Source organism: Cinclus cinclus, chromosome 16 (assembly GCF_963662255.1).
Source record: "Cinclus cinclus chromosome 16, bCinCin1.1, whole genome shotgun sequence".
In the NCBI taxonomy this organism is placed as follows: domain Eukaryota; kingdom Metazoa; phylum Chordata; class Aves; order Passeriformes; family Cinclidae; genus Cinclus; species Cinclus cinclus.
Genome location: NC_085061.1, coordinates 7450484 through 7505403, shown reverse-complemented (window position 1 = coordinate 7505403; position 54920 = coordinate 7450484). Strand labels below are relative to the sequence as shown.

The 54920-nt window shown below is 37.4% G+C and overlaps 1 protein-coding gene across 1 annotated transcript; it reads right to left on the bottom strand.

Moving 5' to 3' along the window:
• Nucleotides 1-1232: 1232 nt before the first annotated feature.
• Nucleotides 1233-53012, bottom strand: DNAH3 (dynein axonemal heavy chain 3). Its single transcript, XM_062503994.1, has 60 exons — nucleotides 52923-53012; nucleotides 51949-52153; nucleotides 51539-51572; nucleotides 50852-51041; nucleotides 50157-50346; nucleotides 49689-49884; nucleotides 48642-48767; nucleotides 47719-47914; nucleotides 46645-46824; nucleotides 46123-46259; nucleotides 45860-45965; nucleotides 45129-45307; nucleotides 44655-44839; nucleotides 43220-43343; nucleotides 42493-42649; nucleotides 40602-40746; nucleotides 40110-40321; nucleotides 39774-39865; nucleotides 39264-39378; nucleotides 37570-37686; nucleotides 37195-37374; nucleotides 35959-36095; nucleotides 35107-35308; nucleotides 34450-34542; nucleotides 34034-34144; nucleotides 32299-32413; nucleotides 31705-31903; nucleotides 30686-30794; nucleotides 30250-30363; nucleotides 28953-29129; nucleotides 27833-27924; nucleotides 27181-27400; nucleotides 26237-26371; nucleotides 24918-25029; nucleotides 24151-24392; nucleotides 23438-23538; nucleotides 23254-23359; nucleotides 22068-22197; nucleotides 21341-21577; nucleotides 20847-20950; nucleotides 19557-19851; nucleotides 18942-19121; nucleotides 17792-17915; nucleotides 17544-17700; nucleotides 16959-17102; nucleotides 15750-16416; nucleotides 15474-15639; nucleotides 14926-15142; nucleotides 13809-13991; nucleotides 12719-12917; nucleotides 9692-11833; nucleotides 8505-8730; nucleotides 7883-8127; nucleotides 7207-7323; nucleotides 6243-6397; nucleotides 5301-5468; nucleotides 4335-4477; nucleotides 3578-3782; nucleotides 2187-2324; nucleotides 1233-2005 (listed from the first exon to the last, which is right to left on the bottom strand). The coding sequence occupies exons 1-60, from the start codon at nucleotides 53010-53012 to the stop codon at nucleotides 1652-1654; spliced, it is 12117 nt and encodes a 4038-aa protein (XP_062359978.1). The 3' UTR covers nucleotides 1233-1651.
• Nucleotides 53013-54920: the final 1908 nt, after the last annotated feature.

Here is a 54920-nt window from a genome sequence, read left to right as displayed (position 1 = left end):
CAGAGCAGCACTGCACAACACCCCCAACACTTCTGCCTGACCTTGCAGTACCATTCTTAGAAGCTGCTATTTTATGAATATCTGCATAAAACAAACCAGTGGTTAATAAAACAATAATGAACTGCTTTGACCTAAGCACAGCAAAACAGACAAATTCCTATGCCAAGAACTGTGTCTTTTAAGGAGTTGCAGCAGCATCCCTTAATGCTTGGAGCAGGATACTGGGAATTGCCAAATGATGGCTGAATCTCTGACTTCATGAGGCCTCCAGCAAGTCATTAAAATGCTGCAATTTGGGCAATGAAAAAAAATACAAGACCCCAAATTAGTGGATGTCTGTGTAGTGCATGTTTTTTTAAATGTTTGCCTTGATCTTTGTGCTTCTCTTGCACTTTGTACACAAGTCTAATGATGCATCTTTAGTACTTTCTTGGCATGCTGTGGGGATTAGTTAATGACTGCACAGTTCTTTGAAGATGTTCGGGCTATTTTATTTTTAATTAATGTTTGCAAGCTACTTTGAGCTTCTCTGATGAAAGGGCTAAAATAAGTGCAAAATTTCAGGCAGTTATTAGTCCAACATGCCAGAGAGCAAGATGAGGAAGTGTGCTAGGTTTAGTCAATTAACTGGTGTAGAGTCAATTTTCCTCACACTGGCTGGTATGGGGTTGTGTTTTGGGTTGTGCTGAACACAGGGTTGATAATCCAGAGATGTTTTTTTGTTATTGTTAAGCAGGAATTGCAGAGCCAAGGCCTTTTCTGCTTTTCATACTGCCAGGCTGAGGAGGAAATTTGAGGTGCTTGGGAGGGTGGGAGGAGACTCAGCCACTACAGTTGACCCCAAATGAGCAAAGGGACATTGCAGACCATGTGACATCATGATCAGTGTGTACAGTGGGGGAGAACAGGGGGACATTTGGAGTGAAGGCGTTTGTCTTCCCAAGTCACCATTACATGTGATGGGCCCCTGGTCTCCAGGGAATGGCTGAACACCTGCCTACCTGTGGAAAGTACAAAACAAACAAAAAAAATGCTTTGCCTTGTTTGTGCGCATGGCTTTTGCTTTCCCTATTAAACTGTCTTTATCTCACCCCATGGGATAGTGGGGGAGGTAGGGGGGTAGGAGTGAGTGGCTGTGTGGGGCTGGGCTGCTGGCAGGAAGTAAAGTGAGACTATGGGAGAAAGAAAACCACTCCATGTACCAGGTACCTGGAATATGTAGGTAGATAATATTAAAAAAAAAGAGTTATATGGTACAAGCATACTGTTCTGAGAAATGGCAGCTCCAATAACGTAGTGTCGTGAAGTTTTCCATGGAAATTCTGAGACACATCATCAGGGAATGACTACTGTTTTATAATACAGTTTTGGTAGTTCATTCTATCTGAGGATTGGAGGACTGGTTTCCTATGTTGACAACAGAATATTCTCATCTCCTCCCTCCTTGTTCTACATACTCCTGGGACACAGAAGTGGTAGGCAAATCCACAATCTAATTGCAAGAGTTGTGAAGGGGAACTCACATTAAAATCAACATCAAAACTCCTTAGGCCCGATTTCATAAAAAAAATCCAAAACAAAACAAAACAAAAACAACCACACAGCCATTGAGGATTAAAGCAGATCTTTACAATCTCAATATTGCACCCTCTCAGTCATCCAGCTGGCACAGGGCTGCCACACCTCGATTTATCCAGTGTTTCTGGGGCTTGTCTGAAGGGAGTTCAATCGACAGAACATAGTTGGTTGAGTGCCCAGTGGTGGATAAGACACCTCTTCTTTCACTTGTCTTGTATACAGGGCATGAATAGACATTCAGATGAAGAAAGTTGGAACTTTCTCCAGGCTTCAGCCATATTATGGGCAAAGGATCGTAAAGAATTTTTGGTAGTGATTCTCCAATTACCAAGGATTCTCTATCCCATCGTGCACCTTCCAAAAATAGGCCTCTCACATAAGCCCCATCTTCTGGCATTTTCTCCACTGTGTACTCCTGTTTCATCACCTAGAATGATTAAACCATTGCTTGATTTTGTTTTTATCTGGAGTATACTAAATCCTACAAGTGACAGTCTGAAATTTCTCCTTTAAATAAAATACCTTTTCATCTGAAAACTCTATTTTTTGCTGCCCCAGAACGTTTCAAGCTGATCAAGAAAAGCAAAATTCTTCTGCATTGTTCTTACCTCAAACTCAAATCCAATGTGGTCAATTGGGATGGTGTATTTTCTGGCAAAGTTTTGTAGAACACCGGTCAAAAAAGACTGAGTGAAGAAGAATCCTGAAAGCCAAAAGACTGTGGGTGGCCCCTTGTCAACCCAATCCTGAATAAGGAGAGAGAAAACAAATGTAAATAAAATTCCAATCTATATTTGGCTTCACTGTACCAATTCACCAGAAAAGGGATATCTTTTCAGATACACTCAAACAGCACAATGAGATCTAAGCCGTAATGGGACCCTCTGCTTCCTTCCATCAATTTTTTGCTTTTCAGAGACAACAAATCAGAGAAGTAAGTTCTTTAGGATGACAACAAAAATAATCACTCATTCTGAAAAAAAACAGAACTCAGTGCTACTGAGTAAAATTTCAGAAAGTAGCATAAGCATGTTTTGTTATGTGTAGACAGTGGCCTCCAAAAAGAAGAGAAGTGATTGAATTCGGAAACTTTTATCAAAATACTTTCTTTTACAGTTTTATTAACACCAATCTCCTAACATGAAAAAGGCCAAATTCTTTTACATTCTTCGCTGATCACTGTGAGGACACTCACTACAGCCTACACATCAGATCCTAGTAAAGGAAATCATTCCTGTACAAAGAGGCCAGACAAGGAAAACTTGGGCCTTGTCCACACAATTCAGTAGGATAAAGCAAAACAAGGGCAGAATGTCCTCACACTACTGTAAGTTCTTTGGAGTCAAAAGAAGCCCATACAATGCTGTGCTCTAGCAAACAGAAAACTCTGCCATTTACATAAATCTCAGACACTTATTCCTAGCTTTCTCCTCTCCTGACTTCTATGGGGTTTCACTACATCTCAGTACCTCACTATTTAAGGTACACCCAAAATTTTAAGTAGTTTTGAGAGTGCTAAGAGTGCAAGGGAAATAATGCATTGGCAAGTTAAAAATAAAATAACCTGCTCAAAAAGTGTGCGAAAGTGGTGTCACATTGTATGAAACCTGAAAGATATTTACAGACATGTATATAAAATTTCATAGTGCCTGTTATGCATTGACTCTAAAGCATTCTCACACCCAGTTCAATGTCCTTTCAGCAAGGAAGTCATTCAGACACCAATTCCAACTAAAAGGAGTCTTCTAGAAATAGAAAGATGGAAACTATCAAAAGCAGCACTGGATTAGCACCAATGCCTCATGTTCTCAGCTCACCCTGAGCAATTGCCCAGCTAACTGCAGGGCTGGTAATGCAGAGTGTATGGCCATGAGTGTGTGTGAGCAGCTCACAGTCTGGAGCTACCCAGGGACTGCTGAGCAAGGACAGCACTGACACACTCTCCCCATCCAGCTTTCAACTACGACTCCCTAGACTCCTCAGTGTCAGTTTAGCAGACCTGGAAGAACTCCAAACGACAGAGGAGATCAGACACGTAACTTCCCAGAGGCTTCAGTGATGGATAGGATTTGGCAGCCCACATTGATGGCACTTTTCCCATCAGCATGCTGTTGAAAACATCTTCAAGCTCAGCAGACATCAACACTTGGCCTTTAATGGCTTTGCCTATATTAATGAGGCTGCTCCGAACAACTGCAGTAAGCCTTCAGAGAAAATAAAGGAATTGTCATTATTTACTTCTTATTACCTGGCTAAATACCCCTCAGTCCAGCTTGAATGAAGGGCTGATAGAGGTGGTAAATGTCCTGTCAGAAATTCCTTATCTCACCTGTAGTTATCAAAACTCAACTTAGAAAAGCAAACAAATTAGAAACAAACACACCCAGAATAAAAGACAGTGAAAACTTTCCCTCTAGACAAAGGAAATCAAGTGACAAGAGGTTTAAAGCTTGTAGCACTCATTGTGTGCTGTGAATACTGGGACCTGGGTATCACAAAGACTAAAGCAGGCTGCTCTACCTCAACACAACAAACTCAAATCTGATTTAAATTCATAATCCAAGAATACAAGTACTATTGCTGTATTCACGTACTCAGCTGCAGCTTTCAAATCTTTTGAAAAGATTCATCCAAAGCAGAATCTAATGTGTCAGGAAAAACGTATTATATATGTATAACACCAATGTAATGTATAGCACCAATGGACACAAGCATATTTCAGTTTAAGAGGCACTACACAAAACACTGAGCCATACCTGTTAAATCGAATTAGTTCTTGTCTAAGAACTGTATTCATGGACTCTTCATAAAGCACTGGATATGCCTTCATCACTTCTTCCATATCAAAGCTACTTGGTAGTTTGGACAGGATGTCCTGTGCCAAGTCTTCAACAACTTCCTGAAGTCACAAGTTTGCAGTGAATAATAAATATTCCTTTTTTTCCCCTCCTATTTTTATTTAATAAGCTCCAAAAAACACTATAGATTTTATATTTTTTTTTTCTGTATAACCACATAGGTATTTTAGTCCATTTTCTTAAAGATACAGTGCTTTTATGCTCTTATTTGCTTTGGGCATTATCCTGTCTGTCTCTGCATGTGCCTGCTTCCTCCTTCCTCCTCAGTAATTTCAAATTTGTTAGTAATTTTTAGTTTGTAACAAGGTTTTAGGCGATTTCTAAGGAAACAGGCACAAGAGCAGACAAGCATAATCCTATTACTGCCACAATGAAGGAAAAGACGAAGCATGCAGTATGAGCAAAATAAGGGAAAGACCCCATGAATACCCCAGCCACCAGAGCTTTACTTACAGAATATTAGACATCAGATAATAAGATCACTAGACAGCCCTGAAGGAAATGAGGCTCCATCAAAATTCCACTTTTCAGGAATCCACTTGTGTATAATATATAGATGTCAAATCTGAGAGGCTTGAAAGGTTATTTATTGATATCTCAAAGGGGCATGGATTTGGCCTGTGTAACCTGAGCTGCCAGGACATGTGGTATTGATCTGTTTGGACTGAATGCAAAGTCATGAAGGTATCTTCCATCTTTAAAGGTCCACCTATGCCAAATCCATCTGCTTCTCTTCACAGACATTCACATCTACTCCCAGTGCTACAGTCATGAGATGAGAGATGTTGGATTACTGTGAGACATAGGATATGTCAGGAAAGGGCACCTTTCCAGTGTGCAAACTGATCTTTCTTCCCCAGTTACCTGAGGGGACTTGCCAGCTCCCCCTGCTTCTCTAGGCAAAGTCAGGAGCACTGCATCAAAAAGCTGGTTGGTCTCCTGGTTATCTTTGCTGATGTCTGCATTTTCATGAAGTCCAAACACTTCAGGGTGTGTTGTAATTGGTAAACTTCGTATGTATTCAACATAAGACTGTAAAACAAGCATTCAGATGCCAGACATCATGCAATGTGATATTCATAAATGATCAGTAAACCAAACTGGGACAAAACCTTCCCATTTACAATTCAAGATGGTAGTTCCCTGTTAAACACATCCAGGAATTGACTGACTTTCCACAGAGATAAATGTAAAAGTTCTGAGTGATCCAAAAACTCACGGAGGAGTTGTTAATAGCACCCTCATGTAAGTGGCAAGAGAAAGGAAAGTACATTAGAAATATCCAAGGAGTGCTGGTAGGAGTCACAGAAGGGGTAGGATGCTGGATGTGTCATCCCTGCAGCTGTGGGCTACACAAATAGGTGGAATTTGAGCACATTCATTATCTCTATGAAGCTGTTAGAAGGGGAAAAGAGGATGGAAATTGAGTATACACCTGCCATTCTACCTCTTCCTCCTGATTGCTGCTTTCAAGGTCAGACTGGTTGCAAGAAAGTGCAGAAGTACCACTTAAATTCCTGAAGCCTGACTCCTGCTGGCCTTCTAGAACTGCATTGGAAGTTCCTGCACAGGGGTGGCTCTCTGCATCAACAAATGCCAGAGTATTGGATAATCTCTACATCCCCACTGGGGTATGGCAGATATTAACTACCAGATTCATATTTCAAATACAAGACCCATTCTGGCATGGCTTTATGATCTTACGGGGTTTATTTTCTATTTGTTGCATTCAGCATTATCCAAGCACAGTGGAGTTAAGTTCTTCCCCAACAATTCAGAGAGAATTTACACTTCTTGTCTTCTCACCTCATATGGGCCATGTGGTGGTATGTAGTAGTCACCTCCAGCTGAAAGCATGTACTTCTCCTGCTCTATATCCTTGTTGTAGACTATGGAAAGAAGGGACAGGAGAAGACGCCTGTCTTTATCATCTGTCACTCTACCTCCATAGTTACACTCCCCTGGAAAAAGACAAAGAAAACCAGGACAAAAAAACACTGAAAGATAATGAACAAATAAAAGTTGCTTTGCAATAATGCAAAACTCTAGTAAGCTGAAGCTCTAAAGCTCCAGATCTTCCAAAGTTTTTAAGTTTTATATTTCAATTGATTCAATGAAAATTAGAAACTTGAATGTCTATGTGCCAAACTTATGTGTCTTAATGATGGAAGGTTTAAGTACCTCTATGAGTTGGTCTGAGTAACTGCTACTCATGTCCCAAAATTCTTTTTCATAAAGCTAGTCATAATATTAACAAAAATCAAGAATGACAAGGCTGACAAAGGAGGTGTCAAAAAGCAGCTTATCTCCCTGGTGAAAGAGAACAGAATAGCCACAGTAGCTGAGTTATTTACACACATCAGCATCTCCTGCTTTAAACCCCAGAGTATTATCACATCCTCTGGTGAAGTGCCAAAGCTTCCTGTGTGTCAGGCTTACACTGATCAGCAAAGGTGAACCAGAGGCCATCGATGGTTTTATCTGATGTGTGATGTATGAAGCAAAGACCAGGAGGTTTGCTGGACCATCAGTAATTGCAGCCATATACGAGTCAAAACAACAATGACATCTGAGGGTTTGGGATCCAACTCCAATTACAGTCCAGCTCCATCATCCATCCAGTGACAACCACACTGGATGTGGAAGGCCAGTAAAACAAACTGGTGTGGAATCCACTCAATTTGTCTAGAACTCACCAGTTTATCAGTTTATCAGCTGAAAGTGCCCAGCAAAGTCAACAAATCCATGTGAGAGGATGTAATGTCTGTACCTGTTAGATAGGTCAGAGCTTCAAATGGGATTTCTTCATATTCATTCAGAAACATCTGAATCTGTTGCATACTTATTCTGAGGTCAGACTCATTGAATTCATATGGAATATTCCAACCTGTTCAATTCAGAAAAGATACACAGGGCAGTGCAATGTGAAGATTACAGAAAAAGCTGAAGCACAAATCTTGTGAATGCATATATTTTCACTGCTATGTTATAAGCAACACACTACAGCTACATAGATTGGTTTCACACTAAGTAAATACATGCACTAGGTTAGATAAAACGAAGTATGCACATAAGTAAGAAAAGCAGAATAGAAGACATATTTTTAATTACAAAAATTTAAAAATTTAATTTAAAGCACCTGAATTTCATTGTTAGCAAGAACTGCAGTAATAAGTTAATAATTTAGTAAGCTATAATTTCATGTAAGTACTGTATAATATATTTATTTGGAAATAAAGTATTTTCTAGTCTTCCCCAAGGTAATACTATTAGTAGCTTCAAAAGTAGCTGAATAAGAATCCCTGCAAATAACAGCTTTTAGACTTTATAATGTTCTGTGCAATGCAGATTGCACTCCTGTAATACTGTTAAGAGACTCCAGCAATGCATTTTAAAAGCACAAAACTTTTTTTTTTAAATTAAGTGAAAAATAATCTAAAACTTACCCAGTGGGCCGAAGTTTCTCCTTTCCTGCACAACAGCATGAAAAAAGCAAAGGCCAAAAAGCAGTTTTTGCCACATTTTTGGCTTTTGGCAGCTTTTAAAAAACACAGGGTCAGAGATGGGATCATTCAGGTATGAGCGAAGGAGGTTCACTCTAACACCTTTTGGAGGCTCATTTGTCATTTTGATGCCATTCTGGAGGATACTAACAGGAAACTTTTCTGATGGATAACTAGTTAACCACAATCTAAAAAGAAGTTTGAAAAGCACATTATTAAAAAATCCTATAATAGTAAGAGTAGTAGTAGTGGTGGTAGTAGTAGTAATAATAATTATTATTATTCAAAAATATAATCCTGCATCTTGATCTCTAGAAGACTAAGTTTTACTACTTGCTTAACTATAAAGATAACATCTGAATCTGGTCTAAAGACAAGCATAAAGTAGATTATATTGGACAGGTAGAAAATATGACCTCTTAATTATGGATCTTGGTTTCATCACTGCACATAAATTATATGAATGTCATACATAGGCATTCTTACAGAATTATTTTGATTTCTTTTTAGCAGTCTTCAGCAAACAGGAAATACATTAGAAAGTGAAAAATACTAAAATTCCTACCTGAACTTATCATTGGTATTCTCAGGCACTATAACTTCCTCACAGATTTTTTCCAAGGCAGGCATCCAGCTGGTTGCAAGGTGGCAGTTTTGTAACACTACCCAGGTTCCATCAGTAATAGCCTGGTAAATAATTTTTTCTGCTATTGGGCCCTGGCCCTGGCCAAGTGAAACCGTTTGAACGCTTGAGTTTCCCATGCTAACATCATCAGCAAATTTTAGCAAACCTATGATGGCAAGTTTTATACATGCAAACAAAGACAGTCTATTAGAAAGCAGAATATGTTATATTCATCACTTTTATAATGTAATGAAAGGGAGAAAAATCAACAAGTATTTCATTCACTTTGAAAAAAACCCCAAACAATACCATCTCAACAACCCAGAAGTAGTATCATATGCTGTATCAGTCACTGTGTCTCTGAGGCATACACTAAAATTCAGGGGTATGAGGTAAAAAAAAAAACAAAACAAAACAAACAAACAAAAAAAAACTAGCCAGATTAAATGGCTGACCTCTTCTTTGGCCCCAAGTGTTCAGTTCCAGGCTGCACTACAGCCCTTGACTCTCTCCATTGGATGGGTACAATTGTTTATGGGGGCTGAGCTGCAAATTGGATCTTTAGATCTGGCTAAAAATAGACCTCGAGCTTTGCTATCAAAATCAGTACTTTCTGGAAATACATCCTTATGGTATGGCTCCATATCACAATTCTTTTGGCAGAAAATCAGTTTTAAAAATAATCTGGGTGGTTATACTTCAAAGGACATTTAACAAATATGTTTTTAAGTGTGGCCTATACACCATTTAATCAGCATCTGAGAGGGATGAAACTTACTGGAGGAGGAGTTGCGAAAAAGACTGGGGCAAACCTCCAACACCCACTGAAAGAATTGTAATGCAAGTACAAATTATAAACTGGTCTGGATGCTACAATCTGTTAGATCCCCAAATTGCTGCTCAGAGACAGAGACATTTGAACGCCACTACTTTCATCCCACCCTCTAAAAATTTTACTATCATTGTTTATATATTGGCAGATGCCAATGTTTGATATTTCATCATTGCTGTATTGTACTTTAAAGGCACTTTAAAGATCAAATGAGGGGGCCTGCACTATTAATGGGTTAGTCAGACTCATTGACATTCAAACAGACAAAAAAAGATATTTTTAATACCAATCTCACCTGCCATAGGATCAGCACCAGGTGATAATATAAAAATCAAAGGGGCACAACAATTTGAATCACTGTAACTTCTTCCAAGATCAAATGTAGGTGGTTCAATAAATGTTCTTCCCATGTTTTCCACAATGAAGATCTGCACTGCCGGGATAATTTTGTCAGGTCGCAAACACCTAAGAATAACCATGCGATCTAACCCCGTCAGTGAGCTCCAGGTGTCTGGGAAAGCTTCTTCATGGGGCCTGACAGAGTCATAGACTGGCTTCCACTTGGAAGAATTTTCTCTTACGTGTTCCATTAGTCCCTGGAGGTTTGTCAGGCAAGATGCGCGTACGAGCTCAGCCCATGATTTGTTAGACAGCCACTCTGGAGCTGGATTGGGGTGAGGATTATCAAGAGCAACACCTCCTGTCAGTAGGAAACGCCAAACTGCATCATCTATCTTGCCTTTTCCCTTCATAATGCCTACTGTTAGAAGGAAGGAGAATAACAGCTTGTCCTTTTCAAACAGCGAACGACAGACATTATTATAGATGCTTACTGTGAAATGGTCAGTTATATTTTTAATTCTCTCCTGTAGACGTCCACTCTTTCTGCTTTTAGCTATAGATTGAACATATAAGTTAATAAACCAAATCAATGAATACTGGTACATAGGTTCAATGTTTGCCAGATCAGAGATGCAGAAGAAGACAACAGCTGAATGAACAGCAACTGTCTTATACCCCATTCGAGTAGAATCTATTTCCTGCTCAGTTACAGAGGCAATTTTTTGCTTTTCAGAAATTTCTGCAGATAACTCTTTGGATGAAGACAAAATATTAATTGCTGTTTCGTCCTCTAAGATGTTTCCTTCTGAATAGGAAAGGACCTCCAGAATTTTATCTTCTATTTCCTTTAGTTGTTTCTTATTGGCTGCACTTTCTATAATGAGCTGATTTTTCTTTTCTTCTAGCTCAGGCTTCTCCTTTGCAGCTACAATTCCAAGAAGCTGGTCCTGAAGACCCAAAGGTGTAATCATGAAATTGAGGAGACAAACTTTCACAGCCACTTCAGGATAATAATGAGGGTTTCTTAAGTGGGTTGTCATGTAAAACCTGAAGTCTCTTGAATATTCAATTATATTTTCCCCTAATTTCATGTATTCTACTCCTTGTTGTTTGAATGTTTGCTTTAATAAAATAGGTTCTAAGAAAGCATCTAATTCTTCACCAATATTTTCTAGCAAGACTGGTGTTCCAAGCTGAAGAGCAGTTTCTAATGTCCTCACATAATGTGTGTCAGATAATTTGATAACTGACAGCTTGTTGCTTTTCTCCATATTTTTTATCCACTTGTTAGCTTGCCTTTGAGGATCTATCATTAGAGCCCATCTTCTTGAGTTAGAAACAATTACACCATTGTCAATGGAAAAAGAATCAACTGGCAATCCAGCAATCTGCCATGCACGGATTTTGACTGGATCCCCTAATGTATTACTTAAGCTAAAATCACTGGAGCACGGAATGTTCTTTTCAATGCACAGATCCTGCCACTGCCTTTGACATTTTAGGCGATAATCGACTGTAAAGGCTCCCAGATAAGCCACAGTTCCTGATGACAACAACACATCACCTACTAGGTCTATGTACTGAAATCCTAATAACCGTGCAGCTTCTGTCCACCTCTCCTTCTCTCCCCCCAGACCACTGATCAGCTGTTCAGCTCTCACAAGCTTTTGTGAACAACGTTCAATATTATTTTCCAAGTCTCTCTTCCGGTTATTCATTTCATCAAACTCATCTTGCAAAGCTTGAAGGCGATCTACAACCTCTTTAAGTTCTGCTTGTTTCACTTGCAGCTTCTGCATTTGAACATCCAGTATTCCTTCAGCCTCCCGCAAACGCTCGCGCTTTGGGGCAACCACTTTCTGAACACGGTCGTAGACCTCCATGGCTCGCACCCACTTGCAAAGGCCTTCACAGGCAGATGAGACATTTTTTACAACCTCTGGCTGAAAATCTGGATGATTCATAAACTTCTCTCTGATTTTCTTCATTACAGGAGGAGGAATGTTATCCTTGTCAAATGACTTTAATCTGTCAAGGAATTTAATATCTGAAAGAAGTTTTTTAGCTGGCCCCCAGAAGTCTTCAATCATTTTACCTATATTGCAAATAAGACTAAAATCAGGCTCAATGTATGCATGTTCATACTGAAAAAAATACTTTGAAACATAGTATGAAGAACTAACAGCAGTTATATTGCAGTGGAATTTTACTATGCAAAAACTATCAAATAGTTTGGGAAAATCACTACCTAAAGAAATTCAGTCAGGACCTTCAGCATCACTAACCAATGTCATATTTATCAATTGCATATTAATTCTAAATCAGCCAAGCACATTAAGGGAAACAAATTACTATACAGTCTTTCTTATTATTGTGTATGAGATAAATCAGTAACTGTGGAAGTATTCCTTCCTAATCTAGACAAGACCATTTTGGACGAAAGGTACTTATATAATTCTTACTTTTAATTATGAAGGGTTGAACTGTGTAGGTATAAGGTAGAAAAAAAGTGAAAGAAAAAGGTCTCTTTCCTACCTTGCAAACCCTGTGCAATCCCACAATAACAACATTAAACCACACAGAAAAATCTTGTTAGAACAATCACCTATGGCAGAGATATAACTAGAATTCCCTCTCCCAACATAACTGAGAGTTTGGAAGCAGGGATTACAAGGGGAACCACAGGCAGATGGTGCATAGCACATCTCCAGCAGCCAGAGTTCCTCAAAGCAATGCAAATCTCAAAGTTGGCTCAAAGCAAGTTGAAGAGATGATTTTGTGCTGGTGACTGGGATTATATTTACAAAGCTTGTACAACAGTGTCAGGCAAGGGCAGTATGTTAGCATGGCAAAAGCAGCTCTTTAGTACTCGGTGTACTTGTCACTGCCAGCAAAATGCACCTCCAGTGCACACAGCTGCATTCATGACAGAAGTACCCATGCATTCCTGGGGCAGGGATAACAAAAGCTGTGTCATTACCACTGCCACTGGGGTCAGGTTTCCTCTCTGGTTTAATTGACCTCATGATACAGATACTCTCCATGACGAGCTTGACAGGACCAGGTGGATTCTGCATGGATTTCACCAGAGTGATGTCGGAAGGATTCAGGGTGTTAAGAGCTGCCTCTGCTGCAGCCAGAGCTGGAAGAGCCTCTGCAAGGTCAGCTTCACATTCGTCCTGTTAAGACATTGGGCAGAAAGCTGGAAACCCTCACATAATGCCAGGACTGCAGCCTGATCACCCCACTACAGCACAGCCTCGCAGAACCTTTTCTCCTGGTCACCCATTAAATAGACTCTTCACAACATTATGTTTCTAGGAGAGAAAACTACTTTCACAGTTTGACTGCACAGTTGAGAGGGAAGGTTTGCAGGTAAATTAGTAAATTCCATAAACTGAACTGATAGTTGAAAAAGTTAGACAAGCTTTCAAGATGAAAGTCTCTGGTTTAGCAATGAGAATTAAAATAAAGATTAGATACAGTTATTTTTAGTTACATCTTACAGTGCTGATCAGGTGAAAAATGGATATTGTCCATCTTAAATTCTTTATCGTATACTCTGATCTCAGCAGTTATCTATATTAAATATCATTATGACATTTTCAGTTAGTTACAGAAAAAAATTACTGAGGAATCTTGAGGCTTCCCACAAGAAAATCTGTGTTACAGACGTCTGGCTATGGCATTACCTCTAAAGTTATGCCTAATGGGACTACATGAAGCATATGCCAAATTACCTCAGCTAACTCTAAGTTAAGTGTCTTTGGGCCTGGAAACAGTATAAACTCATTATTCAATCTGTTGAAAATGAGAATATATTAGTAGAGAAATAAAAGCTATACAGCTTTTGGAACGTGAACTAGAAAGGGAAGTTATACAGGACTGTGAGATGCAGTCAGACTCCAAACAGGCCAAATTTACTGTGTTTATATTAGCAGTGTGTCATTCATCATCTGCAATTTCATTACTTTAAGAGCTTGGCACACCCCATTAACACATCATCACATCATCACAGCTCCCATTTACTCGGAATCTTTGTGCTCCAGGCTCAAACCCTTGTGCTCTACCTTAATACCCTGGGCAACAGCAGCTGCATCATTGGCCTCTTTTTCGTCTGCCGACACTATTGCCTTTTTTGCATCTACTTCAACTGTTTCCTTTTCAATCTTGACCATCATTTTATCTGTTTCTGCAGACGTTTTAATCAGTTCAGGCTGAAGGTCAGTCAGTTCTTTCTGCATGTCTGCAACCTGATGAATACAACAGGAAATCAAGAAAAAAAATCTGTGCATTTGTCTGCATTTCATAGCTTGATGTCTTAGGAATAAAGACTGGAAGACCCTATAGTAATACAATCTAAAAAAGGACTTTTGATCTAAAGAATTAATAGTTCTCTAGTTTATTTTTATTAAGATCTATTTCATTTAGCTGATTAGATTTTTAAAGGTGTATTTATCATAATCTATGCAATACATTTGCTTTTTTGAGATTCATTAATGTCAATAGTGAGAAATATGTTGATTAATTCTATTTTTTCCTCACAGTCACTTTCAGATAATGAAAGTCTAAATAATCCTTTAGTGCACAGGTGGAAAACAAAATCCAAAAGAAATCTGGAATGGAACAGAATTAGTGACAGCAAAAGCTGCAAACTGGTTCTTCATCATCCTGCAAGTATCTAGAAGGCCCTTTGGTTTGAATCTTGGAAAGATCAATCCCTAGATCACATGGGTTGAAAAAATAATTATTTATCTAGAATCTGATAAATTTCCTACTTGGAATTTACTCAGGAATTAATTTTTAATATTGTCTTACAATGTTTTTCAATTTTCCCCTATTTTGAAAAGGATACTAGATACTAGGATGCTGAGGTGGATTCTTCATATAAGGTTTTGAGAAAATAATGAAATTTATAATGTTTATTCCTTCAACATTTTAGGAGCACCTTCATTTTAATTGTGTTTGCTATTACGAGCTATAATCCAAACGTAGAACCACAGTTTCTTCAACTTACTAAGCAGAAATCTAAATTTTCCTACTGGCTTTCTATAGAAAACTATCAATAGCATCATTAATATAGGGAAGAACAAAACAATAAGTTTTATTTTTGTAAGTTTCAACCATACAGACCCCACACTGAAGTATACATATGGCACATATTCAGCAATTTCACCTGAAACTTACTTGTGAAGATGCAAATTCAAGCTTTTCAAGTCCCACAAGGTAACGAGTCCTCATCATGTCAACTTCTTCCCTTTTTCTATTCAGCAGGGTCTTAAAGGTGAGAATCAGTTCCACGTAGGAAGTTGGTGTCACGTAGTTGTGTCTGCGCAGCGTGGCGTAGTAGCCAACAGAGAGCTCTCTCACACTTTCTTGGAAATATTTGCACACTGACACAACTCTAGGGAAAAAAAAAATCCACATTACTTTGAAAATACAGTCTGTCTTTATGTTAACTTTATGTCAACTCTCAAAAAATTACTCTAGGTTTAAGAAGTGATATTATTGTTAGGGAAGGCAGAAATGTATTTTCCCCATTAGAAATATGTTGGGCTCCTCTCAAAGAGTGGCCTGATTTTCAGAAACATATGTCCCAGTATCTTTGACTTTCTCTGAAATCCCAGAGTTGGCTTAGCTTTGTCCACTTACAAGGACAGATCAAATACACTGGGGGCACAAGGGGCAGGGGAGCAAACTTTTGCTTCAATGTTTCTTGAGAGATAAACTCATACTCTTTTCTAATGTCATCTTTGAGCTCAATATCCTCTAAAAACTTGTTAGCAACCATTTCCAAAGCATCTTGAGGCCAGGTTTGGAACCAATCAATGGTGCAGCAGTTTATCAGTGAAGGGAACATCCGCAATCGATTCCGAAATGCATCTCCAATAGGACTCATGGCTACAAAAATAAAAACATGATTGTTACCTAAGTTTCTTTGCAGTTAGGAAGCAGAAAAACAAATAAACCTAAATAAAAACATTCTAAGAAACAATGCATTGTATACAGACCTAAGCAAATATGCAAATTTTTCTTCACCCTTTCAATAAAGAAACTGTACATAGCAAGGGGCGTGGCTTCAATTTTCCTGTTCTCCATCCTTGCTGCACTTTGCATTTTCTCAACAATTTCAGCTTTCTCATCTGCTGCAAAGATATTAGGCACATCCCCAGTATTTAAAAGCATGTTGATATCTTCTACAAATGATTCATCCTTTATTTGATTATCACAGAACAAAAAGGACATATTGTTGTTACCAACACCTGTTTTCAGCATGACTTGTTTAATATCATCTTTCCATTCACTGATGCCATAGGATTTGGTAATTTCAATCTGGAAGAGCTCAAAGGAATTCATGAAGGTGGCGAGCTTGGTGGCGCTTTGCCGGCCGCTCCCTCCAACGCCCACCAACAACAGGTGTCCATTATCCTGTTTCAGCACCCTGCATATCCTTGAGATGTGCTCAATAGCAAACTGGAACATCACCAGGGACATCGGGGCCTTGCTGATATTGTTGTATTCCTCAAGGTAGAATTCCATCACACTTGTCAGCTGCTTTAAGTCTGTGATCTCATCATAAATTTTGACAGAACTGCTCGGCTTTATATAGTCTCCAAAGAACAGGCCGCGAATATTATCATCAGTGACTTTTCCAGTAGGCGAGAGATGACTCAATACCTTGGAAAAAGGCAAGAATCAACAGATAATTCTAGATATTAGAGACTTATTTTCCTTAAAGTCATAACAATCCTTCTCTACATAGCATTAATATTGCAGAAAACACTGTTTTCCACTGTTCTAGTTATAACCGTGGTGTGCAAAATAATACTGTAGGTTGACATGCAGGTTTCTGCATATGCATACCTCACAGAAAGATAATGCTGTCAAGTATAGGCCTAGTTCTAAAAAGGCTTCTCAGAAAGGTACCCACTACACCCATCAGATCATCCAAATAATTATCTTGGGTAAAAGCACAGATAAATGCTGTGCAAGACATTTATTCCATTGCAGTTGGTCCTCTGTACCAACACAGAATCCTTCAGAAGTTATGAATCATTCTGATATGAATACTCGATGCTGAACAGAAGACTGTCCATACTTTTTAAATTCACTGATCGAAATACTGCAAAATGTCTCCAACACTGATTTAATCTCAGTGTTTAAGTATTTCTGAAAATGCATCAGTATCATCTTGGTCCCAGCATACTACCCAAAAATACCTTATTAAAGTTCTGCTTGAAGCTATTTAATGTTGTCTCCTGTACCATCTGAAAGAAAACATTCTTGTCATCCTCATCAACCAAGCGATCATAGAAAACTCTGTAAACCTCATGAACCCAAAGTCTGATCAGTTTGTCTCCATCCTGAAAATGTAAATACAAAAGAATGGGTAAATATAGCTCGGGCAGGATTTGTTCAAAAAAAAAGGTTAGAAATGTCCATCTGGACCCTGCTACACCTTGTACTAAACTCAGTGGGAATCTTTCAATCCCAAGCCATTCAGCACATGGCCCAGCATCTGCTAACTTTACTGGATTCCTCACCTAGTTACCATCTTGTCCTTCCTGCCAACACAAACTGGGACTCTCATGTCAAAGCATTTTTCTCTACTGTATCAAATCAAATTGTATTAACAAAACGACAGCTCTCTCCCTCAGAGACAGACAATACATAATAAGGAATTCAGGGACTATTCTGATCTTAAACCCTGTAAATCTATTGAAATCATAGTTCATGTATTATAAAACTTAATTTCCTTTTTCCACTGCTCTCTCCTACATCAACATAATTAAACTACAACTTACTTGCAAATGAGTGTGTGGACAGAGCAGAACTCCTTTAATAACCCTGGAAAAATCCCGTAGATTAAAGACATAGTGGGATTTTGAAGGAGTTGGGAGAAAATTATCAACTGTCAATTTATAAATCACTGATGTCGCTTGGACCATCATCTTACCCAACCTTAAGAAGGAAAAGAAATACAATTTTAACTTCTGCAGATAAATCACAGGGAAAAGACAACAAAGGTGCTACGGGAAATAGATCCCATTACCTCACAAATGAAGCATCAAAGCCTTTGCTGAAGTGCCAGTCAGTAACTGCAGTAAAAATCTTGGTTAAAATGTCATCATTGAAAGCACAGATAGATACAATATTCAAGTGCCGTGTGAAGCGTCCTGTAACACACACAGAAGGATGCAGAGAGATTTAAATGTTCAAATATTTTTCCACCTTTCAGCTAGCATCTTCTAGGTTGGACTGTCATTAAAAAAACCATTTGAATCTGGCACCAGCTTCATGATTTTGTTTCTGGCAAATTTTTGCACTAGCAGCGAAGCAAAAGAAATATAAACCAGTTTATATTTTCTATCAGTATTTAACTTAAAACAACAGTTTTGAATATGTAGAACATCAATCTCCATTACAAGGCTGCTTGTAATTTAAAATTTCAGCTCACCTCAGCCTTCTTGATTTTACATGACACGGAAAAACTTTAAAAAGTCAAGTATCTTGTTATTGGCTTTTACCTAAAAAGAATCAATCTATACATGAGTAAATTTTAGAAATTTAGCTATATCAAAAGAATTATTTTCATAAAGCCTCCTAGGAACACAAACGGTTATATCTGTATCACAGTGTTTATAAGAAGCAAAAAATCATGAAGTGCCTTATAGCAATGCAGCTGTATATAGCCTATAATAATGTAGCTGCAGCTACATTGGGGCTTTTATTTACATAAGTTCTTCATTAGAAAATATAATATCCCTTATAGTGCTGTAACAAGAATCATGGACTGGCAGGTAACATTCTTGTAAATAAATACAGACAGCCTGCCTTAGCAGCAGGAGATAGAACTTCAGAAGAGACTTGCAAGAGACAGGGGCAAGCAGATGTATTCCATCCCTTTTCCAAAGAATAGAAAACAGAAATAATCTCTGTCGTTAATTTTAGAATAACTTTTGTCATTCACAGTTTAATCAACACTAAAAACATTGTTTCTAATGTTGATTAAATTCCCTCTGGTAAAGGTACAGATTTGAACTTGAACATAACAGACCTGTACTTGGAATGACCCACTCAGTGAATGCACCTGTAGATTCAGCAGTCACAGATAAATGTTGAATTTGCTATTAGCAAACCTGAACCCACCCTTTAACTTCAGTCAGCTAGATAACCCCTTGCCATAGTAATGTACTTCCTACCTGTAATGTCATTCCTGCCACCCCCAGGGGGACCCATAGCTGTGACCAGCAGGACATCTATGATGCTGATGTGGGATGCATCTTTCCTGTCATACCAGTGCCCATGATCAATCCATTGCCTGAGAAGCTCAATAGCTGGCTGGGCTCCATACACTTCCTTTTCAGGCATGTTCAGGTCATCTATGGAGAACACAGACAGTAAAATACCCCAGTTTTCTTCTAAGAAGGAAAAAAAACCAAACGTAGAAAAAGGCTGTGTTGTTACTCCTACTTCCCACTGAACTAACCAAAATCAAATACCATTACACCTCACAGCCATAACTAGGGGTGATAGCTTAACTTAGTGTGCCTGGTGATTTTGTTTTGTTTCATGTCATGTCCCACTGAAACTCTAAGAACTATTCTGAAAACAACCACCACTTAAAACTCTCAGCAAGGGCAGTGCTAATCCTTCAATGATCCCTGTGGGTCCCTTCCAACTCAGGAGATTCTAGGATTCTCTGGATGCCTGGAAAAAGCACTGAGGCAATCCAAATTTACTAGTTTTGGTAAACCACTTCCTTTGCCTGAAGCCAGAATGAAAATGATTTTTAAGAAATGAAAAATATGTCTTACCCACAAAAATTATAGCTTCTTTCCCTGCTGGAGGTCCAAATAATCCTCTTCTTCTTCTGTCCAGCTTGGACATAATAATATCCTGGGTCTGGTTAGCAGAGGTTCGTGCAGAGAAGTTGATGAAACTTGGGATGTATTTTTCCTTTGGAAGTTTTAGTAGAAAATTGTTTGTTATAGCTGTTTTTCCAGTGCCAGTGGGACCCACAAAAAGCAAAGGGACACTATGCTCCACATATGTTTTAAGAAAAAACATTTGTCTGGCAGTTTCCATTGTTGGAATGATCAGCTCAGATACCTGTTATGCAGGAAAGTAAAATAAGACATGAAATCAAACATTAATACCTTAATCAGCATGAATATTTGCAAGCAACTACAGGAGCCCTGTAGCACAAATGCATTTTTTAAAAGTTTTTTTGTCTGAAAACCTAAGCTATAACAAGGTTCTAGTAGATACTGTGGCCCCACTTCTTGATCAGAGCTTATACAGTCAATAGCACAACCAGTATTACCTATCTGATGTTCACTCGCATTATATGAAGTCTGGAGAGCTACAGAGTTAAGTATGGACTAGTTCTGTTCCCCTACTGTGCAAAGGGAAAGGAATGCTGGTATGGAAATATTGTTTTCTTCCTCATTTTTTACTTATAATTAGCAGCTATGGATTTGATATAAAGATTTTTGGCAGCAGAATGAAACTAAATCTTACATCTCTCGTGTACTTAATAAACAAGACAGTTGCAACTAGAGTGGAATGAAAAGTTAAACGAGTTAAACATCTTGAAATTTCATCTGCAGATCTCTGCTGTGCTTCCCTTCCATTCAGTTCACACCTGCCATCAAAATCTGAGTTCCCCATCTGGAAATGGAGGGCACCCAGGACTCTCAGTACTGTTCCCTACATCCCAAAGCAGTAGTAAGTCTCTCTGCTTGCTTTCTCTAAGTAACTCGTACTACAATATCATGAAATCAACCACTGAAAATAGAAATGAAGGAATGGAAATTCAGGCTTTGGCTTTTCCACACCATGGTTTCCCCAGTATCAAATGCTGTTAGAGAACAGAGCAGAACCCAAATTTTAACCACCAGGCAACCTCAGGGCTCCATGTGCACCCACAGTGCTGAACTTCCAGTGTTAGTGGTACCAGAACTGAGACAAAAGCATGAAAGGGAAGCTCACAGAGACTAATGAAATGTTGCAAATCAATCATCAAACAGCCTAATATAGTTATTTATACCTCTAAATCATTTAGTCAAATAATTATTTTCCATAATAAAGATACCAGTATGCACCTTAGCCCCTGGGGCGATAACTTGCTCTTCCTTTGTGATGTAGTCTGTCCACATGTTCCACTGTCCGTGGCCATTCTTGTTAAAATAGAAGTCATAAACACTCCCTGTCAATTGAAAAACACAGCATAGGAAAACCCACTGATTAAATTGTAAAAATAAACTTCAGTAGTTTTAGTGTGAGATTTCCAAAACTGTGAGATAATGGAAGCTTTCTAGTACACCAGATACACACCCCCACGCCCCCAGTCCCACCCCCCTCACTGCCATTATCATCACCAAATAATTTTAGGTCAGATTCAGCCACAGTGTTTGAGTACAACAGGAGGCATATGCTACTCCTGGTTAAAAGAGCCAGGAAAGGGTACCCAACTGTGCTGCCCAAGGCTTGGCAGATGGTGGCTTTGCTGCAGTCTTAACATCTGCCAGGCACACTAAGTGCCAAGCTTTCTTACTGCTTTCTAAAAGGCCAAACAAGCACAGTTATGAAGAAGCACCTTTTTCTGGGAAGATATTGTTTTTGTTAAGCTTCACGTTTTTAGGGCGTGGATTTTCCTCATTCATTCCATTGAGCAAGTTGCGGTAAAACGAATCAAATTTTCTTCTGCTGTTGGCATCAATGATCCCTCCAATTGTCCACACCACAGCAAAAAGGAAAAGGGCCTGCAGCCACAAGGTGATTTGCTGAGCAGACATGCTTTTACTGTCCTCTTCATTAGATTCCTTTATTTCATCTAAAATACATATTTTGAATTTTAGTTAAATGTCAGTAATAACCATAAATCCCAATTCAAAATGCATTTTTGCAAAAGCATCCTGAGACAAAAGTAGAGCACTGTCTTCAGTGGAAAGAAGCCAATCTACAAAAGGAAGATCTCGTCTATGTAAAACACTGTTAACAAATAAAAATGGAATTAGGAGAAAAATATTTAGAAAGAGTCCTAACTCTTTTGTTCAGATGGTAGCAAACAGCAAGCAAAACACAGAACATACTTGTGAGATCGTGTTCAGTTTTGTAATGACACCAGTTTCCAAATGTGAAAGCCCTGTATGCAAAGAACTATTAATACTGATCAGCGAGATCACTGACTGGGTTGTATGAACTCAACAGTAAGGAATTCCTTTTGCATTTCCTTACATCTTATAACCTGAATTTTGTCCTAGGACATGGCAGGGGAAAAAAAGAAAACTTGAAATAAAAACCAGGCAGCTTAGGGTACTTACCAAGGAGAGAAGAATAGAGTTTCATCAAGCTGTAACTCAGGTGAATAGAGGACGTTTTTACAACAACTTTGCAATGATGGTCAATAAAATCTAAACAGGGCTCGACTAGCCACATAAACAAGCTATTGACCTACCAGGAGAAAAGGAAAAGCTGTGTGACAAGGCAGGACTTGCCACACTCCCCACTGTCCCCTCAGATAATTCACCATCAGTCAAACATAAGGCATGAGAAGTTGTCCAGGTTGACAGAGGGATCAGAAAAGGGCCCTTGTGAGGCAGTACTGAAATGTTCACAAAGTCACACCATCACTGTCTGATGGTGAAGATAAGTTGCTTTTACCACAGAGGTGTCATTGGGAATTGTGTTACCCAGTTACTAAACCAAATAGCAGAGCAGAAGCCCAGCTTAGAGAGACTCCTGTCTTGCTTAGGCAACAACAAAATTATTCCCACAGAAACAAAGGTAAGGGTTTCATCCTCCCTTAAAAAGAGGCCCCATACAGAGGACCCAGCAGAGATACTGTGCCACAGCAAAAATTCCAGCATGCTGGGGCTGACTGGTGCCTGCAGGAGTGCCACAGAATGTGTGTAAATACTGACCATGGCTGGTGGTATCTGCTCCATGAACTCAAACTGGAAAACAGGACAGAAATCATGACCTACCCTTTTCCCAGGGACTAGTACTCAAGGAGATGCACTAAAGGATCAGGCTATCTGTTAGTTAAGGAATAATTATTTTACTCTGATGAACTAAGAAAACTATAAAGAAAGAGCTCTTCTAGTCTTGGTACTTATTTGGAATTTGATTCTAATTTCCTGCAGAAACTCAAAGGGATTCCTCTCAAATCAAATAAAGAAGTTTCCTACAGGTCCAATCTTAATATCATGCCAATTATTTTACTAGATTTTAATGCACAATAGTAGGGATTTTAAATTTTCATTAAAAGCTGATTCTCACCAACACCTATTTTTATTTGCATCTACAGAAAACACAGTACAATATGTAGCACAAAGAGCTCTCCTTCACACAAGCAATGAGGTGAAAAAGGCTTTGAAGACTAAACTGTTAAAAGCAATAATACAAAAATTTAGATTCTGCATGCCTGCCTTCAAGTGGGCAAACGCTGAATGTTGCCTTATAGTTAATCTTCTACATTAGACCTGTGCAAAAAATTAAGTCTCGCACCAGCTCTCGGTGTTCTTCCTGCAGGTTTGGAGGCAGAGTTTTCATGTAGGAATCCTTCAGTGGCATCCAACCTAACTGTTGTGGGTCCATATAGATCATACCACACCTGGGAAGAACAAACACCTGTGGTAGAGGAATACATGTGCAAGGTGGGACAGCTCAAGCTCAAATGCTCTCACATTACCTGCTGACAGTTGCTGGAGATGCCTGCTCTAAGTCCGCCGGCTCAAAGATTAAACTCATTTTCGAGCTCATCTGAATTATTTCACCACTCATTAGGCATAACTGGAAGAAGAGCATCACATAAACATGGTCTTGTCATGTCAGTGCTCATCATACAGTCAAAGCAATGTCTGTCATAAAATCACTGAACATTCCACTTAGTGTCACTCCTCATTCATTCATTTGTATCTTTACAATGCATGATGTTTTATGACCTTGTCTCAACTTTTCCATGTCTTACTGTAAGGCTTGCAGAGACATAGAGAAGAATGTTCTAACTTTAAGTAACTCTGCAAGAAAAAACAGTTATGACCTGCTGCTTTTTAAAAACTCATTTATTCTCGAGGTAATTTAAGCAACTTCAGTTTTCATTCACAGAACTGAGTCCATGCATTTCAGTTTCCTAGAAGGGTCAATAAAAAAGCCTCAATGATCAACATAATTTCAATAAAGAAGGAGCAAGACAAGGCTTCTAGGGAGAAGTAATGGGTTAATATTATCTAATACCATCCATCTAAACCCACTCATACAACTAGGGAAATAAAGCAGTGCTATTAGGCACATCAGCCTTTCCTGAATTTCACACCTCCCTTGACTAATGTAGTAACAATATTGCTGCTACTAAAATTAAGTACATTTATTCAAGGACGAGATTATGGGCAAAAATTAGGCTACCTTTTTATTGTCATCCAGCACAGTGTTCATGTTCTCTATCCAAACTGCATCCACGGGGCCATCAAAAATAATCCACTTGCGATCGTCTGTGGTAGAAGATGCTTGTTCCCTGAAGGCCTTTGCAAGAATTCCATCTGACCACTCATGACTTACAGGATCAAAACTGCCATACAGCTGCCCCATAGTAATGGTTTTGGGATTAATAACTTTGTATTCAACAGCAAATTCATCCATGGTGTTCGCTGCGTAAAATGGCAAATACATGAGCCTGAGAATTTGATAGGTTAGTTTAATTCAACAGCTGAAGATGATTCCTGAGGATCCTACTCTAGCTGCTCAAAGCAAAAATTCCCAGATAACTGGCATCTAAGTAGAAGTAAACAATAAATTCCCTTACTTGTACAAGGCAAACAAGAAGTCTGCTGAAAAATATCACATGGAAAAAAGAAAAAGCAGAGCAGCATAGATTTCATATATTTATGGGAGCTACTTACACTATCAGCGCTAATTTTTTCAAGAAAACTATGCACAAGTAAAATGCCTAACAAAATTCAGAAAAGCATAAACACATTAGTATGGCTTACTGTTCCAGTAGATGTAGACAAAAATATTATCAGACAAATATACCAGACAAAAATAGTTCAATTAACAGAAATTCTGCAGTCAAGAAAGAAGAATATACAACCTGGGCATATCTCAGCAAAGCAAAAATAACAATCATAGAATTGACTTCATTTAATGAGAAGCTTGTGGCTGGACAATGTTACCTGCACACAAATCAGCCAGGGCTCCAGCCAGCACTTTGTATGAACTGGTCTTCCCACTCATAGGATCTCCAACAATCATGAAACCATGGCGCACCAGCATCATCTCATACACCTGCCAGTGACAGGAGAGCCACTCCTTAACATGGCACAAAACTAAGTGTTACATGCTATGTGAATGAAAATAGACATCTCTCTCCTGCATTCAGATGTGACAAACAAATCTCTGCACTCTGCTGGCTGACCAAAGCCTTAATCCAAATCAGAGGGCAATTCTCACTGAAAAAATTTAAGAATTTGGTTTCCCCAGGCATCCTTCCTTTGTCATTGTTAAATGTCAACCCTCAACTGCAACAGCAGCACTGTACAGAATGTGAGGGCACTAACCAGCCACTGCAGATCACAGCCCTGAACTGAAAGGGCCCGAGCTGAAATCAGGCTGACAAAATGAAATGAGGCTGACAAAAGGGGCTGAAACTACAGCTCTGAGGATCTGGCACATGGTCAGTCTGACTAAGGCTGACTTTAGACTGCAAGAGTGGTAGAAGAGTGGTAGCTTCACCAGTCACCCCACAAGATCTTGTCAAAGCTCAAGTCAAAGTAAGATCACCATCAAACAGACCTGTAATAAGCCCTAAGAAGATATTTTAAAATCATGTTAAGGCTGATAGTTCCTATTTTAGCTTCCTAACCAGTTTACACTACCCCTACTTAAATGAAAAATAGAGTGAGGTTTAGAAAGCAGCATAAGGCAAGTTTGAACACAAGCCATGAAGTCTGAACTGCTGCTGGAGAGCCCACTGATGACCCTGGCCTACACCACACATTTTTATCCTTGCCATTACCCTGTCACTAGGCTGCACAAGAAAAAAGGTTAAGTATTGTTTAACAGGTTCCCAGTACTATTAAATGGGAGGCAGTGGGAACATAGGGCTGTTAGTGAAGCATAAGCAAGGTTACCTCTTTCAAGACTTCTCAAGACTCTACAGAATTGGGAACAGAGCCTGACTCCCAGTCCAGCATTCTGTTCACTAGGCTACACTGCCTCAGTTAGTAACAGATTCAGTTTAATTCTCTATCCAGAAGCACAAGCCTTGCAATGTGGCTGCACACATCAGCTCCTTCACAGACTGTCCGAATTACAAAATCACTATGACCAAAGCAGGCTTTTATTCCATGATTTTTACTCAGTAAAAATACCCCATTTATAATAGTCCATTAATGGTAAGGAAAACACTAGCTATTCATCATGACACAGACACTGAATGAAGAGTGTTGTTGCTCTTGTGCTTTTCTTCCCCAGAAGTATGTGAAAATAAAACCTGAATAATTTTTCCAATGAACCATGGCACTGGTTGAAGATTCAATTTTTCAATATTTTCAGTTAGTGCTTTGATAAATAGGTCATAGTCTGGTGTAGGGAGAACCACTCCAGGAAACAGGTCAGATATGATACCCTGTTAAGGACAGACAGAATAGAACACTATTTAAACACAGGTTACAAAAAAGAGAAAATTTCCAAGTAAAACAATATTCACACAGATAACAAATGTCCTCAGTTGGACAAAACTAACTTACAGGCAAACTTCAGCCATGGAAGTAATCTGTATGCTTGAAACAGAAACCTGTGCCTGCAGTTTTCATGAAAACATTGCTATTGTAAAAAAAAGCTTAAGCTTTGCAAATTTGCCCCCATCAGGATTACCCAAAATGATGTGAAAGTAGTTGAAAGAATCCCAGTGATTAAATAGAAGGGTATGTGTTCCAAAATTTCAGAACAGTGACTCTGGCTGTGCTACTACCCTAGCTTTTAGTCCTCAATATTGATTGCTTTGTATCTCAATTTATTTTCTATTAAAGCAGCATGCAAACAGAAACATCATCATTTTTATTCTGAACTCAAATTTCTAATTGACCTTAACTTAATTACCCACATCTCTTTTGGAGCACAAAGCTGGAAAACAAACTTCAAAGAATGATTTCCACAAAAGAAACAGCACAAGATGGTTTTTAACAAGATATAGTCTAAAACATTTTATAGAATAACTTTAATGGCATCACTGAAAGTTTGCTTTTCAAAATAATCCAAACAGGAAAAAAAAAAAAAAAAGAGTTCCTCCAGATCAGTGGACTGAAATAACTGTACACTAATATGGCATCATCTAGATCAAACTGTTCTAAATTAAGATAATGACCTGTTTCTGTAAGTTCTTACAATGGATCTCATCATCATAAAACCTAAAACACCCTGGCCTTGATATCTTACCTGAAACAATGGCACATCCTGGGATAAAAACTTGGCCAAATTAACATCCATTAAAGCCCGAAGCAACAAAACACTTTCGTTTTCAGTTGGGTACTTGAGTTTTAGGTTCCCTGCTGCTGTCAGGACAGATTTCACTGCACACATTCCATAATCATAGTGGTGCTGAGATGACAGCTGCTCTGAGCACAAACGGTAAGTGGCAACAATTTTCTGGGCAAGACTGTGGATAATAAAATATAACATGTAGAGTGAAAATATCTCACCATGCAAGGAAAATAATTTACCTACCTATATAGACAAAACATCTGCAGTGATTCTAATTCACAGAGCTGACAAGATGGCCCAAGACACCTGGGAAGAAAGACTGTAGATTGTGCCATACTAGAGAATTACTAGACATGCTAGACATGCACCATTTAGGAATTCTCTCTGATATTTTGATACATTTTACAAATGATTCTGTGTAGAAGTGCACATCTGGAAACATGAGGTGAAAAATGAGAATTGACAAGAAAGCAAGAGATTAAAAAGTACTTCCTAGAGAAACAAAATATGGACAGCATTCCATATATGCCTCAGACACACATGTATGCCTTATAGAGGAATGAGGTATACCAGACTCACTGAAGGTAGAAAATTCAGCATGTCTTACCTCTTAGAGTCCAGAAATCCCATTGAATAAAGTGAAATTTCTCCAATCAAGGCATAATCTGGGACCATCATGGCAACTGTTCGGAACAACGCCTGTGAGGAAAAAAAGTAAGACACCAACTTTTGACTATGGAATATTGCAATAAATTGTGCCTGTTTTATAAAACCATCTCTCCATAAATTCACGAATGCAAAGAATTAATGAATCATCTAAAATCTATGAGACTTCTTTAGAATTCTATTCTATTCTGATCTTATCAAGAGGTTCAAGAGGTCTGTGCTGAGCACTGCAATAACAAATGCGTAGAAAGAGTCAATTCTAAAGAACTATGAATAGAGGAAAAGGGAAGCGACATTCATCTCACTTTCATAACAGACAAACTAGCACATGGTGTGGTTAATGCTTTGTAAAAGATCATGCAAAGAATTGTGGCAATAGAAAAAGAGCCAGGGCCATCTCAGTATCTCCATAGTGTCTCAGCAACTCACAAATTTATAATAAATTTAAACTGGGATTTTGATCACCACCCACTGTAAACCCAGAGAATTTCCAATTAGGGAGAACACAGTTAAAGCTGTAAACTGGTACCAATATTATTAGATTGAGACCTTTCTTCTGTGCATTTTGTACAACCCTAACTGTTTACTAAAGCTTAGTGAAGAGCACAGCAGGATACACTTGAACATGTTTTCTGTTGTGCTGGTGTTGGCTGCGGTAGAGTTAAATTGTTTCACAGTAGCTGGCCTGAGGCTGTGTTTTGGATTTGTGCTGGAAAGAGTGTTGATAATTCAGGGATGTTTTAGTTATTGCTGACCAGAGCTCACACAAAGTCAAGGCCTTTTCTGCTCCTCACTGCACACACCAGCCAGGAGGATGGGTGCACAAGGACTTGGGAAGGGACACAGCCAGGACAGCTGACCCAAGGGATATTCCAGAGCATATGGGGTCATGCTCAGCAGAAGTAGCAAGGGAGGGGATGGTTCAGAGTGATGGAGTTTTTCTTCCTAAAACAACCATTACACATCAGTTTATTATTCAATTGATAACTTTTTTTATTACTATAGACTAGAAGTCGCAAATTCAGTTTAATTTTTACAAGAAAGCAGGAGTTCAGACTCACCTTCAGATTATCAGGCAGCTCTGCCCGTCCAGCATAACCAGGATTCATCGTAATAAACACAGCACATGTGGGATTAAGAGAGATCTCTGTCCCTTCAAAGATGAATGTTTTGAGTTTGCGAATTATAGCTTGCTGGATGCTAAGTATTTGCTGGGCAACTACAGATAATACTTCAACCTAATACAGACAGAACAGATAGAAAAACATAAGACACTTGGAGAACTAATATAAAATGGTATTGTTTACTCATTTAGATGGCTGTATTTGCATTCTTCCAGGGAAAAATCACCCTGAGTCTATGTATTAGCTGCCTATTGAAGGGAACCTCTGAAAGTTCGTGTCACTATTCTCTACTCAACTGAGACTGATCAACAGAGGCTTCTAAAAGCCTCCTCAAGGAAATACTGTGTGCCTGAATGTAGATATCTAAGTTAGTTGGACAGAAACTCCCTCTGGAGGCCTCTAAAAGCACTTTCCCTTCAACTCAAGACACATAGTTTAGGCTCTCCAGAAAATCTGATTCACTCAACGCCCGAAATTGAGGGTAAATAACAGGTAAGTCTTGCTGATTGTTTTAAAGTATCAAGGTAACAGAGTATTGGAAAAGAAATGCTAATGCATGAATTCACTAGAAAACAAGCTACAGCAGAAAAAAAACAGAAAAATTAAGGAGTTTAAGATACTAATACATACAAAATAGAATTTCATTAAATTTCCATATTTACTAGTATGTACTTAAATCGAATTTCATCAAAGTAATGATAAAAATTTTCCAAAGTTATTAGTAACCAAATTAAACAAAACCAAAAAAGACCAGAGTAAGATCAAGTGGAGAATTAGATGTGTCTGTTAACACAGCTTAATAATCAGGTCACTCAGTTAGCAACACTCAGCTCTAGTCATTACAGGAATCCCTCCACTGGGATTTGTCTGCCCTGTGCTGAACATGGACAAATGCAATTTCACACCTGTAGCTTGATTTTTCAAGGAGAAGACAAGAGCATTTCTTTTCCAACAGATGAGTGGGACATACAAAAGAAAAAACTGTAAAATAACTTTTTTTTTTGCAGCTAAATTGATCCATAACACAACACTACTGCAACACAGCACAGACAGGTATGTGCTTCTAGAGCAGAAAGTTGAGTGCCTATTTCTGTGTCACTGACTATCAAAAGAGAACAGCCTCACCACAAGTAAAAGCAGAAAATTTGCAATAATGTTGTCATGTCTAAACCCAAAACTTCTTGTGTCTTAAATTAAAGCTTTCTCATTTTATTTGTCTGAGATAAAACATTACCTCAATTCTGTTGAACTCGTCGAAGCAGGCCCATGCCCCAGCTTGTGCCAGCCCCTTGAAGAACTTGCCCATTGCCTTGTAATCGAGGCCATCAGAACAATTGAAGACAACACACTACAGCAAAAACACAGAGAACATTTCTTAGTATTACCACAAAGTCCACTATGAAATTCTTAGCATCTTAAATGGGAATGGATCACTGTTGCTAATTTTGGATTAGAAAACCAGGATGCCATGTAGACACAGTCCTAAATGTGAGCCTGTTACCAACTATTTCCGTGAATAAAGAACAGAATCACAGACTCATTAGGCTGGGAAAAACCTTTAAGATGTTTGAGTCCAACTGTAAATGGATAGCTACAAAATAAGCAGCACTTGCTTATCAATATATCCAATCATAAACCGTGGTAAGTTAAAAAAAAAGGAGTTTTGGTACCTGCTTAGCTATTGCTTTTGCTAGATCTTTTGTTGTTTCTGTTTTGCCAGTTCCAGCAGGCCCTTCTGGAGCACCACCAAGATTTAATTTCAAGGCACCCATTAATGTCCTGCATTATCAAGAACACAGGCATTAGAAATAGCAATCTTTAATGTCAGATTATTTCTGAATGGATTGATAAGTATTTTCCTATACAGGCTATCCTGAAAACAATTTACTTATTTCTCCACTGACTTCACAGCTTGCCCTAAAAACCCAGTATTGTCTCATAAGTGACTCCTAATTGTGGAAGGTCACATTGAGCCACTTGGCCTAAAAAGCATGTCAAGGCTTTTATTACATGCATCCACTGTGTATACCCTCAATTACACAAGCAAAAAAACAGTGCCATGGAGCAAAATGGTAGAGTCTGCAAAAGCACACATTTCCCTCAAGTGGCACTTGAACTGGCAAGAGCTTGAAGCTGGCTTTAAAAATTCAGCCCATCCTTAGAAATTGATGAGAAAGCATAAAGGCTGTTACAAAAACCTGGGAATCACATTGCTTTTCAAGTGAACATCTTACTAAAATGAGATTCCTGTTAACACTAGAGTGATCTGATTATTTTACAAAACCCTCAAAGGCTTTGATTCATGTCTTGACAGCTCACCAGAAGTGAAATACCAAATGCCTATGAATATTTCAACACTGAGGACTCAAGTATTTTCATTACAGCCTCTTGCAAGCCAGTGGAGGAACAGGAAGCTAAGTGCAGTCAAATAAATGTGAAGGGCTCTGTAATTACTTCAGTTATCTTACAGACAGGCATACCCAAACCGTGTGTCTTCAGAAGCACCTTCTTGGATACAGTAGAATCTATTACTCTACTGGTGTAGAAGTCTATATATTGTAAATATTTTTACCCTATTTGGGCAAAATCAACAGGAAAACGTTCCTCCTATTATTAACTGGAACAAATGAAAGTAAACACAGATCAATCCAAAAAAGGAAAACATTATTCACAGACAGTATATCTTTACCTATAACATCGATCTGTCAGTGGGGTTATGACCAGACGTTGTGAATTGCCCAGATACTCATAACCATATTTCATTTCTGTTGTGATCATTCGCACCGTCACATCATTCTCTTCCCAGTAGTATCTCAGCTGAGAAATCCACTGGAAGTCATTCAGATCTGTGACTTTGTCTTCAGCCAATTTTGAGACCACATCACGAGCTATAGAGTAAGATACAGACTGTTTAAAAAATCTAGACACTTCTACTGAAGTAGTTTACTTAGAACAACTTGTAAGTAAAGTAACATTTACTTAGAGCTACGTAAGAGTAATTCAATATTTAGAGGGTGGTTTTCATGTTGGAGAGGAATGTGCAATTGTTTTGCATAGGAAAACAGTTTAATTGTAACTAGATTCCAGTGTCTGTTCAAAGTAGATGGGTGACCCTTGTGCAGTACTGAGCAATCCTCGTTTGCCCGAAGAACTGAGCAATAACTCTGTAAAGGCTGATTCAAGTTAGAGAAAGCATTTTAGGTGCCTCTCTCCAATAGTCCAGCCAGCTAATGTCAGCAGCACTGCCCCAGATGTCCCAGGGGGAGCAGCAGTTGCACATTACCGTGCACATCGATGACAATGAGAGCTCCAAGGGTCAGCCGGGCTCCACTGGACAGCTTTCCTCTCACTAACTCAACTATGTCCCTGATCTGTAGATTGCTCTTCTCCAGGAAATCCTATCACAGAAACAAACACAAGCATTAATGTGATGCTGTAGCCAGCAGTTCTTATGCTCCTGTGGGTACAATCATTGGAGACAGCCCCTCCAACAAAACATATTAACAGTCATCTGGGCACTACGCAAACATTTTAAATTCTCTTTTGCATACTGGCATTTTATTTTAATATGAACACTTCAAAAATATTTATGGCCTGAAAGTAGTATAAGCAGAAGGTTTATCTTCCTAATGGAAGTGACAAAACTCTACAATGGGAGAGGCACAGATAGTCTTTGTTTTGCTTTCCCCACATGCGAAAGGAATGGGTATATGGGACCAAGTCCATTAGAAACATGGTTTAGTTGGCTCTGCTTTAAACAGGTGTTGGACTACATGATGACCACAGTCCCTTATATTATGTGATTCACTGTTCTGTGATTCCTTCTCATTTTTCTTCAGCTATGGATTATTCAAGATACTTTCTCTGAAAGTAATAAACATTTTAGTTCTGTCTGGATATATTGAATAAGATCTTCAGCTGGTGTTAAACAATACAGGCAAGTTAAAGTTAAGAAATTCAGTAAGGACAGAGAAACAAAAAGCTAATATTAAAATGTAGCATTTGATGTAAAGTTCATTAATACTTTTCTATTTCAACATTTAAAAAGCAGCCCAAACATTCTGTTGACAGAATTAATCTCCAAATAAATCCTCACCCTTCCAGCTTAAATAGGATTACAGAAAAGACCATTGAATTAAACAGAAAAAATTTCCACTATTTGAGCATGTGTTTGAGTCAAGCCTCAGTGAAGTGGTAGTTTAGAGGCACTATAAACAAGTAAGAAAAGTTTTTTATATAAAATAAAAAATTTGGCTGCTGCACCCTCCTCACCAGAAGAGTGAAGCAGTAACCAGAGAAATCAATGGTGACCTTATCCCTCTCCACAACTCCCTAAAAGGAGGTTGGAGCCAGGTGAGGGCTGGGCTCCCAGGTAACAAGTGACAGGACAAGGGGACATAGTCTTAAGCTGTGCCAGGGGAAGTTTAGATTTAATATTAGGAAGAACTTCTGCACAGAAAGAGTGATTAGACATTGGAAGGGGCTGCCCAGGGAGTTGTGGAGTCCCTGGAGGTGTTTTAAGGAGACTGGACATGCCACTCAGTGCCAGGGTCTGGTTGACAAGGTCGTGTTGTGTCATGGCCTGGAGCCAACGGGCTCAGAGGTCTTATCCAGCATCACTGATTCTGTGATTCTCTGAAATAAATCCACCCTTCTGTAAAGAGAGATTTCTGCCTGCATGTTTCTCTGAGGCTTCCCATGCAGAGACAGGAATTAGAAATAAAAATGCAGAGTGTTTAACAATGGTCTGTCACATTTTGTTTGGTACTTTCATTTACACCAGTACCACTTTTACGTGAAGTAATACAATTTCCTTCAGTAGGATTTCTCCTGATACACACCAAAATAGATGGGAACAAACCTCTGCTAAGACCAATGCAGAAGGAAAAACAGAATAAAGTACTGCATGAGTAAATTGCAATATGCTGTTGACTGAGGATCTTCTTTGCTAGAGTGAGTTTTTTATTAATTGATCAGGTTTCAGTGCCCAGAAATAGAAAGTTAGAAGAACATCTTACTTGTAAAGCTTTTTTCCTTATGGCCTCAGACACTTCTTCTGTCCAGTAAATGGATGAAACACAAATAACTGCTTGTCCAGGCCACTGAAGTACCCACTCTCTTCGAGGAACCTTAAACCAAAAGATCAATTTCAGACACAAGAAGTCATATAAACACATTAGATTATGGCACTGATAACAATTACTTTCCTCAATTGTCTTTTGTCTCATGCTCCAAATAAATAAGAATCAGGATCTAAAGCTTTAATACTTTTTCTTCATGAAACTTCAGAATTAAAGCCTCAGATTAGTACTATTGAACAAGAGCTGGATTCTACTTAGCTTCAAACATGTTTCCCTGGTTAAGAATTTGAGCAACCTATTCATGTAGATTTGTTTGTGAAATTGAACATATTCCATGGTTCAGGAATAATTACCTGGCTATATCCTTTTATGCCATCTTGAAGGACTTGTCTTACACTGGCCAACATCATTTCCTCTACTTGCAGAAGCCATTTTTCTACCATGCCCTTCAAGAAAGAAAAATAGTTAAGGGTAAATACACATTTCCTGATTGTATTATTTTTCAATTATTGAAATTATTGAAATGTGTTAGGCTTAAATATGTGTTCTTTGGATCTGGTGTTGTTTATATAAGGAATAAAGGTTGAAATTACCCAAAATCTGACTGGTAATACTGTAGTTTACACTGTGTGTAACTCTAAGGACTCTAAAGAAAAAGCTGGAAATGTTTCATATAAGCATAAACAAAAAACACAGATGGCATGGCCACCTAAGCCTGCTCGTTTTAACCCAGGGCTTGCTTTGTTCCTGCAGAATTAAGGGAAAAGGACATCTGTAACTCACAACATGCCCCACCCTTCAGAGGAATTCACTGCAAAATTGGTGTCTTACTCCTTTTTGTAGGAAACAGTTTTTATTCTAGAATATCAGTCTGCACTCTCACTTCCTAAACTCCTTTCATGTTGTGATCCTAAATGGTTTAAACCTAATTCCCCCAAAAACATGCACTTTATGCCATGTATTATGTATTAATCTAATTTCATATAGTAAAATTTTCAAAAAAAAATTACATTTGCTTTCATGGGATAAATTTTATCTATGAAAGGAACTATTTCTTTCTCTGAACTGATCATGCCTATGATCTCCAGATCTTCTGTGAACTCCAGTTTAGCAATTCCTTCAAAACACTTCTTTAAATGTGGTTGTACTCGAAGTGGATCCTTTGTTTCAGACAGTATTTCAAGCAGCTCATCGTTAGACAGGAAAAAGAATCTGCCAGAAAAATACAGTTACTTTCCAGTCATGAAAATTGTCATTAATAACCTACTCATACAATTGGTTTTATTGTTGTTTAAGATACTATGTATCAGAGAGGAAATTATTATCTCAAATCCCTTTCCTTAAGCAATTTTTAATCTTATAAAACTCATCTGTTTTTTCAGAATTTCAATGTGACCATCTTTTTATGCAAAGGAAGAATAAGGGTTCTCAAGCAGGAAAGACCATATGGCTCCAGCCAGCCATTAGGTACCCTGCAAAAACCCTGAATCCTGTTTCTCATGATCATGTACAACTCCCACTGATCACACACCTCTAAAGAGGGTGGGGCAAGGACATAATTACATACCAGCCATGGGAAGGTAGCAAGCTCCTTCAAAAATACTCTCTAAGTAATAATGTCTTTCTAATCAAAGTTTACAATGTGACAGACAAATTGTGCCTCCCCATTCTCACCTGTTCTGGCATTTCACAACTCAAAGGAAAATGAGTTATGTCTGGAGATGAGAACAGCTTTTCATTTTTTGCTGCATGTGACTGTGTCCCATATATGTATATAAAATGGGACTTTTAATCTCAGCAGAAATGGTTTGAAAGAGCTTACAGGTTCCTGTTTCTAACTTAGGCCTGTTTAATTAATTTACCTTGGGAAAAACAATCTTTTTGACTCCAAGTAAGTATTCAGTCCCTTTTGAATGTCCTCTAAGAGAATATTTGCTTCCTGAAGTCTGTCTAACATCTTGGGTTGTTCAGTTGCTACAAGTACCTTTGTGTCTTTCACCTTTGTGAAAACAAACACATATCAGACACTGCTAAAAAATGCAATAGGTTTTACATTAAAATTGTTAGCATCAATCACATATACTGCAGGAGGCTAAAAAAGCTGTAATTCTTCTCTGTAGCATGCTTTCATGTTATTAAATACATTTGCATTATTTGATAGTTTTGCTTTTCAGGCTGTCAATTTTACCAACTTGAACTTTATAGACATTTGTGAAGGAAATATCAACAAATAAGATCTTTGGCACTTGTTCTTGTGTCTTGAGCTTGCTACATTGTTTTCCACTCACAAATAAGTTCTTTCAGAGACACAGCACACAACAATTATTCCCTGTTCTCTCTTTCTGATAGCACGCCTCTTCAGAGTGTTCCATTTCAGTACAGGCATCATCATTCACAGAGTCTGAGCTGTTGGACAGGTCTCAACTCCTATTTAGTTACAGTGATTATTTCAACACCTTTATCATACAACCACACACTCCCAGCATTTTTGACAAACATCTCTGCTCACACCACCACTGTCTGCTCTCTTACTCAACTTCTTATTTACAGGGAATTGAACAGGTTACCAAATTCTACTTCCTATCCCCATTATCTTAACCTTGCTGTGGTGGTAGTCCATATTCACTAAATTTTTTAGTAACTATGCCATCACGTATTAGAAAACAATCACAGGGAAACAAAAAATCCATTGGTTGCTTAAAAAGTGTGTACACCCTGTAAGTCTAATGCAAACTCTCATTGTATCCAGACAAGGCTTTGTACCTTGTCACTGAAGTTGTAAGCAGATCCTGAGAGCACAAATCATTCAGCTTTCTAATTCTGACCATTTAGCCATATGAAGGCTAGAAAATTTAGAATTCACGTTCCCTGAGCTATAATTCACCCTTCAACACCTAGCCTTTACAGAAATCTCAATACAAGGATATAATCTACAATTTTACTGCAAAACTAGAATCTGTTGGACTTCAATAAAAGATTTTCCACTTCATCAATACAAACAACCAACTGCAGAAAAGAACAGTGTATGTGCATGATATTAATAATCATGTTACCAGATGTGCATAAAAATGCACAATTTAGGAAACGTTAGCACTTACCACTTCTGTCATAATGTTTTTCCAGTATGAGTCCACAACCTTAAACTTTCTGCCCTCTTCAGGCATTTGACCTATAATGTCTTCTGAACTAAAAATTGGTTCCAAATATAACCATGTTGCCTGACATTTTAACCAGCTATCTAGGATATCTTGCATTAAACACAGCTTATCTCTCCAAGCCTGCAAGGAAAACATTTAGTAGTTGAGCAAAATTAGTGGATAACCAAAATTACAACAAGAAAAAAATAAAAACAAGATGAATATGTGTTCTTAGTTAACAACTCTGTAACATCTTATCACGTCAAAACACCTTGAAGCACTTGGGGAAAGCATATCATGAGACATGCAAACTCAATCAAACTGGCTTTTCCTTACCACACATTCAGCTTCTATTGGTTTGATGAAGGGAGAGCCACACACTGTCTGAGTCTTAACAATGTGATCATCCAGCAAAAGCTGGATGTCATCCACTGCCGACAGGATGCTGGTGTCCTGTAAAAACATCACATTTTGGTAAGTCAAATGGCAGTCACTTTATTTCTCATTCAGCTTCCTGTTTCTCCCTTCTCTATAATGTGAAGATATCAAGTGGAATCTCCTCTGTTTCGAAGGTGCAGAGACAGATTGCTTTGTGATGGGAAGCTGGTGCATTCTGACTCAATCTTCTGCACTGTGAGTCTTGTTTCTTCTAGGCAAATTAAAATTTCACTACTGTCCAGCTTTCCATACAATACTGAGAAGTCCTCAGGCTTACAGACTTGTTAGGATGAGTATGTGAGATCACAAGCTGATACTTAAGTCCACATAAAAAGAGTTATAATAATGGAGACATTTGACCAGCTGTGGGTTAAGATAAAACTTTCCATTGTGCCACAATGACTCAACAGCAACATCCCTCTAATATTTCTCAGTTGGGATTCAGAATCAAAGTAATTATTTTCAGATATATATATATTTATGGAAATGGGTCTAGTGGGAAGGGATAGAGGAGTGGCTTCACCTGCAGATACAGGAGACTTTAACCTGAAACCAAGGGACATGTAGGGACATGTGAGGGCACGTCCAGGCACGTTCCCAGTTCATGTTTGTGACTGGACTTTGCCCTCAGAAACCCCTATTGTTATAAGTACATATTATATACATCATATTTGCTTTTTGCAAATATTAAAATGAATACTATTTGTATAATGTTGAAAAACTTTGCTATCATGCATTATAATAGTATAATATTATATAATAATTATTATATTATAGTACTACATTGTAAAATACAATATTATAATATGTTCTATATTATATTGTAATATAGTAATATATAGTATAAAATATAATAACATTATTATTAAGAAAATAATAATATATTTTGCTATAATATAGCAAAAATCTATATAATATAGTTCAGTTTAGTTCTGCTATTAACAAAACTTAGAAATAGTAGTGTCATAAATATGTATTTTTTTAATTGGACTATAACATGGTAATGTAAAAAGCTTTTGTTCACGCAACTAACTCAGAGAATGGTAAACAAAAAGATAATCAGGAAATTCTTCACATTCTTGGATTATCGATGACACACCAGAACCCCAGGGATAGAATTTATGGATCTTCTGTTATCAGGGAATACCAACATGTTGATTTACAGGTTGGGGGTGATGATTTTGAATAATGCATGAAGATCTATGAATATGCAACACGTTGATGCATTAAAAGAAGTGTTTTCTGAGTTAGTGTGTGCTCTTGGTTGAATGACAAGCACCCAGCTATAAGAATCTTTTGCTTTATTGTCTTTGTCACCTGTTTGTCTTTCTTTTATTAAACCTTTCAAAATTTACCAGGAAAGTGAACCTTGTTTTTCACACCTCTGTATAGTTAAATTCACCACTCCCCTGGGGTCTTTGGATGGGTGCCTTCAACTTGTGCAGTTACTACATTTGTTATTTTTAACATTAAAGCCTTTATGTTTCAAGGCCACTCCATCATTCCCACCTCTCTGTATTTACACCATAGATTTCCCAGCTGGCCCAGTCCTGGTATCACTGTCAATAAATTTTGATCTGGTGTTTACTCACAGTATCCCTGTACTTCGCCAAACCAAAGTGCACATTGACCCACTCCGACTTCATTTTCTCTATTGATTTCTCTAAGGAATACTCCTTACTTGCAGCTGCTCCAACAGGTTCTATTCTAAATTGAAATGAAACATCTCTTTGAAATGTTTTTTCTAACACAGCTGAAGAGCAACAAAAAAAAAAAAATAGCAGTTGTAGGTAGAGGTTCGTATCAGACTACTCTTCAAGGAATATTTTTTTCACTTTCAGCCTCACCAAGTTAAAGATATTAATTGGAAGACAAATACAGAAAGGAAGACAGAAAATTCTGAATGAGAAAATTAAGTGATTTAGGAACACAACTGGATTTTTAGACCTCTGTGCTGCAAGAACTACTGACAGTTCACATCTTGATAAACATAGCTGATTTTACAGCATGCTCTAAATCACAAAACCCCAAATGAACTAATATTTGCTATCTGAGCTATGAAATACAATGTCTAAAAAATGAGACTAGATTAAACTTCTTACTGTTCAATAAATTTTGAGAGTCCACAGTCCAATATGTATTTAAGGTTAGTGTTTTTATCCAGTTTGATCTCACATCCTACAATTTCACTAATCTGAAAATAAAGTAAGAAATAAATCTATTATCAAGGTGCATTTTTGTAAAATACTTTCAAAAAACAAGCAACAAATTCTAATGAAGTATTAGTTTAATTTACTTTTCTGCCATAAATTATTAATTTAAAGAAGCTTCTGCCTGTGGTGTTACAAATTTCAAAGCTGGATCTATCATGTCACAGGATAAAAGATACCAGTTTCTGTGGCAGAATACTTCCACAGTTAAAGCAGAGTTTGAAGTACCTGCTCCCAGTGTCTCTCCTTCATTCCACGATTGCAGGCAATTGACAGAACAGGAAGATGCTGTTTAAATTTATCAAGCTTGAATTTCATGGATTCTGCCATGCGCCTGGGCACAGGAACATCTGGGAAGCTCTTGCTGAGCTTGTACATGGTCCTCCACATATTTCCAACCTCTTCATTAATTTCATCAGAATTCAATTGCTGAAGAGATCCTGAATAAAACAGCATGAATAAAGCACAGCAGGCACATCAGCACAAGGAGATTCTCAGGGTGGTTTAATTACAGCTATTTTTTAATCATTTTCCCTTAACTGGAAATCAATTTGTGATACAAAAAGTTATCTTGATGCAAAATCCAAAATAGTAACTATTTCACACTGCTTAACAGCATTTATTCCTTAAAATTATTTTCTCACAACTAATCAACCCTCTCAACCTCTACTTGACTAATTGCAAATAACATGTTCCATCAAATGAACATCAAAGCCTCACCATTCATCCATTCCTCAGATTTGGTATGGAAAGTATATGCTGTTAGCCAAAGCTGCTCAAAGGGTTCTTTGGTTGCAATGATAGATTGCAAGAGAGGAAATTGAGTCTTCTCCTGCCCAAGCAAATCTTCTTCATAATTAATACCCTTTAAGGGGAAGAGAAAAGCATATTATTCCCATCAAAATCAAAAATTCCTATTGTTGTTTAAACTTTTAAAAAGACAATATTGAACACAATTATTTTACATTATCTTAAAGCCAGACAGATCTGTTTATATAGGCCTGTGGATTCTTGGTGCATAAGGTAACAGTGTTCTTGAAAATTCCCCTGTTTTTTTCAGGGACTCATAGAGGTCTTCTCCAACTTAAACCATTCTAAGATCAAGTCCAGTGGTTAACCCAGAATTTGTGGATATCTTTTGCTACTCAAACAAACTTAAAAATCCAAATCCATTTTCGACTAAGATAATGTACCTTGGCATTCAGTGAAAACAAGGCTCACAAGTTTCCAATCCACTGTGAAATCTGAATATAAGCTACTCAGAGAGGCTTGTAGGATTTTTTTAACTTGTGATTAGTTTTTTTTCTTTTAAAGAATTATCTGGGAGCTCCCACCAAAACAAGTGTTAACTGCTGTGTTTATTCATGGTAAGACATTGTCTTTGTCCAAAAGATTTTACATTAAAAAACAATGTGCAAAGATTTAAATTTTTTAAAAGTATTGTCTTCTTCATTTTACAGGTAGAGGTGAAGCACAGAGAAATGCTGTCTGAAATGCAGACACTAAATTCAGATTGAGTCTTGAGTCTGTGCTGTTGTAATGCCAACAGGCCTTTTGTAAAACTTGTAATCATTCAATATGAGCTACAGACAGAAAAAAATATAAAGATCCATATTCCAAGACAATATTTAAATTCATGTATTCACTGAGCTAATTGTCATGCCATTTAAATTGTGTGGATACACCTCTCATTGGGATCATGTATTAAGAAATTTAGGCTTAATTAGTTGTTCTGATCTCCCTATAACAGCATATCAGTGCTGTTAACTCACACTAATCAAATATACTAGATGCCTTTAAATCAGATTAATAGTGTTGATGTGTAGGACTACCAATTTATTTAAATTCTAAACTTATTTAATTGGTTCCATTTTTTCTTTTGAGTGGGACTTAATTAAAATCTTGAGCCTTATGGGTCCATATATGGAGAAATCTCATTGTTTCACTGTGATTGAAATGATTAATTAAACCTCACATTGCCTGTGAGAGATCTCAAAGACAACCCTTTTATTTCCCAGCAGAGTCACAGCTAAGACAAACTGTTCAGCTTAGGATGGTACAGTAAATTGGACGGAGAGCCCTGAATAGAATCCAGGAATCTTGGTCTTCAGTTTGTTTCTTAGCATTTGAAATTTATTTAATATATGAAATGTATTTAATGCCTATCAGCATTACATGGAAATGATACAAACAGCTGAAAAACTTTTGGGTTTAATTAGAGAACAAGCAGAGGGAACGAAACACAGCTCCAGTGCACAAACCATGATACAGGGAAAATGCCAGCTCCCCAACTTCTGTGAATAGCATCTTGGTACTACTGACTGCTTGGAAATGCTGAAATTCAGTGTTTCAATTTTAAAATTGAAAACTTAAAATTTTTTTAAATCCCTGAATTTTTTTTTTCCCCAAAATTTGCTCTTCAACTCAGTAGTTGGGCAAATCAGCATACAGGTACAAGCAGGTATTTGCCACATCTTTGTGAATTTGGAATTTTTAAAGTCATCTTAACAATATGTGGCCAGAACCCTGGAAAAAAAATTGGGGCAGGAACCAAACTTTTGCTCATCCAGCACATTGTAACCCACCCCATACTCAATTAATAAATACTAACCTCAAATTCTGCTAATGCATTGTCTATATTCTTATTTAACTCCTTAAAATTCTCAGCATTCTTCCTCAATTCTTCTGCAGTCACAATATCTCCTCGTTTTTTGTAGCTTTCTACTTCTTTATGATAAACTTCAAGAGTTTTCTTAAACTGAGAACACCTGAGGTAAAGATAGCTAAGGTAATAAGATGTTGTGTTTCATTCCTTTTCAGGTTTCAGTTATTTTATTAATTACAACAGGCACTGTCACATGAAATCTGATCTCAATATTAGTGTAAACACAGATGCCAGTGAAAGCACATTAATCACTTATATCAATACTGTGCAGTTCACAGGATTAGTATTCAAGGCTCATTTTCAAACCTCACAATTGATTTACTTTACTTATATTTGCTACCTCTACTATGCAGAGAAAATAAAGGAAGAGTGAAAAGAATGTAACAAAACTATGTGTACTGCTGTATTAATTAATATAACAACATAAAATAATGGACATTCTGGACCAATCCTCCATTCCTCCTCTCAGATCTATTTAAATATAGGGATGCTCAAATCCACTCTCATCAATAGTATTTTTCAGAAATCTCCATAATACTACAAGCTAGATTTATTCCTTACTTTCTCAGGTTCTTTCTGAGTTTTCCTTCTTTGAAATTATGTCCCTCCTACTCAGTGAGATTCTTCTTTTCTTTAAAAATGCCCAGTGGAAAAAAATTACTTAAAACCATACCTTTCAAACAATGCCCTCTCCACCTGAATCCTCCTGCCAGTCAACAGATTTTTACTGCTTTCAAATACTTTCTTAATCTCATCAGGCCAATGGAAAACTGTGCTGTTCAGGTTTATGTCATCATCTAAAATAAAAAACATATTCACCTTTAAGAAAAACCTTCTAACCAATGATTTAATAGAATGGTTATTATATAATAGAATGGCTACTACCAAGCAAAATAGTTAAACTATTTAGGAATAAGCAAAGAAATTGGTGGCTGAATTATCATTACTGCAAAGAAACTGTTCCCTAAAAAAGTCTGATTTACAACAAAACTGTAAAATCAAGTTAAGAATGTGAAATTCTCTAAATAAGATGTTAGCTAGTCAGAGACAGTTTGCAAGAACATTTATTGCAGAATATCAGTTCCATTCAATAACACACAGAGACCACTCCTAACTAAATGTATATTATACCTATATAAGACGGATAAATTATTAAATAATTTCTAGTCCTCAATCTGTAAATGCTCAATTATTCACAAAAGTTAGAGCATCAAAGCTACAAGACAAGCAGACATCTCCATCTTCATTTTTGTCTGCTCAGTGCACTTAGGTCATTATAACTAACGTAGAACACATGTTTATAAAACCAGCTACAGGGAAAATGCAATTAAAAAATACTGCAATTGCAAACACTCCAGTCCAAAATGTAACAGACCAAAATTGTCCTGGCTTCCACAGGCATTCTAATTTCTATCATAAATGAAATCTAATAAACATGACATATCCTTGTTATTTCTATCACTGTCTGATCCAAGAGTGTATTCTGCTTAAGGAAACAGTATCATCCTGACACTAAAATAGGTGTGCACTCATTTAACTGCCCTTCCTTTTCAGGTTCAGCAAATAACAGATTGCATCTGTCAATTACATTTCTGCTTTGAATAAAAATGCAAACTAAAAGTAACTTCTATGGATTTATCATCAGTGTTAGAGAACAGCCTTTATATTAACTAAGAACAGCAAACCATGACAACAAAATAACTAAAGGCTTGTTCTGATCTAATCCTCAGGTGCACAGATGCAAGTTCTCACACTTTCTACATGCTGTCATAGAGCCTTTGGCACATGGCTTTTTGGATGGCTTTTATGTAGAGAATTTTTATTTAATAATATAGAGGTGTAACATCATTTGGACAGATTACATGACACTGACCTGATAATACCTAAAACACATTAAAAAGCCCTATATATGCTGTGTGCCCATTCCTCTACCATTCTTTGCTGCACTGGTACATTTTGGCCTCTGTTGAATTTTTTCTATATCCTTTCTGTCTCTTTTGGAACTTTCCATTAGCACCCTAGAAGATGCAACATTTAGCCATGCAGAGCCCATTTTCTATGTATAAATATTCTCATATGGAAATTTTGTAATCTGTAGGTAGACATACCAGAGAGATCAGCATAGTCCATGAGGACTTGCAGTCTGTGTCCTGCTTTGATGAGCTCCTTTTGCAGTTTAACAACAGTAACTTCACTGGATTTCTTTAAGAATGCATCATATTCCACTAACTGTTCAGTGTTCTGAGGCACCTCACTCATTCTCTTTGCAATGAAGTTATACTCATCACAAATTCTTCAACAAAAAGAGAACAGACATATCACTGAGATTGTAAATGAGAGAGGCAAGACCTGATAAAATTATTTTCTCTTTGAAACAAAAATATTAAATTTCTTCATAACTTCTTTTTTTTTTTTTTTAGCCAAATCTCCCCATTCAGCCAGGCTGCCCATCTTGCACTTGTTTGGTCAGCACTAAAAAACCCATCAGATGAATAAATGTATCTCAGCCACATATAAATAGCAGCGATCCATCCAGGCAGACATCAAGAACCATCCCTGCAAACAACAGCTACAACAGGTACCTTTGATTTAACCGTCTGTTTTCCATCACTTCAAATTCAATCAATGTGTCTTTGAGATTTTGGGTCCGATTGCACAGTTCCTCATTCAATTGTAAAGCATCCAGACAGAACATGGCCAGAGGAACAGTGACATCCATAGAAGCAATCTCTCTTTTCAATTCTGTGAAGCTGTCAATCTTCTAAAAATATAATACATCTGTTATTTTTCCTAAAAGTCTATAGTTGAAAAATCTGACACAACTGTTTCCATCTAACAAAGTGGATCATTTATTCCAAACAGAAGAAGGAAAACTCATTTTAATCTTTCCAGATACCTGCTCTTATCCACAGATTGCAGAACTGAAAGCTTTGCACAGTAATTTGCCATAGTAGGGAAGATCCCAAGCTAAGGAAGCAATCAGCGATATGCTAACTTCGGGTTGCAAAGAGAAGAGTAGACAGGGCTGACTGAGGACAAGACATTCAAAAGAAAAGCAAACTGTAGATTGACCAAATACTCTGGACAGCCTTTCTGCTAAGAAAGGGCAACAAAACTCACAGAAGAAGGTTATAAAGAAACATCCTCCTACATTTACACAGCAGCCCTACGGTAAGGGGCATTGTAAATTGAGCACTCTCTAGCATTCCCATGGGTAAAATAAGTGATTTGTTTTTCAGGCAACAAGTTAGGAAGTCATGTGTGATGTTTTAGCAGATGTATGGACATGCTGCAGTTGTCAGGAACACGTTACCTCAGTTAAAGCATCTAAAGAAGGACCTTTTTCCAAAAATTTTGCGACATCTTGCTGCGAATTGTTGTTCAAAAGGTTGCTGTACTTCCTGTACACATTTAAATACCTTAAACACAGAAGTCCACAAAAACAAGCATAAGTTTCTGATGCAAAGTTTTGCTACTGAAAGACACAAATACACTCAAACTGTCTATTTAGTCAAATGGACAGTGTTATGAAACTGAGGGTTTGGAAGGGCAATGGAGTTACCAGCCAAAACTTACTTCTTTGGACCAAGTATGTTGCTTTCAAAGATCTTTTCCAGTTTGCTTATATACTCTAAAAACAATGACTCCTGTGGTTTGACTGCATTAAGAGTGAGATCACCTCTTCGTAATGCCGGAAATAGAATTTTCTCTACCTAAAGGAAATCATTACAAATAGTGTAATAAGACACAGATTAGTGGAGGAAAAAAAAAAGAAAAAAAAAGTATTCTATTACCCATTCACCTACCATGCTAAAAAATCATTATTTGGTAAAAACAGTACAATGTGAAAAGGCTCTGATCCCTAATTAACACATAGTTTGCTTGTGAAAACTATATGAAAATCAAACCAGTGTTTCATTATAACTTGAATCTGAAAAGTATCTCCTATAACCAAAAACACTGCACAGTTCATGATCCTGAATCACAATCCTCATCTTTATCTTGTATTTTTCAGTCCTCAGCCTCATTCGTAACTTTTTATATTATATAGTTTTTATTACTATTGTATTTTGTATGCAACTACAACTTCTCCAGTACCTTTGGGAGTTCCTCAGCACTCTGCAGGATCTTCCGGAAGCAATGACTGATCAAATCCCAACATGCTCCCAAAGGTGGCTCAAAGACAATCTCAGGCTCTTTCACACAGAGTTTGACTGTGAGTACCTGGGCTAGGAAGAACTGCACTCCTTTATATGGTTCTTTAAAATCATTTCCATCCTTAGGGAAAAGAAGGAAAAATTTACAGAACAAGGAAGTGATCTATAGGAATAAAAATTTTTAAATTGTTCAAACTCACCAAATATCCTTACTGCACAACACCATGGAATCATCTTCCCTGATATTTATACAAAATCTGATGTTTAAAACAAGATCTTATGGTGCTGACTCCTAAATGAATTTATAAAAGCTAGAGTTGAGAAACTGGATTTAAGCCTAATTGCCTTTTCTCTTAAGTAACAGAAGTAAAGCACTAATTATCATACAGGACAAAATTTCTAAAAAAGAAAAAGTAATCCATAAAATCCATCAGAAATAAATTCTAGAATCTAGCTTTAACTGCCTTTAATTGCATGGCCAGTAAGAACTTCACTACCCCCAAACTGCCTTCACAATAATGGAGTCCTAGTCCATGACTAGATTCATAATGTGGGTGTTATTATAAGTAAAAACAGAACAAAACAAGCAACAAAATAAAACAAATAAAAGAGCCCACTCAACCCACAAGACAAAACTAAAAAAAAAAATTTAAAACTCAGCCATCAGCCACACAATCATCATCCAGATGCAAAGCTTAGTGGCAAGGCTTAGTGCAAGGTCTGATAACAAATTGCATCAAGTGATTAATTCAATTGATCCTCTGCAATGCAGCATTTAGCCCACCATATTTGTTCATTTTGTCTTATCAGATAGGTCCTGAGTGATCCTATATGTTAGAAAACTCATTTCATCAAAGAAGTAAATTATATACAAGCCTTTGAAGGATACAGCCATTATCTATGCAGGCAATAGCCATTTGTAACATTTTAGCCTGCAAGGACCACTAGATTTTATGGCTATATGAATTGTCTCCATGTAAGACAGAATACTATACATATACCTGACAGCACATACCTTGTGGATCATAAAAAATGCAAGAAGATCTTCTAAGGAGTTAATAACCATCTCCCGCAATTGCAATGACATCAGAGCTGCCACAGAGCTAAAATAGCTTTCAACTTTCTCAGAGGAATCAGAGCTCCTTTGAGGAGCAAAATGAAGCCACATATTTCTCTGATCAATGAAAACAGATGCACAAGTTGGGATCCACCTACAAAAAGATAATATGGAGACAAAGTTTTTAAAAGCTTGTTAGTCTTTCTTTGCTCCTTGCAACAAAATTTAAACTCAGATATGACCTGAAGAATGAGTAAAATCCAAAGGGCGAGAAGAGAATTGATAGTTAGATATAAAACAAAACTACACCTTCCAGCACTTAGAGGAAACCTGAGTTTTAAAGCTAAGGATTCTTGTTATAATGGACCACTATGATTAATTAATTAATTTTGTAATTAATTAAGTTTAAATTAATAGTAATAGACAATACAATAGTAAATTATATTGTTTCATTATGAAACAATATTAAATAATTAGCATTAAATGAGAAAAAAGTTTGGAAGGTATCTCAGGCAGCAGAATGCAAACACTTTCTATCATGTGCCTCATATACTCTCTTTCTTAAATTGATTGATTTCCATAATTTAAAAAAAAGATTTTCCATCACCATTTTTACAGTACAGACTCCACTCCTCTCATAAACCTGAATTCCAGTCTCCATTTATTCATATTTTATTACCATTTATTCTTATACAAGCACTCTTGCAGTTCCAAAGGCTCTGACAGTATCCCAATGTTTATTTCTCTGAGGGTTATTCACCCCTTTGTTTTGGCAGCCTTGTGGCTGAGACTGGTGTCATCTCAGTTTAAGACCAGGACTTCATGTAAGTCAGACCCTGGGATACTCTTATTTATCTACAGCTACCAGAGCTGGCACTGACTTGTGCTGAAGGATGTCACGAGCTTCTGCACAGTGCCTTTGAACGACGTCCTCGAACTGGGCAGGCAGCAGGGGCAGGTCTCCACAAAGCACCTCTGCAGTGCGAACAAACCGCACACGGCTGTACCTAGGGAAAGGAAACACGGAGGAGAGCGGATGGAATACTGTTTAAAAAAAAAAAAAAATCCACAAAATATAGTCAGGAAGGCCTCAAGTATTATATACGCTAAAAATGTGATTACATTTATAAATATCACTTTATTGCTAAGCTGTCCAACAAGTGCATTTCTGATTGGGTTTTTCTATCAACAAACATAAAGGGTTTCACAAATTTTCATTGTACGTGCTGTATTTATAACTCTTAATTCTTTGCTAAAATTGCCTTGTTCTTTTCCTAGATTAATTAGTGTATCCAATCAATAAAGAACATACAGAATGACACCTACTGCTTCTATTCCATATTAATAAGCAGCTATCCTGACTACTCTACAGGAAAAAAAAAGAAATTTCAGCAGCATGGCATATATCACAGTCTGTAACATACAAGCTTAAATTCCTGCAATTTTTTCTTAAATGCAAAAACAGCTCTCAGAATTACTAATTACCATATTTAACTTCCTAAGATTACACAGTTCAATTTTCGCATGTCCCCAGGGCAAATTTCAACTACAAACTTTTGAAAGATATTCAGTTTTGAGAGTTAATTTCATTCATATCAGCAACCTGGATAAGAACTCCAAATCACCATTTACTTGAGCACTGAATCTTAATTTAGGCATAGCACCTTTTAGCAAAGGGGATGATCTTTTCACAGCATGCAACACGTTGATTCAGCAATTGCAGGAAACAATCATTTTATGCTGAAATTCTTAGAGGCTCAGAAGAAAAGAATTATCTTGAAAACAGACATATTAGCTACTTTCTATCTAGTGGCTCCTCCAGGATCTCTGTAGTACATATAGGGAAGCCAGCAGATACACTCTCTAACCAAACCATTAAATAAAAACATGCTAAACTTCATTATGATCCTATGAACAAGCCATCTTACTGAGAAAGCCAGAGCTCTTGCAAAGTGAGCATCAATGAATTCACTATGAACAGATTGCTTTCATTCCAACTTTTTGTTTCTTTATAACAGCTGTGCCATGGGACTGGTGCACAGACAATTCTCCGGGGAAAAGGGCGTGGGGTGCTTCGAATAGACAGTCTCTTCCTCTCAGCTGGATCCAACAAGACATAATCAACTAGAACAAATCATATGTCATGGTTAGACCGCATGTATAGCCAAAACCTACATTCAAAACCACCAGACCTTCATAGCTCATGAAGCAGTAGAATTCTGCACGTTTAAAACTAACACAGATGATCACAGGTTATTTTCTCTCATAAATCTACTGTCATTCTACTGACCCCAAAGGAATTCTCCACAGATGCTAAGAATAGAAGGAGATTTGCTTTCAAAGTGCAGTAAATGTCTTACGTAGTTGGAACTGCTCATAGATCCTCAGAGCCTTACCAATGGCTTTCATGAGGCTGATACAATAGTCTGTCTTAATTTCTTCTTTTAAACGAGCCAAGAATTTCTCCATCTCAAGGCTAGGAAGAATGTCAGTTGGAATGTGTTTTAAAATTTTATTCACCACTTCCATATCCTGAGGTGCCAGCATGTCTTCTCGCACTCCATTATGTATATAGTGACAGTATCGCTAAAAAATGTTTAAAAGATTACACTTACTGTATGAATTTTGTGACAGATAGTTAATTACAACTAAGTATTTTTAGCTTTTCTATCACTTAAGCCTCTTCTGTAACTGAAAGGCATTTGAATATAATAGATTTTGGCTATCTATCTACGTTCCTTTTAAAGCACTGACATATGTACAATATTTCTACCTGTGTTGATGCAAGCACATAGACCACTAGAAGTCAGTTCAGCATATCGAATTACTGATCAAGAAAGTACTAGAGAACAACATGAGAGGTTAAGAATTTGGGAAGATACTTAATTTTACAACAAAAATCAGAGTAGCTACAAACAAATGAAAAAGGAGTTGGCAATATTTAACAGCAGTTTGCTATATTCAGTATTTACATCTCCTAATCCTCATGTACTGCCTGCTTTTCTCAGCTACCTTTTAGTAAACAGTGTCCAGATATCTTGCAGATGATTACTAGTGCTACTTTCACCTTAAAAAGAAATTATATAAATACCTCTATATCATCACTTGAAGGTGGCTTTTCTCGCTTACTTATCTCCTTCTCATGTAAATCCATGAGAGCAAATTGTTCTTCTGGGGTCAGTGGCTGCTTGTCTGTATAATTTAAGACATGCAGTTCTGGTGTATGAGCAGTGAAATGTGGTATGCTCAGTAAAATGTGATTCAAACTCTTCAACAAAGTACTTTTGAAAAAAAATAAAAGTTTAGTGAATAAAGAAGCAGTGATGTTTAAGGACAGATGAAAAATATTATATAAACCACTTGTGCTACACTGAGGACAAGTATGACCTATGGAAGTATTTCAATTATTCAATAAAAAAACTCTCATTAAAATTGCATTATACAATATACTAATTTATCATAAGGGATGCAATCATGCAAACCTTACAACTGCCCAGTATCACTCAGACAGGCAGTAATTTATGAGCAGTTCTATCAGAGTCAAACTACTACAACAGTTATTTAGGTTGCCCAAGATCTCCATGTATTTTCATGTGATTATCTTACTAAAATCTTGTGACACAAAAGCCAGTCTTGAAGCACATATGTTTTTTTGGATGGACTTAACATTTCATGGTTGGATACTTAACACAGCATTCAGCAAAAAGAAATACTAAATCACATCTTAGACCAGACTTATATTAATAATCCGTATCTTTATAACATTATAGTACATTACCTGTCAGAACTCCCTCGCCGCTTTTTCTTTGTGGCTTTAAATATCAGTTAAGAAAAATCACATACAGACACATTTCTCAAATAAGATATTATTTCATATTGGTGAAAAAAGAGCTAAGATAATTAATCACATAATGAAATAAGAAAAAAATACATCACAGAGAAGCACTGAATGTAATTATTTGGAAAGATGACTCCTAACTAGTAAATCTGAAACTGGGCTTTCATTTATTGAATTTACGCATGCACTGGCAAATTTGTCTCTACTGACTCTGAGGTGATAAGCTTGTAAGTGTTTATTAGGAATAAGCAATGTCTTCCAGGGATGATGCTTTAGCAGATAAAGAATTAGAGATAACAATGCATAGAACAAGCAAGCCTAAACTTGTAAACGCATTCAAATATGGATACACGGTGAAGCTTGTGCTATCTCTATCATTGAAAAGGACTTCAATTTTTTCATATTTTTCAATTTTAAATTCCGTGCAGTAAGAGTGTAGTTATTAGCTATGGAGTCACTTGGGTTTCTGTAGTGATGCTTCTCTTTGAATGGAGCTGCCAAAGTCCATGATGACTCCTGCATCAAAGGAGGATAACGGCTTTTCTGAAGGAGAACCTGAAATTAGAAAAACAAAAGCAAATTTTTACAGAGCACAGTAATTTAAAAAGTCTTCTTAGGGCTAGAACAGGATTAAACATCAGTTAATATAAAAAGCAAATACATAGGTCAGACATACAATTGACAACCAATCTATTTTTAGATTGCTATGCTCTCCATGTGTGTAAGGATAATTTTACAGAACACTTCAGTCGCAGTCAGGCATTTTTTGTAAATAAGAGAAGACAGTACATTATCTAGATCTTTCTACTCCCTCACAGCTCTATCTTGCTTCTTTTCTTCTTATATTCACTTAGATTTAGAAAATTCCTATTCCTCAGGCCTTCGCTAATGACCTGCCTACTTTTAACACTCAGTCCTTGTAATAGTTGAAGAATAGTACAAGTTAACAAATTCAGCTCTTGTCTTTCTCTCACATCAGTAAGGATTTGTAATGGACTTCTTCAGTCTGTTCATTCCATGTTTTCTCAGGTGACTTGGCATCTATTGATGGACTTTTCATCAGTCCTGATATCTAACTTTACTGAGAGAGCTCACAGGCACATGAGATGCATGTCCCAAAATATCCTCAGAGATGAAAGCACATGAGATACAATCATAAATATACTTGGAATCATTGGATCATTAAGGCTAGAAAAGACCTCCAAGGCTAAGTCCAACCCTTGACCCAGTACCACCATGCCCACTAAGCCCCATTGCAAAGAAAGGGAATTTGGCAGCACATGGAATGTGTGCATGCCCTGGCAGCAGGGGAGAGAGCACATACCTCATACAAGTCTGAAGGTGAATCTGAAGCAGAAGCAGGTGCAGGTGTGCATACGAATGATAATTTCAGTGACCGTTTTGGATGACTCATATTGCACGTGGAATTGTTTTGTGACTAGACAGGAATGAAAGGCAACTTCAAATATATTTATTAAATACTCTGTTCCAAAAAAGATTCATGAAGAAGGAACAGAGTCCTTCAGTTTTCATTGAAAATTACATATTGCAACTTTTCAAATTTTAAGGAAACAGCCATTCTTTGTTGTGGTTTCCTCAGCAAAATATGTTTTTTGCAGTAATTTTATAAAACTGCTAAACACCAGTAAATGCCAGTTTAAAAAAAAGAGTCCTTAATTTTATATCCCTGAAAACTACTTAAAATTGGTTAAATGTTTTAAGTTACACTAAAAACTCTACATGGAGTGTGTAATAGTATAAACTATGGATATTAGAATATTAAATCCTACCAGACTGCCAAATTGACAGTGAAATACTCCAAGTTGTATGAACTGTATTACCGGGGAGGGAGAAAAAACCCTCTAGATTTTTTCATGTCAAGAAAGAGGCAATTGTAGAAAAAGCTATTACCAGGATGCTGCTAAAAGAACAAATTGCTCACAAGTACTCTGCAAAGTGTTGTACTACAAATGTCAGGATATCTGATATGTTTTAAGATTATGTTTTACTTCTTCAAGGTGACAACACTTTGAGATGGCCTTCCAAGACTCCATACCAAGTTCTGTCAGGATATTTTCTCAGAATTATTAAGCCTCCCAGTGTTTTAAGATGCTTTTGAATGGCAACCTTCCTTAGTATAGGCCAAATCCTCACCCACAGTCTGTTCTGAGTTTCCTAAATCAAACTTGTTTAGGAGATTCACAAGGAACAATTTCCTGAATACATAGTGACACTATGAGAAAAAGGAGGAGGAAGGGTGTTGTATCTGAACACTAGTGAGTTAAATCACCATGAAAGAGGAAGTTACTACCCAATACAATTATGTTTTAATAAGATATAATCTCTTTTTTTTTTTTACATAATTTTTACACGCTTTTAGCACATGGTTGTTGCTTTCTGATGTATGACTGAAAAATGAGGCTGCTGGAACCTAGTTTTCTAGCACACAGAATTGTGCCCTCCTCAGTATCAAAGTAGAGCCCATTTAGAAATAAAATTTAAGAAAGGACTGATTTGATTAACCTCCTTGGTATTCTCCAGCATGCCTGCACACACATAGAAATAAAGACATTATCACAGCCAGATAAAACTCATTAAAGAGAGTATGAATTCCTCTTGATTAATGACTAAAGGATCGGGCCTTGGGGTACTTTAAAAATGAATAAATTATACAGCTTATTAGGACATCCATTCATTCATTCATTCTTAAAAGTACACGAGTCATTTTAAAAGCCATCATTCATCCTAAAATAGCTCTTGACTTATATGCCAACTAGCCCTTCAAACACCTAACATTTGAACAAAGAAATCCTTAATAAAAAGTACATTATAAAGGATTAACTCCAAAGAATACATGTCTTTTAATAAGCATTCTTCCAATATCAAACCACTAACCACCAGTAATGGCCAATTTCATCTGAAGTTCTGACAAAGTTATCTGCAGAAGGAACTTACCCTCAGGAGACTCGGGCTCTGTGTTGGCTTTATTTTGCTTTGGCTTTTTTGTTTGCTTAAAATTTTTTGGTCCTGCCCTTCATTGTGAACATCCTTGTTGTTGCATGCACTGAAAAAGAATTAGAGACTCATTTCAGGTACTACACAAGGTGTCAATGAGCTTCTATTCCAGCTGCCAGGAAGAAGAAAAATCAGCTCTCACATTCCTTGTTTACAACAATAAGCTCTCTCTTCCTCCAAACCTCCATGCTCTTATTTTTCACCACTCCTCTCAAGCTCACTTTTCACCTTAATCTTTCTAACTCGCCCCCAGATATCCTTCAAGTAAGACTTTCTTAAACCCTGTCCTTTCCACTTTCTCCAACAC

Coding starts and splice junctions, on each gene's coding strand:
- DNAH3 (XM_062503994.1), bottom strand. CDS start 53,012: ATGAGTCATCCAAAACGGTCACTGAAATTATCATTCGTATGCACACCT. Junction 46,260..46,644: donor GTGCTGAGGAACTCCCAAAG/GTACTGGAGAAG, acceptor GATTTCCTTTAG/GTAGAGAAAATTCTATTTCC. Junction 37,687..39,263: donor TGGCGAAGTACAGGGATACT/GTGAGTAAACAC, acceptor ATGTTTTTACAG/GACACCAGCATCCTGTCGGC.